At 46.1% G+C, this 70,908-nt stretch overlaps 5 protein-coding genes across 6 annotated transcripts; 4 read left to right on the top strand and 1 right to left on the bottom strand.

Annotated features, from left to right (window-relative positions):
* Positions 1–24,567: 24,567 nt before the first annotated feature.
* On the top strand, positions 24,568–27,625 carry LOC123413654 (cytochrome P450 704C1-like). Its single transcript, XM_045106594.1, has 6 exons — positions 24,568–24,912; positions 25,454–25,669; positions 25,999–26,283; positions 26,366–26,704; positions 26,831–27,031; positions 27,440–27,625. Exons 1-6 carry the CDS (start codon positions 24,568–24,570, stop codon positions 27,623–27,625), a joined length of 1,572 nt encoding a protein of 523 aa, XP_044962529.1.
* Positions 27,626–28,980: 1,355 nt separating this feature from the next.
* LOC123411380 (sulfite exporter TauE/SafE family protein 2-like) lies at positions 28,981–31,005 on the top strand. The gene is made up of 4 exons (XM_045104317.1): positions 28,981–29,805; positions 29,959–30,099; positions 30,219–30,368; positions 30,478–31,005. Exons 1-4 carry the CDS (start codon positions 29,104–29,106, stop codon positions 30,784–30,786), a joined length of 1,302 nt encoding a protein of 433 aa, XP_044960252.1. The 5' UTR covers positions 28,981–29,103; the 3' UTR covers positions 30,787–31,005.
* Positions 31,006–35,565: 4,560 nt separating this feature from the next.
* Positions 35,566–40,074, top strand: LOC123407539 (cytochrome P450 704C1-like). Its single transcript, XM_045100705.1, has 6 exons — positions 35,566–36,174; positions 36,691–36,906; positions 37,266–37,550; positions 38,308–38,643; positions 39,166–39,366; positions 39,770–40,074. The coding sequence occupies exons 1-6, from the start codon at positions 35,830–35,832 to the stop codon at positions 39,959–39,961; spliced, it is 1,575 nt and encodes a 524-aa protein (XP_044956640.1). The 5' UTR covers positions 35,566–35,829; the 3' UTR covers positions 39,962–40,074.
* Positions 40,075–40,200: 126 nt separating this feature from the next.
* On the bottom strand, positions 40,201–41,596 carry LOC123407542. Of its 2 annotated transcripts, none has more exons than XM_045100708.1 (5): positions 41,394–41,596; positions 41,241–41,305; positions 40,933–41,117; positions 40,528–40,654; positions 40,201–40,438 (listed from the first exon to the last, which is right to left on the bottom strand). In XM_045100708.1, the coding sequence occupies exons 1-5, from the start codon at positions 41,566–41,568 to the stop codon at positions 40,319–40,321; spliced, it is 672 nt and encodes a 223-aa protein (XP_044956643.1). In that variant the 5' UTR covers positions 41,569–41,596; the 3' UTR covers positions 40,201–40,318. The 2 variants fall into 2 exon arrangements, with proteins under 2 accessions (XP_044956643.1, XP_044956642.1); XM_045100707.1 differs by having other exon boundaries at positions 41,241–41,308; positions 41,394–41,583.
* A 188-nt stretch (positions 41,597–41,784) lies between these two features.
* Positions 41,785–44,220, top strand: LOC123407541 (nudix hydrolase 14, chloroplastic). The gene is made up of 6 exons (XM_045100706.1): positions 41,785–42,123; positions 42,187–42,264; positions 42,720–42,812; positions 42,908–43,000; positions 43,190–43,288; positions 43,742–44,220. The coding sequence occupies exons 1-6, from the start codon at positions 41,800–41,802 to the stop codon at positions 43,991–43,993; spliced, it is 939 nt and encodes a 312-aa protein (XP_044956641.1). The 5' UTR covers positions 41,785–41,799; the 3' UTR covers positions 43,994–44,220.
* The last annotated feature ends 26,688 nt before the right edge of the window (positions 44,221–70,908 follow it).

Here is a 70,908-nt window from a genome sequence, read left to right as displayed (position 1 = left end):
GCCCCGCCTGATGATGCACGAAGAATGATAGAGGGCGGTCCCGGCTACCCCGTGGATGGAATCAAGGAGTCAACATCATGTGAACACCATCAGAAATTCAAGAACATATCCATGAAGGTGGTCATCGGATAAGCTTTACCTTCTGGCCCTGATGCACGCTGGCATGGCCGTGAGATTCCAGCTGACTTTGCAAAAGTCGGGGTGGATGAAATCATGGCGGGGTTTCATGATATGGAGCTCGACATAGCTGGACACGAAGATGAGAGGACACTCGGAGAAGTACTGGGTGGAGTCATCCTATGGGACAAGAACTACATCAAGCTTCCAGGCTCGGCCCCAAGGACAACACCGCCTCCGAGTCGTCGCAGGTCACCTACACCTCCATCACCTCCAAGCCCTCCACATGACGTCGGCCAACACAACACGAGTCCATCTCACCGCCGCCGGACTTGGGTCGTCCGTCTCCGCCGCCGCCCGCTCTGGATACTAAGCTGAAGCGTGCCAGCAAGAACGCTCCGCCGATGATTTCCAAGCGACGGAGCCCCCCAAAGCGCAAACTGTCGCCCCTCCCAAAGGTACCTCATGCTAATCTTCCTATCAGACCTTATGATCGTACCATCGAGGAAAACGCCGGGATAGCAAAGGAACATCATGATGCGCAGATGAAAAAAAGGAACCCGGGCCCCGCCCGAAATACACCGAGAAGCAAATAGCATTTGCAAAATACTTCACGAACCTTCCATCACAGTATGACTTACACCATAAGCCTGATGACTATACACGCACATTGCAGAAGGAAGTGAAAAAGAGCAGATCATGCGCAAGTGCAAGTGGGAGAAAATCAAGTTCAACTACAAGCAAAAAAAGATCAGACGTTCCTCAGCTTGGACAACAGGCCAAACAGTCGATCCCACCCCTCAGGGTGTTACCCGAGAATGTCCCCCTCTGGTGCAGGGGCAAGATTTGGAATTAGCAAAGAAGTGGGCGGATGAATGGGGTATCCCGGTTGAAGACATTCTGGCTTCCCAAGACGACAGGTTACCCAAGGCTGTGGTAGCCCCTAAGCCACAGTTTGTCATGGGAGTGCCTTTAGTCAGCAAAGATGATCTCCCAACAAATATGTGTTACTTGCATACATGGTACTTAAGTGAATCAAAGAATGGGAGAACGATGATCGTGGTGAGTGTCCCACGGGAGTACTACGGCCGCCCCGAAGAAATCCATATCGACTTTGATGAACTCTTCCAGATGTACAATGCCGACGCCCTCGACAAATCGCTTATGAGTTGCTATTGTCTGTAAGTTTTTCAATTCGTTGTCTACATATAACTTGTTTAGTTATTTCAATTCATTGTCTATATATAACTTGTACTCTATTATGCAGAATGAAGATTCTGGATTGTAAAAATAGGAACATCCTAAATATTGGGTTTATTGACCCAGATAAAATACATATAGCGACGCTAACTGATAAACCCAAGGAGACGGAGGAAAACCTTCTAAGGTTTCTAACAGATCAAAATTTCTGTGATCACATACTGTTTCCATACAACTTCAGGTGAGGGTCTTTACTCTGTTGTGTCCATTCACTTATAAGTGTAATTGATAAGTTACTGACACACACACACACACACACACACACACACACACACACACACACACACACATATATATATATATATATATATATATATATATATATATATATATACACACACATGTGCAGCTTCCATTGGATTCTGTTGGACATTCAAATTGATAAGGGAAGAGTTGATGCCTTCGACCCATTATCGAGACCCTTGGAATAGTTCCAAAGCCTGCAGGACATGCTCCAAGGGTAATTTCAATCATTCTTGCGCTCTATCGGTCTCTTTCGATGATTTTCTGATATATCAATTAATGAAAAACTTAGCAAATCATTATCCTTGTCGGGCAGGGTTTGGAAGCGGTTCAAGTGCATGACTCCCGGTATCGAGCCTAGGAAGCTGACCTTTAGAGCGGCTCAGGTAAGTAGTAGTATGATATACTTCTATTTTCAATACATTTATGATGCTAGATTATTATTTTGATTATATACATATTCTATTCTCGTAAAGTGCGACCAGCAGCCACGGGGGACGCATCTATGCGGATACTATGTTTGCGAAACCATTCGCACGTTTACCTCTGAGCACAAGGATCACAGATACGACGTAAGCAATGAACATTCACACCTCTATTTTTACCCGTCATTCTTTGTTATCATGATTGATATTCATATTCATCTCCTCTTCTTATATAGTACAGGGCCATGAGGGAGAAGTCCCTACCAGAGCAACGCGAGATTGCTGTTGCAGAGGAGCTTGCGACCTTTCTGAGGACGGAAGCTATAGATGACAAAGGACGATTTAGTGTAGCTAGGGGCCATTACTGATGTTCGTCCATGTAATCGAATAGACGGGCTCTAGTCCCGATAATTCAGATCTCCATATAATTGTATATATATGCTCGCTTGTAAGATAAGTTAATCTTATATATATATATATGCATAATTATTTCTATTTATAATTATATGAAAACTAATTCCCGAACACCAAACGAGGCATCACGTTAATCTCCCGAACACCTAAACCCTAAAACCCTAAAACCCCAAAATAAACAAAATCTGTAGAAACTCTTTAGTCCCGGTCCGTGTTAAGACCCGGGACTAAATGGTCTGCCCCTGAGGGCGCTCCGAGGCGCCCATATGGAGCACCTTTGGTCCCGGCTTGAAACAGGGCTGGGACTAAAGGTTAGGCCTTTAGTCCCGCCCCTTTAGTCCCGGTTGGTGAACCGGGACTAAAGCCCTTTACGGGCCGGGGCTATAGGCCCTGTCCCCACTAGTGGTAGTCTGCTATGCTTGGGAATAAAAGGAACTAAACAGAAAAGACACAGATAGTGCGCGCTGCAATAGATTGTGTTAGTGAGTTTCCTTCCACTCTCTGTTCGTCTGAACTTTGCAAGGTTCAGGTGTGTGTGTGCGTGCGTCCACTTCGCGTGTGTTGGTGTTCTGGGAATTGACCTGATAGTGGTGACAAGTACAACATAGATCAACCCGCAAAAAAAAGTACAACATAGATCATCAGTGGCGAGGCATAGAGAGGTTGTTAACAATGGAAATAGGTGACTATATGGTGAAGTACGTTCTGATGACACTGTACACGCCTTGAGCCTGCTCGATGGCACAAACACCATGGGTGAATGCGGTCGGATTTCAGTCGATGCACTTGGCGTCTGTTGAGTCAAACCTTGTCTCTGGTACATGCATGCAGCAGCAGGAGCGATTACTTAGCTAGCTGCAAAAGGTGCAAGTCGGCAGCAACAGCTATTGCATTCCTTACTACTCCCTTCGTTCCTCAATATAAGTCTTTTCAAAGGTTTCACTAGGAATTACATACGGATACATATAGGCATATTTTAAAGTATAGTTTTACTTGTTTTGATCGGTATGTGGTCTCTATTAATTGGAATCTCTAAAAATACTTGTATTTAGGAACGGAGGAAGTAGTAGTATATAACTAGAAACGTGGTTTACTTGTGAAGCTGGTATGCGATGTAAGTGCTTAGTTAAAGAGCTAGCATATATTTTTGTTTAGGTCGGTTCACAACTGCTATATAAGAGGTAGTGTTCCATCGGTTTGTAATCAGGACATTCCAATGCGATAGGAACAATCAAGCCTCAAATGTTGTACTAGTACGTGTGTATGCTGCTTCAGTGTGTGTGCGTTTCACTAGTCTACGTACTAGTGTACATTGCATTTTATCCAGCAGTAGTTCAACTCTAGTCTATAGTTGGGCTAACAGCGTTGCTGAATCCCTGAACACTATTCTTCAGCAAGCCACGGGCCCTGTTGATCCTGGTTGATTGACTTAGCACACATAAGTTTGTCACCGAAACTTTTGCAGAATATGCTAAATGCCGCATTTCAGTGGCTCCTGCTGTGCCAATCGTGTGGCCAATGCCCAGTTAAAACATTCAAATTCCCAAATGCAAGGGTGCATACACGGGCAGTAATTTGCAACAGATATGCGTATTCTAGATTTCCGAGTTGTGTTGCGGTGGATTGGTTGACAAGTTTCAGTCCTATACAACTTGAGTACCAAGACAAGATGATCACGCTGCGGGGCAGAATTGCATCAGAACAAAGTAATCTCTTATAGTAAACTAATATAATACTTATAGGTAGTACCTTGCAAAAGCTACTGTTGGAAATCCATCCTTAGGATCGATCACATAAAAATTAGAATAAACACGTGCACTAGAGACTTTTAGACAAAGGCATGGTTTGTGCCTTTTTCTTCTCTTCATTACTTTTCAGTTTCCTTTTTTCCTTTTCTATTTTTTTCTTTATCATTAGAATAATCTCGGATCATCCTCGCCATCCAGGATAAGATTGCAATGCCCCAGATTTTTTGACTTCTGATACCTCCTCTTTTCTGGACTCCCATAAAGTCGTCAGCATGATGTCCTATGTCTTGGCAATTGAAGCACATATCCTTGGAATTATCACGATGATTCTCTCTTGCTCTCCACTCCGATTTTATCAACAAATGTTATTTGCTGTCTTGGTCGTCATGTGCGCATAGCCACGCAGTCGTTCCTCATGAACCTTCAACCTCTTCTTTGTAGTCATTGTTCCCAAATCACGAAAATGCTCTATGGCAGATGCAATTTGGATAAACTTTGACGGAACTTGTCGAAGGATATTCTTGATGGCAGTTGTCTCAACGAACTTTTCTTTAAGCCCTCGTATCCCATTGCCAACGGCTGTCATCCTAAGAGCGAATTTATCAACTGATTATGCGTCTTTCATCTTGATCACGTAAATGAGTAGTTGCTCTTCGTCAACATCACGTATGTGACAAACACGCTTCTTCATTTTTCAGCCATGATCTTGATCATCGCTTCACACCGTCCTGGTTGAGCGCCCCGATCGTCCGGAAAAGACTATCTTTCTTCCAAAAGTCATGTGCATGTTCTCGTGGAGCATCCTGGTTGGAAACAATAATGTCGATTCAGTGGGATGCCCAGCAGCCGATGGAAGGAGAATCTACTGCTAGCAAGTACTGCAATCGGTGGAAGGCGTATATGTGGTGGTAAACAAAGTTCAAGAGAGTCAAGACAGCAGTGGAACCATTTTCTTTTTTGACAATTATTAGATGTGAAACGTCCCTCGGAAAGCTGGGTGCCTACCAAATTACCAGGATATAAGGAATCACACATAGGGTACAGCAGGCAATGAGCACTCATCTCGTGGAGAAGGATCTATGTACTTAAATCTCATAGATTCAACACCTATTCCAAAGTCATTACATATTTGGAAGGTCAAAGTTTTACTTAGAATTAAGATCTTCATGTGATTTGTTCACAAGGGGGTTATTCTAACGAATGATAATTTGGCAAAACGTAATTGAAAAGGTAATCCAAGATGCAGCTTCCGTCAGAACAATGAAACTATTAAGCACCTCTTTCTTGATTGCCCTATGGCTAAACTTCTATGGCGATCGCTTCATATTGCTTTTAACATCAAGCCACCTAATAGTTTAAACACGTTATTTTTTTCGGGGAAAGCGCAAAAGCTTTGCGTTTCATTTCATTGAAAAGGAGGATAGTAAAAACTGTACAAGGGTCCGAGCCTGAGGCTCAATCAGAAAGAAAAAACACTAGGCTAGTGAACATCCCAGGTGATCGGCAGGACTACCCCCAGGCCAACAGCCCCAGCTCGAGCCCAAAGGGCTGCCTCCTCTCTGATCCTAGCGGTTAGCAGTGCCATGGAGGGCTGTTCGCCGTCGAACACGCAGGAGTTGCGGTGTTTCCAAAGTAGCCACGCCATCAGGTGGGTGATCGTGGCCAATCCCTTGCGCATGGCCTTGGGTGTCTCTCGCATGGCGTGCAACCACCAGTCATTTAGCGTTGCCTCGTGGTCCGGTGGCCGGCATGTCATCCGCAGCCAGGAGAGCGTCTCGTGCCACACCTGTCGTGAGAAGGGGCATGTGACGAGCAGGTGGCGCATAGTCTCGGGCTCCTGGTCGCAGAAGACACAGCGCGGATGATGTTGTAGGCCGTGGCGGCGTAGCCTATCCGCAGTCCAACACCGGTCCAGAACTTCATGCGCGGGGGAGCCCAGCTCCTCCAGGACAGTTGCGAGGAGTCGCAGGCAACGGAGCCGTGGAAGGTCGCTAGGTAGGCGCTGCGCACGGAGTATGTTCCGCTCGGGGTCCATCTCCAGATGAGTTGATCCGGTTGGTCGTGGAGCGTGACGCTTTGGGTGGTGCGCCAGAGCAGCAGGTACTGGCCGATCGCATGAATGCCCAAGTTGCCGCGAATGTCGCGCGCCCAGGCATGGTTCTGGAGGCCATCTGCGATGGTGCGCTGCTTGCGCCAATGCTTGGGGACGCAAGCGTAGAGCTGTGGCGCGAGCTCGCTGATGGAGCGGCCGTCAATCCAGCGATCCTCCCAGAATTTTCCCGATCTCCCGTCGCCCACGGCAAGCAAGGTGGAGGCGAAGAACAGGGCGCGCTCCTCGTTGGTGAAGTGGAGGTCAAGGCCATGCCAGGCCCTCCTCTCATCGGTGCGGCTAAACCAAAGCCAGCGCAGCCAAAGGGCTAGTCCAGCGCGTTCCATGTCCTGGATTCCGAGGCCACCGAGGGAAAGCGGCCGACAGACGCGGCGCCAGTTGACGTGGCAGCTGCCACTGTTGGCGGCGGCGCGACCTGCCCAAAGGAATCCCCTCTCGATCTTCTCAATGAGCTTCAAAGTCTTCTTCGGGGGGAGAGGACGAGCAGTTGGTGAGTGGGGATTGCGCAGAGTATGGACTTGACAAGCGCGAGCCGGCCCGCTTTGTTCATGAGGCGGGACTTCCAGTTGGGCAGCATTTCTCCGACCCTGTCGACCAAGGGTTGCAGCTGCGCGTTCGTGGGCCGTCTAATGGTGAGCGGGATCCCAAGGTATGTGATTGGCAGGTCTGCAATCCTGCATCCAAGTGTGGCCGCTACCGTTGTAGAGTCGCCCGGGGCGCAGTTGAGCAAAGTTGCAGAGCTCTTGCTGTAGTTGACGTGGAGGCCCGTAGCTTGCCTGAAGCTTGCCCGAAGAGCTGCAGGATCGCCATGATCGCGGCCAGATCACTGGGGGAGGGGTGGCAAAACAGTACCACATCATCCGCGAAGAGCGAGATGATCGGGATGGGGCGGCGTGGGTGGAGGTTCTCCAGGATGCCCAAGGTCGCAGCCCGCTGGAAGAGGCGGCCCAGCGTGTCCACCGCGAGGACGAGCTGCTGGGGTGACAGGGGGTCGCCCTGCCTAAGCCCCCTGCGGTGCCAGATGGGGGCCTGGCTCGCCGTTGAGCAGCACCCGAGAGCTTGCGGATGACAGTAATGTTGGGGAACGTCGCATGGGAAACAAAAAAATTCCTACGCGCACGAAGACCTATCATGGTGATGTCCATCTACGAGAGGGGATGAGTGATCTACGTACCCTTGTAGATCGTATAGCAGAAGCGTTAGAGAACGCGGTTGATGTAGTGGAACGTCCTCACGTCCCTCGATCCGCCCCGCGAACAATCCCGCGATCAGTCCCACGATCTAGTACCGAACGGACGGCACCTCCGCGTTCAGCACACGTACAGCTCGACGATGATCTCGGCCTTCTTGATCCAGCAAGAGAGACGGAGAGGTAGAAGAGTTCTCCGGCAGCATGACGGCGCTCCGGAGGTTGGTGATGATCTCGTCTCAGCAGGGCTCCGCCCGAGCTCCGCAGAAACGCGATCTAGAGGAAAAACTATGGAGGTATGTGGTCGGGCAGCCGTGAGAAAGTCGTCTCAAATCTGCCCTAAAAGCCCCATATATATAGGAGGAGGGAGGGGGACCTTGCCTTGGGGTCCAAGGGACTCCCAAGGGGTCGGCCGAGCCAAGGGGTGGAGGACTCCCCCCCCCCAAACCGAGTTGGACTTGGTTTGGTGGGAGGAGTCCCCCTCCCTTCCCACTTCTTCCCTCCTTTTTTTTTCTTTTCCTTTGATTTTCTTCTCTTGGCGCATAGGCCCCTTTGGGGCTGTCCCACCAGCCCACTAAGGGCTGGTGTGTCTCCCCAAAGTCTATGGGCTTCCCCAGGGTGGGTTGCCCCCCCCCCCCGGTGAACTCCCGGAACCCATTCGTCATTCCCGGTACATTCCCGGTAACTCCGAAAACCTTCCGGTAATCAAATGAGGTCATCCTATATATCAATCTTCGTTTCCGGACCATTCCGGAAACCCTCGTGACGTCCTTGATCTCATCCGGGACTCCGAACAACATTCGGTAACCAACCATATAACTCAAATACGCATAAAACAACGTCGAACCTTAAGTGTGCAGACCCTGCGGGTTCGAGAACTATGTAGACATGACCCGAGAGACTCCTCGGTCAATATCCAATAGCGGGACCTGGATGCCCATATTGGATCCTACATATTCTACGAAGATCTTATCGTTTGAACCTCAGTGCCAAGGATTCATATAATCCCGTATGTCATTCCCTTTGTCCTTCGGTATGTTACTTGCCCGAGATTCGATCGTCAGTATCCGCATACCTATTTCAATCTCGTTTACCGGCAAGTCTCTTTACTCGTTCCGTAATACAAGATCCCGCAACTTACACTAAGTTACATTGCTTGCAAGGCTGGTGTGTGATGTTGTATTACCGAGTGGGCCCCGAGATACCTCTCCGTCACACGGAGTGACAAATCCCAGTCTTGATCCATACTAACTCAACTAACACCTTCGGAGATACCTGTAGAGCATCTTTATAGTCACCCAGTTACGTTGCGACGTTTGATACACACAAAGCATTCCTCCGGTGTCAGTGAGTTATATGATCTTCATGGTCATAGGAATAAATACTTGACACGCAGAAAACAGTAGCAACAAAATGACACGACCAACATGCTACGTCTATTAGTTTGGGTCTAGTCCATCACGTGATTCTCCCAATGACGTGATCCAGTTATCAAGCAACAACACCTTGTTCATAATCAGAAGACACTGACTATCATCGATCAACTGGCTAGCCAACTAGAGGCATGCTAGGGACGGTGTTTTGTCTATGTATCCACACATGTAAATGAGTCTTCTTTCAATACAATTATAGCATGGATAATAAACTATTATCTTGATACAGGAATTATAATAATAACTATACATTTATTATTGCCTCTAGGGCATAATTCCAACAAGTAAGATGGCCAACCAATCCAAGAACCTGCACCCGAAGCCGTACTGACGGAGAACTTCGAACAGGAAGGACCATGAGATGGTGTCGAAGGCGCGCGCAAGGTGGAGCTTGAGCAGGATCCTGGGCAAACGCAGCTGGTGCAGGAGGCGCAGCGACTGTCGGACGAGCACGAAGTTGTCGTGCAGGGAACGGCCCGCGATGAAGGCGTTCTGGTTCTTGCTAACCATCCTGTCGAGCTTCGGGGCTAGGCGGAGCGAGAGCGTCTTGGCGAAGACCTTGGCAGCTAGGTGGATGAGGCTGATGGGGCGGAAGTTGCCGATCGCCTGGGCATCCGCGCGCTTAGGGAGGAGGGAGATCATGGCCTGGTTGAGGCGTTGGAATCCTCGGCCCCGAAGTTGATGCAGCTGTTGGAACACGGCGACGAACTCCGGCTTTACAGTATCCCAGCAAGCGCGGAGAAACTCCGCGGTGAAGCCGTCCGGTCCGGGCGCCTTGCGCGCCGGCATGCGCGTGATCGTGTGCCAGATTTCCTCCTCCGGGAATGGGGTGTCGAGGTCATGCAGGCCATGATCCGTCTCGATAAGGTGCTCGAGGTTAAGCGCGCACTCGCGGTCTGGGGCCGTGCCAATGAGGTCGTCGAAGTGGCCGAAGACGGCCTGCGCCATCTCGTTCTGCCCCGTGTGGGTCTGCTGGCCAGAGGACAGGCTGAAGATGGAGTTCTTCTGGCGCCTGTAAGAGCACTGCTGATGGAAGAAGACAGTGTTGGCGTCCCCTTCCCTGAGCGATGCAATGTGCGCACGCTGCCGGGCCATCGTGCGCTCGAGAGAGGCGAAGCCCAGGAAGCTGAGTTTCAGACTTTTGTGCAGCCAGACCTCGTGTGGCGAGAGCGTCCGGTCCTCCTGGGATTTGTCGAAACTGAGGATGAGCACCCTGCATAGCGCGAGCTTGTGCTTTACGTTGCCCACTGATTTGGCACTCCAGCTAGTGAGCCTTTTGGCTGTCGCTTGCAGGCGCAGCTGGAGGCGACGGAATGGGTCATTGTCGTGCACCGAGGCCCAGGCTAGCGCCACCGTTTCCTGGAATCCGTCAAGGCGCAGCCAGAACTCCTCAAAGCGGAACCTGCGGTGAGCTGGGGGTGTGGGGGAGCAATCCAGCAGGAGGGGCTGTGGTCAGACACCACGGAGGCGAGGCAGCGTAAGTGGCAGTCGCCGACAGCGTCATCCCAGTCTGACGTGCAGAGGACCCTATCCAGGCGCACCAGTGTTGGCAGAGATTGCGCGTTGGACCAGGTGTAACGGCGGCCATTGAGGTATACCTCCCTCAGGGCCAGATCGCTAATGCAACGCCGGAAGCGGCCCATCATTCTCCGGTTAAGGTTCCCGTTGTTCTTATCCTCGTCGCGCAGGATAAGGTTGAAGTCGCCGCAAAGCATCCACGGGCCCGTGCAGTCGCGGCGCACGTCCCGGATCTCCTGGAGGAACGCGACCTTGGGGGCCGTAGACAACGGAGATCCACCACGGCGTGCCCGCGGGAGAGGCAACCCTAGCGGTGAGTGCATTGGTGGTGAGCAGTGGGTTGGAGATCGTCACGACTCTGCTCTTCCAAGCAAGGAGGATGCCCCCGCGTGTGCCCTCCGCAGGCAGGGACAAGAAGCCGTCGAAGTCGAGGCCTATGGTCTCCAGAACAATCGAGGGGTCAATGAGGGCCATCTTCGTTTCTTGCAGGCACACTATCGATGCGTTGGTCGTGGCGACGAGCGAGCGGATCACCAGGCGGCGCGCCCTCGCGTTCAGCCCGCGCACATTCCAGATCAGCAACTTAAGGTTGTGAGACATAAAGAACTAATTCGACAGCGGGGTACAACGGCGGGCTAGACCTCTGCGAGGCAGCCATCGTGCACGGACATGCATGGGATCGGGGTTACAATCGCGGGCAGCTCGCGATCGACCAGCTTGGCGATAGCGGCGAGCACGTCCACCGAGATTTCCGTCGCGAACACGCCGTCGTAAGCTTTCATCGCGTCCGCCGTGATCACCTGGTTGGCGCCGATGATGCCCAGGGTGCACAGAATTTGCACGCGAGCCCGCCGCTCAGCTGTGGGGGACACCGATGTCGCCACCTTCAGGGTGGCCGAGCGGCCGCAGCGCGGCGAGAAGCAGAGGGTGGGGCCACGAGGGCGCTTCCCGGGAGTAGGTAGGGCGGCTTTGAGCTGGCCAGTGGCAGCCGCGAGGAAGTCCCCTAGCGTCCAGGCGATGGGGCGCTGTTCGGGTCTCGGGCGCGATCTCCGCAGCGTGATGGGCGGCGAGGCGAATCAGCATGAAGTGGGGCGAGGGGTCTCCATCGAGTGTGGGCTGGCTGGCAGGGGCGCATTGCTGGGCGCAAGGCTGTTGTCAAGGCCCGGCCCAGCCGAGGTGTTGCCAAGGCCCAGCCCGAGAGGGGAGGGTGGCCCATGCGTCAGCTGAGGGGAGCCCGCGTCTGGCACGGGGGCTGTGGGATTTGAATCCGGCGCGGGGTCGTCCTCGGGGTCGAAAGGGCGGGAGGGCGAGGCCTCCTCGGAGACGTCATCGTGCGGGCTGGCAACGGGTGACGCTGCCAAGGACCCCCTTTGGCCCGACAGGATATCCTCCTCGGGTGCCGCGGACGGGGGAGGCAGGGAATCGGGGACCATCTCGTCCCCGAGCGGGTCAGGGGTCCCATCGTGCCGAGCACGCCTTGGATCCGGGGCCGGTGGGGCCGGCGCAGCGGCCGAGCCAGGCGGGGTGCAGAGCGGATCGCGCTCGTGCGCGGAAGGCGACAAGCCTGGTTGGTGGGTGGCGGGCCCTGTCCCTGGCGAGGAAGGGCGGCTGAGCAATTGGGGGGCGCCAACTGTCCCCGCCAAAAGAACACCGATCGCATCTTGGACCGTGGAGGGCCCGACCGCACTTTGGACAGGAGATCGGTCATTCCTCTGCCAGGTTGCTTTATCTTTTGCAGGCTGATGACGGTTGCAATGGGGCCCAGTCCTCTCGGGCCATGGCAACATGCCTCTCATGCGCGTAGTGGCAGCTGCCGGCGCCGGCGGCCGGACCGTACGGAAGCGGTGATCGGCAGACTTCCAGAAGGGGTCGACCGCGACCCGTCCCGACGGCTCGAGCCCCCGGCGGTGGCCCATGCCAGGGAGTCGAACGGCGCACCGTCGGCATGGCCAGCGGGTGCACCCGTCGCGTTGGGGCGTCGGCGCTTACGGCTGCGGCGGCGACCAGGGCCACGACCATCATTGCGCCCAGGGGGAGGATCCCCTCCGGCGTCCCCAGGGCCGCCAGCGTGGCGGGCGGGGGGGGGGGGGGGGGGCGGGGGGGCGTGCCGGCTGTTCTCATCGTGCACCACCCTGATGGCGATCTGGTAGGTGAGGGAGCGCACTGTGGGGGCCTGGAAGGGGGCACACGCCGGGATGCATTCGACGATCTCGAGGACGACGTGGCGGCGAATGGACGACGGGTCGCGGGTGCGGCCAGAGAGCCGGAAGGTGGCGAGGTCGGACCTGGAACGAGTCTCGGGATGGAGGCGCTCCACCCAGCAGGAATCGCCGAGGATGCGCTCGACCGTGCTCAAGTTCCAAGCTTGCGCCGGGATGCCGCGGAGCTCAAGCTCGACGCGGTGTCCCAGGCTATCATAGCCGGCGTGTGCGAGCTTGCTCCAGGGGCGCAGAGACAGCGAGAAGGAAGGGCCCTCGATGTGGTGATCGCCATAGATCCTGTCCTTGTTGGCCGGCGAGGCGCAGACGATGAGGAAGTCCTCGGGGTGGTGGAGGTGGATCGAGAAGTCGCCGGGCTGCAGCTCGAGGTTGTTGAAGAGCGCGTCCGCGACCTCGTCGGCGGCGACGGGCGGCCTGGGGCCGGTGATGGTGGCCACCATCCCACGTTGCAGCACCGCCTCGGCTTCCTCGATCTCAACGGAGCGGGGGACGATGACGCGCGCTGGGCCGGGGGGGTCAACAGCGGGCGTCGCAGCGCGGGCCGGCGGGGGTGGGGGCGTCGCGGCGCAGGGCGGCGGAGGGGGTGGCGTCGGAGCCGCACGCCGCTGGGGCGGAGCGGCCGAAGCCAGGAGAGCGCGGTCACGAGCCCGACTCGTAGGGGTGCAGTTCCAGGAATCGTGGCCAAGGAGGAGGCAACGCCGGCAGCGGAGCCCGTTGGTGCAGTGGCGGACGGTGTGGCCCGGGTCGAGGCAACGGAAGCAAAGGCCCGCCGATTCCTCTGGCGTAGGGCTGCGGTAGAGCCGCGGCGTGGGCGCGTCCGCACGCCGGTAGTTGCGGCGATGCCGGCTCCTTGGTTGCTCCCAGGCTCCGCCCGCGTCCGGCGCTGGCTGCGTCGCGTCCTCCACGCGGTGGACCTCCGAGCGGGGGCCCAGGCGGGTAGAAGCGGGGGCGCGCGGGGGCGGGATGGGGGCTGCCTGCGGCTGGTGCACCGGCGGCGGAGGGGGAGGGGCGGTGCGGGCGACGTCGCGGTAGGAGCGCACACCGGAGGAGGAGCTGTCCGAGTCCTTCCATCGGTCCTCGCGGTGGTGGCGGCGCGGGTCGCGGCCGTCATCGGAAGTGGCCATGGTGCGGCGGAAGCGGGGGCGACCGGCGGCAGGACGGCGGCGGGGCTGCTCGTCTAGGCGCGGGCGCTGGCTAGAAGCGGGAGCTGCGAGGAGCGGAGCGGAGCGGAGGGGGGAGCCATCTTTTCGTCACCTGGATAATTTAGTTAATAGGATAGAGGAATTCTTATTTTTCCTACCAGGAACCTCTAGCGAAAATACAATGGTCTTAAACACGTTATTTGGGACGTGGTTAAAGGGGGTCGATGTTAAAACTGCTAAACTTATTCGCGTAGGATCATGTACACTTTTATGGGCTACATGGAATTGTAAAAATGACTTTGTGTTTAACAAACAACGACATATTCACTTTTTGCAGGTCATTTTCAGGGCTACTGCCTTGATCCGCACGTGGTCCTTACTCACTCCTGTGGAAGTCAGGGAGCCTATGGCTACTGGGTGTGTCCGATGGGAGATGGTAGCTCAGGGTATCTTCAACTGGTTTGGATGGCGACATATTAATAGGATAGGTGGTTAGTTATCTAGGCCTATGTTCACCTCCGGTTGTGGTGTGTCAGACGCCGTGTATCTTTTTATTTTTGTTAAGACTCTTCTGTACTTTTGTAAGACTTGGTTTTGTTTTTAATATATGGCCGTATGCATCTCTCGATGCAGAGGCCAGGGCTATGCCTCCTTTTCTAAAAAAATCTGGCGGAGAAGGAATGAAGACATCACCAAACTCGCACACATGTGTGAGTAACGTTCTCCGTCCATCTCTCCCTTTATATGCCACTCACATATTCACCAAACTATATTGTTCCTCCATTCAGGGTTCAAACTGGTTAGTCTTTTACTGGGTATATATATATATATATATATATATATATATATATATATATATATGATAGGTGTCAAACACAAATATAAACAGTATACCATGATAAAACAGGAACTGGAGACATCAGGACATTGGCAAACACTTTTCCAGCAGTTCTATCGACGAGTTGGGTGGCTCCTGCCTCCTAGTTAGAGCAATATAGATGTATTTGTTAAGCTCCACTGGGAACTCAAGCTAATTGCTTTGTGATTGAGAAGATTATCTGTTGGTTATTGTTGGGGTAGATTTTCTTGTATTGTTGGTCGTTCAGTTCGTGTTGATTAGCTACTTGCTTGGTAATTTTCTTTCTTTTGACGTGCTTTGTAATTCAGAAGATTTTCTCATCACCATATATTGATAGGACCATTGTGTGCTCTATATGACGAAAAAGGGTTTTTCTCTGCTTTATATTATAAAACAACCATCACATACATTGAAGCAACCGATACAAACGCACGCCACATCCACCCAATGCAAGATACATGAATGTCGGGCACCGATACACAACCTGAATGACTACCAAGCATCTACTAGATATGCAAAGAAAATCCGCTTGGAACCGACGAGACCACCTGAGCGATCGTCCACGGACGCCATCGCCGTCGACAGTGCATCGACTGGGTATGTGATGTAACCCGGTGCTTTGACCCCTCCGTCGCAACCCCAGTCCGCCACCCACCGGCAGCCATGATGCCCGAGAGGCCATGATTGTCTGCCTGCATCCGGGCCGCGCAATCCGCCCACGACGAACACGACTCCCACCGCCAGGGCCGCTGCCCCGAGGAGGAGTGGCACCTAGCAACGACCAGCGGCTGTGTCGGCGATGGGGCACGCGACAGTTCACCCATTCCTCCTAGCCAGCTCCCCGGCGGAACCATGTTTCACCCCTGCGCCGAAGACCCAGAGCACCAAGAGGCACCGGCCACAGCCCGATGCCGGAGAGGAAGGACTAGAGAAGCCACCCGGGGGCTCCACCCGCGTCGAGCGCCGCCACCCAACCACAACGGCCCGACTAGGCGGGGGCTGCCCACCTCCTCCGCTGGTTTTGCTTTTCTCTATATATAAAGCATGGGAAAAGCTTGTTTTGAGAACGATTAACACTAACATACATTGTATCCCCCTATCACACTTTCAAGAGAGAGAAAGCACAATGGAGACATAAAATAGGACATGCACAATAAAAAAGGTTATACTAGGAGGTATAAAACAGGGTCAAGAGAGTCAACTCGATACTTTAACTATACTTGAAACGTCCCTGCCAAGAGTAGGCGCGCCTACCAAGTTAGCAACCTATTAAGAACCGCACCCGTAGGCTACAGCTGCACATTAGAATTCATTCCATGGAAAAGGAGTGAAGACTCCACCATATTCCCACGCTTATGTGAGTAACGTTCTCCATGCATCTTGCCCTCTCTATATATATCATTCCAGTATTCACCAAATTATCTTCATCCATCCACCTGTTTTAACTAGTGATTCTATACGGGGCTATATGCAAGCCCACAAGGCAGGCATAGACCAAAAAAGTAGAGTACACCATGATAAAAGAACCACAGAAATATGTATGGACATAATGTGGGAATTGGAGTCATCGGGACATTAGCAAACACTTTGAGGTTTTCTTTCGATGGGTTGGGCCGTATGTGCCTTGCATACAAGGCACAACCAGTGGCACTGCTAAGCTCCATAGGAAACACGAGCTGTATGTTGTTTCACATGCAATTTCCACGGCTCCAACTCTAGCGGTTCCAACAAAAAGCAGTGGTTGCAAGCTCGTTATAGCAAGAAAATTGGAGCCAAGATGCAACCGTTTGGTAGTTGTATTGTAGTAGTGATGGCTAGTGGAGCAACAAGCTAAATGACAAGAATGATCTGATTAACAGTTGTTTTCGCTGCAGATGACTAGTTCATTTTTAATAAACTAAAGACTTCATGCAGATTATGGGAAAGAGTGGAATTCCACCCCAACAGTACAACTCATGCATCATATAAGTCACAAAATAAAATAAAAATGCACAAAAACTAATCTTAACACGTGTATATATCAAACATGGAAACACATGTGTGTCCTGGTAAGCACCATGGGTTGCATCTGAAAGCGGTCTGCAAATGGCACATTATCGCGTGGTGCACATGGGCTCGTAGCGGGAAGGGGACATTCGTAGTCGTCCTATTTATGTAGTTGGAGTTAACGGTGAATTCGCATGTGGGACCAACATGACTAATAAAAAACACCTTTCCCCTCACATGTTGGGCTAGCACATTCCAAGCGATATAAATAAATTAATGTATTCTTAGTCACCTGTCAGATCCAGCAAAAAAAGCAACACACTATTACTTATGAGCACAACCCTCCTATAAAAAGTACAAACAAATATAGCTCGAAATCATTCTCTTGGTTTTATTTTGATTATGAACAATTTTTTTCCTTTCCCATACTCCTATATTTAAAAACTGAAGATGTTGTCTCACTTTAAAGCTTGCAAAGGACCAACTGTAATTACCTAAGATTCTACAACGCAATATTTCTTGTATTATTGCTCCTCTTTGTAATCGTCAACCGCGCAGTAGCCAAGTCGTAGCAAAGCACATGCACTTTGCTAGTAAAGTACTAGAACATTACAGGAAGGTACTTCCATCTTTTGCCACCTTGGAACCAGCTGCCAGGAGCTCCAGCCAGGAACGGTTTCTCGGGCTAATTAGCGGACTGCTCCGAGCAACGGCTCAGAAGGGTCGACCCAGGGTGTTTGGTGCGGCTCTGGTTTCTAGAGACCTAGAAGGCGTAGAAGCTGCTCTTTGGAGCCCAAATAAATGCAATCTGAACCTCAATCAAGTCACTAGTGCGCCAAAACCAGTTGTGTCACGAAACTGTAATCCAAAGAGGGGAAACGAATTAGGGTTCAAAGGGAAAAAGTAGTGAGTGAATGCTATGGTCACCCGGCCCAGCTCATCCTCTCGCATCGTAATCTCGCACAAATCATTCTCATGCGGCCTGTCAACTCTCATCCTCCAAACACGTGAACTCTTCCTCCTGTCACGGCATAGAAGGTTGTCCTAGCACTTGCATACAGGCACATAAATCCAGTTGCTGTGTAAACCATATATGCGTTGCTATAAAATTACCGTTCCATCTAATTAGGATGCAATATCCAATTTTGCGGAACTTATGCCCATGGAACCAGCTATGTCACTGCCTTCTCCAACAACATAAGGCGGCACAACTTCTAAGGCGGCGCAACTTATGCCCATAGTGGTGGCGGCTACTATCAACCAAACAACTGACGCCCCCTCCAACAACATAAGGCGGCGCAACTTCTAAGGTTATGAGGGCTACGAAGGCAAGTGTAAAATATGCAAGAAAACAAACCATCTCGCTAAAGATTGTGATTGGTGCTATGCCGATGAAAATTCCTAGAAAAAGAAAATTGCAATTGCAGCAGATGTGTCATATGGTGTTGATACCAGCTGGTATATGGACACGGGTGCGACAAACCATATCAATGGAGAGTTGGAAAAGCTAACCATGCATGATAAATATCATGATCGGGAACAAATATACAACGCAGATAATGGTGCAGGTATGGAGATTAGTTTTATTGATAAATCCATTATAAAAATCCCACATCAGATCTTTTCTTAAGAGGAATCTTGCAGGTTCCTTGTGCTTCCAAAACTCTTCTTTTAATTCATCGTATTGTGCTTGATCATAATGTCGTTCTAGAGTTTCATCGATACTTCTTTATGATTAAGGTCCAAGCAACAAAGAGAATTCCCGATATGGGTGTCTGTGTTCAAGGGTTATATGCATTGCTTCCTTAGTACTGGAAGTTTAGTACTCCCTCCGTCACGGTTTAGAAGGCGTGCATGCAAATTCTCTAGGACCTAGGTGGTTATTGATTGGCTGTGAAATGAGTTAAAAAATAGCATTCACACTACGCATGCATATAGAAGTAGTATAACGGAGTACTAATTAGCTATTAGGAGTAAATGCAACGTGCCTTAATCTTTGTCTATTTTGGAAATGCACGCAAGTCTAACTATGCCTTCTAAACCGTGACGGAGGGAGTACACAAGTCTATGGTGCCATAAAACTCTCAGCAGAAAGTGGCACGGTCGCTTAGGTCATCCATCATTTGCTTTTGTTCATCAAATTCTTAGTTGAAATAAAAAGCCACTTGTTCGTGAGAGAAACGCAGAAACTATTTGTGATTCATGTCAAAGAGCAAAAATCTTCAACATATCCTGGTTCCACTGGTGTATCTACCAAGCCTTCACAACTCATTTTTTCCAATGTGTTGGTAGACATTCTTATTATGTGAGTTTTGTTAATGACTATAGAAAGTACACTTGGATCTATCTCCTTAAAAACGTTATGATGTATTTCAATTCTTTCATAACTTTTAAGCTCTTGTTCAACGTAAGTTTGATAACAAAATCATTGCCATGCAATCTGTTTGAGGTGATGAATATGAAAAACTAAGTTATTTTTTCAAAAGATATGTATTTCTCATCATGTGTCGTTTCCCCATGTTGATCAACAATATGGTTCCGCTGAACACAAACGTAGATGCATTGTCGAGGTAGGCTTAGCTCTCTTAGTTGCGGCCTCCATGCCTTTGAAATATTGGGGCAAAGTTTTTCTTATTGTTGTTCATCTTATCAATATGTGGCCTAGTCGCACTCTTGATAATGAAACTCCCATTGAACGCCTTCTCCATGTCACACCTGATTATAGACTATGTTTTTCGTGAGTAGTATGTACAAACATATCGCAATGTACTACTGATTTAATTAACAATTATCATATAGTCCCTCTGTAAGATAATGTAAGAATTTTTTGCTGTCCAAAAACGTCATATATTTGTGTACAGAGGTAATACATGATTAACCTTAAATCTCCCTTAATAATAAAGCGCGGAGGGCTTCTGCCGTACGTCATCGGTGTTTTTGCAAAAAAGCCCCTAATGTTATACATAATCAACCCGCACTCCCCCCCTCCCCATCGACCCCAGTTTCACAGTTGCGTCTTATCCATCCACCGTGATAACCCGACTCCGGCCATCCATCGTGCCGGCGCTTGCCGTCGGCATCCACTCCAGGGGAACAAGGAATGGAACGAGTAGAAGACAAGACAAGTGTTACAGGAAGGAGAAGGAACGAGGGGGAAGAGAAGGAACCAGGGGGAAAAGAAGGACCAGAGAGAGAGGCAGGAAGGTTCGGACGGGGTTCACCAGCGGCGGCGTGGCCGACGGGGGCGGTTGCTCACAGCAAGCGAAGAGGCAACTGCTCCAGCATGGATCCTATGAGGGGGTGGACGGATCGAGGCGGAGGAACACACTCCGCTTGATGGTACGGGCGGCGGATCCGACGGAACACACCCCGCTTGATGGTACGGGCGGCGGATCCGACAGAACAACAGACGGATCGCTTCTCCAAGCTCGTCCATCTTCTCAACAAATCAATGGCCATCTCTGGATGGAGAAGTGGAGGAGTGGCTCTTGCTGATGGATAAGGTGCGCATGACAAGGAAGATAGAGGCAGAGCATTGTATGTATTATAGAAACTGTCCTGTAGATATGCCAGTTAGAAATAGAAGTGGTATTGATGTGGAAACGCAACACACATGTAGTAGATGAATTGTATGAAGTAAATCGTCTTGGAATGCTGGTTGCTGAATGCTACAATTACAGTCATCCTTCTAAACATTTTATCTTTCAGAGAAGGGGATATCATACTTCTCCTAATCACGGTTGTTGTGTAACTGAATTATGGCAGGATGGTAAGTAACTACATCCTTTTATGGTATGGTAAAAAGGTACATCTTACCCATTTGATGATTTGCATTCGAGCTGAACAATAATGGAAGAAAAAGGGTACATGATTTACATAATCGTCGAAAGAGTAGTTGGGTGGGGATTGCTTACCACGTCTCACTGTTTTTTACTTGGTTTCTTGATATTATATAAATTATACCAAATTAACAAATATTGGTTGTGAAAAAAAAAATTCAGTATGTAACAATCACGAACATTAGGAAGCAATTCATGGAAGGCGGCCCTTACGGTCTAGCTCAGCAAGATTAGTTTTCAAAGTTATAAATGTTCTCTTGTGCCAGTGTGGTTAAATGACATTGCAGTGGGTGAGTTTATCGCCTCAAGATTAATCATATTCGCACATGTGCGATAAGGTGAACGACCTACGTCATCGACGGCAGAAAGAAGGATAACTATAAGATGGATGGGTGGCCGTATTCAAGTGGATGAAGCAGATTGTGTGTGCGGTGATGGATTTTGATGTTATTAGTTTCCGCCCGGTGCAACGCACCGGCATTTGTACTAGTTTACATTCAAGCTATTCAGACCAATCATATGTTATTTAATTTCACTAAAAAGAAAGTAAAACTGACTGTGACTACAATTTGAAAAATGTTGGGGCATATTTCACAAATCATGAAGTCAATGCACAAATTGTGAAAGGTCTTTTTGAAAATGTGATTTTCACACCAAACGGGAGGGGGGGGGGGGGGGGGGGGGGGGGGAGGAGTGCCGACATCAGAGGAAGCCAACAAGCCACGACAATAGACATGGAGAAGTGATGGCAATGTGCTACACGATTTCAGTAGTGATCCTTCCAAAATGAAGGTTGCAAAACTGTTATAGAACATCTCATCTTCAGCTATTAGAAGAATTACCATAAACATGCATGATACCAGCACTTCCATGATTTGGTTAAAATAGATGAGAGTATGGTAAGTGCTAAGGTTAGCACTTTTACCTAAAAAAGAGGGAAGCAAATCTAGTCATACACCTAAACTAATAAACCCAAATTTAGTTTGTTACTGTGGGCAAAGACTGGAGCAAACATAACATCATTAATAATAATTTCAAATTGTGATATGCATAACTCGGATTTCTGACTGGGAAAACTAATGAAAGGACTAATTTGACTGCGAGTCTAAATCTGAGGTAGCGGCTTGTTCCAATAGATGATTGACTTGAATGTCAATTTCCTGTTAATTTTCCTTGTTTCTTTCCTTTCAATGCACATGAAGACATATATATGCATTCACCTCATGGAGACAGAATGAATATTCCACCAACTCATACACTTCTATAAGCAATGTTCTCCGTCTGTCTTCCCTTTAAACACACCACTCCATCTTCACCAAGCTATATTGCTCTTCCGTCCACACTTGAAACTAATTATTCTCTTATTGGCGGGCATAGACATTAGCACATAATATAAGTGGCAACCACATAAAAAGAGACCATAATAAAGGAACCAGGGAGATGTATGGACTTGACGGAATTGGAGACATAGGGATATAAGCATCTGTTTATTCAAACTGTCATGCTCTCGACAGGTTCAGTGATACATGCCTCCAGTGTCACACCTTTACCTATGAGAATGGACAACAAATTATCATGCCTAGTGATCCAGGCAGTAGCAGAACCAAGTCGTCTGTTAGGCAAAGATTCAGACTAAGCATCAAGTAGTTGGCTTGGTGGGACACAATCCAAGAATGTGGGAAGACGTTTAGTATTAGTAGGGGCAGACGTCATTTGTGTAGATATTATGTGTGAATTGGTATCTGAACTCTCTGTCTCTCTATTTCTCTGAACATCTTCCAAATTCTACTCTCATCCTCGCATGTATAGTCGTACTCTATTCCCCACCTCAAATCCCTCATGTAAGTTGATATAATATATGAATTTTGTGATCCAAGCCATGACAAATTGGTAATCAGAGCCTTAGAATGACACACTCACGGTCAAATCCTCGAGATCTGACTCATAATATACCACTGCAAATAGTGCGACGACGCCTTCTCAACCGGTCAAACCTTCTGCTCAAACTATACTGTTTTTTAGGAGGATACCATACGGCGTACTTTATTTATACTAGAAAAAAGTGTTACATCATTTATTACATCATACCTACTGTATTTTTTGAATCAAAAGCATGTCCTACAAGATTGTTAGCCATCAGTCTATCATGTTGGCCTCGTGGACTATTTTGAAAACAATATGCCTTTTAACTCCCATCCTACAGAGATGTGAACTCTTCATATTGTACCCATGATGCATGTGAGCCATCTGTCACTTATCAATTTCACTAGAGATGGTTGGCTCAAATGGACTCACATCATTGTTTTAATAATATTATTAGAATAAATTCAACGCTTTCAATAAAAAGTAGTTATCGAGTACCAAAAAGACTTCAAAGAGAAAGACTATCAATCGATAAGCCTAACATAGGGAGTCTCTAAGATGTGTCATCAAACTTCTAATACGGTGTGATGCCCATTATTTACTTTCTTATGTCATCAGATTGGGAAAAATGATCTTACTCATGGCGAACAATAACGTTGAAGCTGGTGTACAGAAGTGGCAATATATCAAGGTAAACAGGGTCAAGAGTGTCAACACAATAGTGAAGCCATTTTCCGTCCTAATAATTAGATTTGAAATCTCTATAAGCAGATTGGGCGCCTACCAAGTTACCATCATATATAGGACCATGCCTGTAGCTATAGCAGTCCATGAGCATTCAACTCATGGAGTAGCAATAAAGACTACACCAAATTTCATACTTGTGTGAGTAATGTTCCCTGTGCATCTCGCCCTTTATATATACCACTCCGTCTTCACAAAAAATGTAATTGTTCATCCACCCACAGTTCTACCTCGTGATTCATAAGATAGGTGTCAACCACAAGAACAAAGTGTATACCATGATACAAGAACCAAAGAGATACTGATGGATATGATGCAGGAATCGGAGACATCAGGACATTAGCAAACACGATTCTTCTTTGGTTGGCTCCTGGACTGAACACTTTTTTAGGAGTTCTATCTGAGAGATTGAGCGGTTCGTGACAAAGCAGGGAAGGTTGGACTGCTAAGCTCCACATGGAACTCTACCTGATCAAGTCACTGCGGTGCCAAAACTAGATCCCCACGGGACTTAAAGGTGAAGGTGGGGAAACAAATTAGGGTTCAAAAGGAGAAAGCGGGGACAGAAAGCTATGTCACCAAAGCATCTTCTGGAATCAAAATCTCGGTGTACCATGCTACATTCTTCTGTGGTCTGTCCATTTCGCATCCTCCAAAGACAAGAGCTCTTCCTCTTGTCGCAAAAAGGTTGGCCCAACAATGTATACAAGCACATAAATCCAACTGCTACGTGTAGGCGTTGTTGTCAACTTGCCGTTCCAGTTAATTAGGATGCAGTATCCAGTTTTGCTGAACTCACGCCCACGAAATCAGCTATGTCACCACCTCCCCTGACGTCCTGTCCTCTATTTGATGATACGACAATGCCAATTACTCCCTCTGTAAACTAATATAAGAGCGTTTAGATTACTAAACTAGTGATCTAAACGATCTTATATTAGTTTAATAAGGGAGTAGTTTATATCATACGACAATGATCTCCGTCAGAACCAGAAATTAGCCGGACAACGCAAAATAGATGGGTAATGTACTAGTCAGCACTGCGGGTCTGCCCCCACATGTCGGTGACATTTACCCGGGTACCATCAGTCTGACATGGTAAAGATCGAGAGTGATGCTTATGCAGATCTTTGTTGCTAGTGAAGCCTGTAAGGCAAAATGATCTGGACAAAGTCTTAGCAAACTCAATATTTGCAAATATATATTTGTATTCGACGACCGATCAGCGCATAGGCAATGTTCTCCCGAGCCATTAAGATAGTTTGAACGGAGCTTATCCATTTTCTATGACACAAGACTGTTCAAAACCTGAAAGAATAGAAACATTCATGTCACTGTACTAGCCTAGAAGACAATGACATCAACCAAATCGAAACAAATACAGTGGCAGTGCAGATCGCATATATAAGATGCTAGACAAGGTAGCTTACTCTCAGCAAGCAGCAGCGAGCTTTGATCATGGCTCCCCAGCTCTCCTCCCTCGCTGCATCCGCGGGCATTTGTGTAGTCTCAGGTCTCGCCATAGCCCTGCTGGTGATCACCCTATACATTCTCGGCACCACCGGATCCTTTGCCGTCTTCTGCATCAGAGAGTTCACCCAAAGAGCCCCTGACCGGCCACCGCTCATCGGGACCGTGTTCCGGCAGCTCAACAACTTCGACAAAATTTTCGATGAGCATGTGAAGTATGCGCTCTTGCACCCCACCATCAGGCTCGTGTATCCAGGGCACAGTGAGATCTTAACAGCCGACCCTGCCGTCATCGAGCATGTGCTCAAGACAAACTTCAGTAAATACAGCAGGGTAGTTCTCCTTTACTCATCATTTTTATGCCTCCTCTCTTTCTTGCTAACCAGTAATATGGTGGTAGATTGTTCAGTCTGCATGTCAGATGTTAAACTGAATCCGGCAAAATATAAAGAGAGGATGGTCAAAAATCAAAACTTGATAGATCCTATTTAGAGAGTAAACGGAATTGTCATGTGCTATCAACCTTTGAATTCAGATTTAAATAGAGGGTGGTCAAAAGTCAAAATTTAAACAGAGGATGGTCAAAAGCCTGTGGACATCTACAAAAAGTAGAACATACTGTCATGTGCTATCAATATTTGAATTTAGATTCATGCTAGTCAGATTAATCATATATTCCCTCCATCCCAAAATAATTGTCTCAACTTTGTACTAGCTCTAGTACAAAGTTGAACTAAGCTTAAGACACTTATTTTGAGACAGAGGGAGTATGTGCTATTTAAAAAGCAAACAGAATGCCTGTGGCCATCTACAAAAAGTAGAATACAATACTGTGTCTGACTAAAATTTGACAATGATGGACCCTATTTCACAGGGTGCATTCAACACGGAAATCGTGAAGGATCTCTTTGGAAATGGGATTTTCGTGACAGATGGGGAGAAGTGGCGACACCAGAGGAAGCTGGCAAGCCATGAGTTTTCAACGAAAGTACTACGCGACTACAGCAGTGAAGTTTTCAGAATGAATGCTGTAAAACTGGCAGAGAATACCTTATCTGCAGCAGCTAACAGAATTACCATAAACATGCAGGTACTTCCAGGATTATCATCAATATAAATAGGACCGTGTTGTATGTGCTAAGATCATATTTCTAGCTTTAATAGTTCAGTTTACGCCTGTCAAATTCAGAACTTTAATAACCTGCAAAAGATAGAAGCAAATCAAATCCTAGACCTAAACGGCTAAACAAAATTCCAATAGCTATTCTTGGCAAATAACTGGGGTAAACATAGTTTCTTCAGAACTTATGAATTGTCTTATGCATTACTCTGATTTCTGAGTGAGCAAAGTAAAGATACGAATTGATTGACTTGATGCGCATTTGCTTGCAGTTCTCTTAATTTCTACCCTTTCCTCAGGACCTTCTGATGAGAACAACTATGGATTCAATATTCGAAGTGGGATTCGGTTTTGAGCTTAACACGCTATCTGGATCAGATGAATCCAGCATTGAATTCAGCAGGGCCTTTGATGAGGCAAATTCTCTTGTTTACCATCGGTATGTCGATATGTTCTGGAAGCTGAAAAGGTATCTTAATATCGGGTCAGAAGCCAAACTGAAAAAGAGCATAAAGATAATCGACCAGTTTGTGTTACAGTTGATCCATCAAAAGAGAGAGAACATGAAAAACATAATTGGCCATGTAAGCAAAACTGTATGGTAGTTTGTTCCAACTATTTCAAAAATTTACATATGTTCAATTCTATCTTTTATCATAAATGCAGAAAACCAGAGATGACATACTGTCAAGATTCATACTGGAGAGTGAGAAGGATCCTGAGACGATGAACGATCGTTACCTTCGTGACATAGTCCTCAGTTTCCTGATTGCTGGTAAAGACACCACAGGAAATACCCTTACATGGTTCTTCTACATGCTCTGCAAAAACCCAGTAGTGCAGGATAAGGTTGCCTTTGAAATCAGAAAATATGTCGAGTGGACGCAAGAAGATACCGGCGTGGAAATGTTCACTGCAAGATTGAAACAAGGTGCTATTGACAAAATGCACTACCTCCATGCTGCTATTACCGAGACTCTACGGCTGTATCCTGGTGTTCCAGTGGTACAAATGATTCCTCTTGCTATTCATTTTAAGAGTAGAGTCCAAAAATACCAAGTCGGGATAGCTTCGACATAATTTAATTTTGATCTGGCATACACATTAACTTATTTTGTGGTACACTTTCAGGATGGTAAGATGGCAGATGAAGATGATGTACTACCAAACGGCCAACGAGTGATAAAAGGAGATGGAATGAACTACATGATTTATGCCATGGGGAGGATGAAATACCTTTGGGGTGAGGATGCTGAAGAATTCAGGCCTGAAAGATGGCTTGTGAACGGAATCTTCCAGCAAGAGAGCCCTTACAAGTTTATATCTTTCAATGTAAGTACTACAGAGAAGACAAGATTAGAGGGCCTATAATAGTTTTACTAAGTGAACATGTCAATTAACAGATCAAATTTGCATTGGGCACAACCTAGATCATCACCAAGAGTTGGCAAAGAACCTACAAAACAGTAACGTTAGTGGTATTCAAATCTGATCATCTGTTGTTGAAGCAGATAACTAAGCATATAATATTGCATTTCAACTTAAGTAGGGAACACCATGCTACTTAGCTACTAATCACTTGTACTTTGAGAAGAGTACGGCAACTAACGGCGAGCGGTTAGACACACACAAATATAAGAATGTTGCATGGTTTAAAATCAGTTCTCAAGTTACAAATTCATTTTTCCTTTAAAGCATAAGTAACCATTTTCATTTGACGAGTTTTCTTACAATGATCAGGCGGGACCTCGTATCTGCTTGGGAAAAGAATTTGCATACAGACAGATGAAAATTGTGGCTGCTACCCTGATTCAGTTCTTCAGGTTCAGACTGGAAGATGAATTCAAGGGTCCAATATACAAAACAATGTTTACCCTCCACATGGATAACGGCCTTCATCTATTTGTTTACCCCCGTGAAATTTAAGCTTGAACAGAAGAACAAGCTGCTAGATCCTCTGTTGTTCCACTGAACTATGTACGTTATCAACATCTACTTTTTTCAAGTTGTAAAAATAAATGTCACCAGCTGAAGTTGCATTTAGGTTAGTCAGATTAATCATAGTATATTTAACTTTGCATGAAACAGAGTAAATTAAACTGTCAGAAACAGAGAGATATCCAGACTGGTGTGATGCCAACCCCAGATTTGTATGCTTTGGATGCTATTCAGCTAGATATTCATTTACATGAAATTTGTACTGATACTATAGCTAGGTAATTTCCCTCCATATTTAGTTCAGAATGCATCAAACTGTAGGTGTTCAGTGAGCATACCAGGAGTATTACCCTGGATTGTCCCCCACATCAATGTCGTACACAGAAGTACAAACTGAGGGATCTAAGTCTAACTGCTGTGCCGTCATGTAGATGTCACCGTCAAGTTGCGAGTCCTTGACTGCCAATCCACTCGAGAAATAGTTTTGGTCTCATCACTATCTAGTAAAGTGGTATTGTGCCACCATCAATTCCACAACTCTTATCTCATCACATATTGTGATACATGAATAACCTGCAAATTAAAGCGTCTACATACATGCACAGTTGACAACACTAATTTGCTAGTTAAGTAACAGCATATATTGATATACAAGTGTAGCTGGTGTGCCTTTGCTAAACTACAGATAACCAGAGCAAGTGGATATTAATTATTCTAGCCAGAGTCAACCCAACTCTTTTATATCTTTGGTGTTGCCCATTGGGGTCTATGCAAAGGCATTGCCATTTCGTGATCTGTTGGTGCATATACGAGCAAAGACGCCAACCCCCTGATCAATACTACACACACTACCAGCAAGAAATATTGGCCTCCCTTTGTACAATGACTGATAGGCTGGAGCAGTCAGTTGTGGACACCTATCAGGGCCAGATGTCCCCAGGTTACGGAAAACCAGGACCAAGTAGACCACTCCCCTTTTTCCTCTCGGATTTTCAGGAGGTCAGCCTCGAGGTCAATTCCAAGTTCCAACACTCTTTCATTTCAGTTTGTGATACATCAAACACCTGGAAAGCGTCTAAATAAGTAAATATATATAGTTTACAAAACTAAAAATTGTTAGTTAATTGACAGCATATTAGTAGACAAAGTGTGGTTGGTGCCCCTAAAGTCTAAACTGGAGACAAACAGTACAACGTTGCACACCATACGGAGCAAGTCGACGTTATTATAAATAGACAGAGTTTGCCCATCCGCATCTTTGCTAAGACAAAGGCACGGTCAGAAGGGCCACTAGCTGATCTTTACCTCTTACAATAAGCATAGCAGAAGAGGCAGCTTAATGCACGGGAAATTGTGCTAGCACATCACCCTACGTGGGTCGCCAATTTGTTATTCGTTGGCATGCACTGCAAAGAAGCCAACACCTCCTGATCTGCAGCTCGTCTCCAAAGAAATTGACCAGAACGATGGATTCCTCCTCCTCACAACTCCTCACAGCTGCAACAGCAGCCAACTCAACCTTCTACCTGTCCCAATGGAGATCACAGGTGACGATGGGAGTGGAATCCTCCCTGCTCGTGCAGCAGAGCAGCCTCCTCCCCACAGTCCTCGCATGTATCCTCTCCTTCTTGGCGGCAACCATGTCCAGCGCCGCGGGCGTCGGCGGTGGCTCGCTGTACGTACCGATCCTCAACATCGTGGCCGGGCTGAGCCTCAAGACGTCGACGGCCTTCTCGACGTTCATGGTCACCGGAGGCACGCTGTCCAACGTGCTCTACACCCTGTTGGCCCGCGGCCCCGGGCTGATCGACTACGACGTCGCCGTGGTCTCGCAGCCGTGCCTGCTCCTCGGGGTGAGCATCGGGGTGGTGTGCAACGTCATGTTCCCCGAGTGGCTCATCACCGTGCTCTTCACCGGGTTCCTCTCCTTGGCAACATTCAAAACATACGGCACCGGGTTGAAGCGGTGGCGCGCCGAGTCGGCAGCAACGGCGAGGGGGGTGCTTGAGGGAGCGAGCACCACCAGGGACGGCACTGAGGAAGCGCTACTTATTGGCCGGAAAGAAGGGGCTACCCATGGGTGTCACTGGGTGGACTTAACGGTGCTTTTCACAGTCTGGCTTTGCTTCTTCGTCATTCATCTCTTCATAGGAGGTGAGGGCGCCAAGGTATGATAATTCTTGACCAAGGAGTCCTAATTACTGGTTCCTGGCCGTTCTTTATCATGCAATGAACTTTTTTTCTTCCGTCGCTTCTTCAATGCACCGAACTATAGTAGTATATTCTGAACTAAAATTTGTGAGGACATATCCTTCCATCAGGGGGCATTTGACATGAAGCCATGTGGCCTTGCGTACTGGCTCATCACCGTAGCCCAAATCCCCGTCGCCGTGGCTTTCACAGCGTGCATAGTGCAGCAAAAAGGAAAATCACAGACTCAAAAAAGTCAAGTGGTTGAACTGGTATGCTGCAACAGATCACACTAGCCAAGTTTCTCCGGAAACATCATTTTAATTCACTTGATTTGAGGGAATAAAGGATTCTCACTTTTCGTTTGCTTGATGATGACAACCGTGTGAAGGAGACTTCGGCAAAGAGCAGGCTGGATGCTTTGCCGGTGTACGTGTTCCCGGTGGCTGCTCTGCTGACCGGCGTGATGAGTGGACTCTTTGGCATTGGAGGAGGCCTGCTTCTCAACCCTGCCCTACTCCACATTGGAGTGCCTCCAAAAGTAACTATCTTTTTTGTGTGCTAATCCATCTCTTGTTCAAATCAAGAACTGACGGCAGGAGGCTCCATGGCAGATGGTTTGGTGGTTCTAATTCGATTCTATTTTTCAGACAGCGTCGGCGACGACAATGTTCATGGTCCTCTTCTGCGCGTCCATGTCGATGGTCCAGTTCATAATCCTGGGAGTTGACGGGATCGTGGGCGCGTTGGTCTACGCCATCACTTGCTTTGTGGCTTCCATCGTTGGGCTGGTCGTGATAGAAGGAGCCGTCAGGAGGTCAGGCAGGGTCTCTCTCATCGTCCTCATGGTTGCTGCCATCTTGGCGCTCAGCGCAATCGTGATAGCTTGCTCCGGCGGGGTGCATGTCTGGGCGCAGTACACCAGCGGGCAGTACATGGGCTTCAAGCTCCCATGCTAAAGAAAGAAACTAGAGTGGAGCACACATGCTTAGCCATGCCGGCGGTGAGATCGGGGCTGTTGAAATAACTTTTTTTATCACACTTTGCCGCACTGTAAGGCAGTGGATTTGATATAAATTGTAAACTTCGCTATGCTGGGATGTTTAGCTAGTGAAGAGTTCACATGTAACAGTTGCACTGTTTCAACTGCTATGTTTGTGAAACAAATAATTTGGATATAGACACAACCCATGGATTGTTCTGTTATCCTAGCTAGGATTATCCTAACAGGTCCTGAATATGCCTACAAGATAATGAAAGGTGGATACATGACAGATATTAAAAGGAAATTTGTAATGGACTGTGGACATGCATCTAATTGTGTAATAACAAATGTACAATGCTAAGCAGTGCAAATACAGTCTAGGCATAAATAGTACTTTAGACTGAGAAATGTATATCACAGGTATGTACCTACATTGGTTGGATAAATGAAAAGCTGTGCAACAAAAAGAGACTACCAACCAACACGTGTCAATACTAATTTACTGAAATGATTTGCAACAGCAATAAGTTCACACATAGCAGCAACAATGGGTTTCCTAAAATATATGCACTTCTCAGAAAGAAAGAAAGAAAATCTTCGACTTGTCCTGAAGTTGCATAGTTAATTCAGAAAATTCATATGCAGCGTATACATCACTTTGCAAATTCTACAGAGATCATCAAACAAACGCATACCAGCAATCAGCTCAAGAACTATGAGGACACAATAAGGCAGAAAGAACCCAAAATTATTTCGTTCGCCTACCTTGACCCATTGAGGACAAAAGCTTTGATGTGGGGTTGCTTGATTAGAGTAAACAAAAGAGGCCTTCCGAGCACTTGCTTTTGGGACCCCCTTGCCAAGTTGAGGAAATTTTACAGAAAATTATTCCTTCTGTATCAAAATATAAGACGCTTTTTGGTACAGAGGGCGTAAAACCTACCGGAACGATGGCTCGCCAATGGAGGCTTCCTTCATATTTAATTGAGAATGCATCAAAACGTATTGCCAGTGATCGTACCAGAAGTGACCAATCTGGAATGTTCCCCATATCAATGCCATACATAAAGTACAAGCAGATGGATCTGACTGCTAAGTCATCATGTTGGTGTTGCTGTCAAGTTGCAAGTTCTTGACTGCCCACTTGAAAAATAATTTTTAGTTTCACCACCATCCAGTTTGCTGACTCATGCTCACGGAATCAGCTATGTCACTGCTCCCTTTTCACTTTTCCTGCTTGCTGGCCAAGCAAGTGCATTCCAAAGATTCAACAATGCCGTGCAGAAAACTTGCTCGGAAATATCGCAGTGATGTATAAAAGAATACTACTATATGTGAGGTTGAATCCTGGGGCCACATGCCAGTGACATATCTAACTATTTTGCATACTTAATTTAGCTGAAGCAAAAGCTGAACCTTCAACATGGCTACAAATTACTACTCGTTCTCAAGAGTGCACATGATTCTTCTTGACCACCTTTTTTTTCGAGAAAGCGTAAAGGACCTTTGGGTTTCATTATATTGAAAAGATAGAGTTTGTTACAATCCTCCTAGAAGGCAGGATACAAGCATTCTAATGCTACTTAGTGTACATCACATGTCTGCGGTAGGATAACCCGAAGCCCTTTTGCTCCAGCCCGTGCCCATAAGGTAGCCTCCTCCTTGATTTTTGACATTAGTGCAGCAATGGAGGGTTGTGCCCTGTCAAACACGCAATCGTTTCGGTGCTTCCATACCATCCAGGGTAGGAGAAGGGTGATGGATGCCATCCCTTTCCGCTGTGGGTGGGGGGTGTTGTGTCGCGCGCGGTTCCACCAGTCCAGCAGCGAGTCCTCCTGGTTGGGGCATCCTACTGGCAATCGAAACCACGCGAGGACCTCGTGCCAAATCTGTTGGGTGAATGGGCATGCAATGATGATGTGGTGGATAGTCTCAAAGGCCTGGTCGCATAGAAGGCATCGTGGATGGTGCTGCAGGTCGCGACGGGCGAGGCGGTCTGCAGTCCAGCATCTGTCCTGCTGCGCAAGCCAGAGGAAGAACCTAACCTTTGGCGGCCTCCATGCCTTCCATATCATCTTCCAAGCAGGGCAGGTTACCGATCCATGGAACGTGGCGAGGTAGGCAGACCGTGTTGAGTATGCGCCCGTGGAAGTCCATTTCCATATCAGGCGGTCAGATTCGTCGGTGAGGATGGTGTCCGCGATCATCTGCCAGAGCTGGAGAAACTGCCCCATCTCGTGTATGCCAAATATGCCCTGGATGTCGCGGGTCCAGCTATTTCCATGTTGACCTTGTGCCACCGTCGCTTGGGGCAGCAGGCGTATACCAGTGGCGCGATCTCGCTGATTGATCGCCCCTGGATCCAGCGATCCTCCCAGAACAGGGCCATCTGCCCGTTTCCCAGCTCCATGGTCGTGGAGGCAAAGAACAGCGCACGCTCGGTGGCTGAGAACTGAAGGTCGAGCCCAGCCCATGCGCGATCTATGTCTGTTTGTGAAAACCATAGCCATCTCAGCCTTAATGCAAGCCCAGCACGCTCAAGGTCGCGTACGCCTAAGCCTCCAAGGGAGATAGGCCGGTATACGCGTCGCCAATTGACATGGCAGTGCCCTCCCTTAGCTTCGGCTCTTCCAGCCCATAGGAATCCTCTCTGTATCTTCTCGAGCTGCTTGATGACTCGCTTGGGCGGGGCGAGCACAAGGAGCTGGTGGATGGGGATCGCGGCAAGGACTGACTTTACCAACGCGAGGCGGCCGACGCGGTTTGTGAGGTGCGCCTTCCATGCCGGCAGTGCATCGGCAATCCGGCTCATGACCGGTTGCAACTGCGCCGCGGTGGGTCGTCGCACCGTGAGCGGGATGCCGAGATATGTGATGGGCAGTTCTACGATTGGGCATCCCAGGTGAAGAACGATCGGCCCAGCTTCTTCTTGGTTGCAGCGTAAGAGTGTTGCGGAGCTCTTACCAAAGTTGACGTGCAGTCCTGATACTCGCCCAAACAGTAGCAGCATCTCCTTGACTGCAGTAATGTCGCATCCGCACGGGGTGGCAGAATAGCATTACATCGTCCGCGTAGAGGGACATCGCTGGGATGGCGCGACGTGGATGTAGCTGTTGTAGGATACCTAGATCGACAGCGCGCTTGACCAGCCTTCCCAGCACGTCGACGGCGAGGACGAACAGTTGCGGCGATAGTGGGTCACCTTGGCAAAGCCCGCGCCGGTGCCATATGGGAGGGCTAGGCTCCCCGTTGACGAGCACCCTAGTGCTTGACGAGGATAGCAAGATTGCTAGCCACTCCAGGAATCTATCTCCGAACCCGAACCGGCGCAACACCTCGAACAAGAAGGGCCATGCTATGGAGTCAAAGGCGCGCGCTAGGTCGAGTTTGAGCAGCACTCGTAGCGCTCCCAGCTGGTGTAGCATCCGGGCTGATTGCCTCACAAGGACAAAGTTGTCGTGGAGGCTGCGGCCGGGGATGAACGCGTTCTGGTTGCGACTCACCATGTCATTCAGCTTTGGCGCTAGTCGCAAGGACAGAACCTTGGCGAAGATTTTCACCACAAGGTGTATCAAGCTTATTGGGCGATAGTCGCACAGGCTGCTCGCGTCGGGTCACTTCGGAATCAGCGTGAGGAGGGCCTGGTTGAGCCGGCCAAACCCTCGCCCTCGCATCTCGTAGAGCTGCTGGAACACGGCGACGTAGTCGTGCTGGATAATATCCCAGCAGGCACGGATGAACTCAGCAGTGAATCCATCCGGGCCAGGCGCCTTCCGGGCCGGCAGTCGCTTCACGGCGTTCCAGATCTCGTCGGCCCTAAAGGGCGCGTCGAGGTCGAGCAGGTCCCGAGGCTCGATGAGCTGCTCCAGGTCTAGCGCGCAGTCGCGCTCCACCGGCGTGCCCAACAGCGCGTCAAAGTGCTCGAAGGCCGCCTCCACCATATCCCTCTGGTCCGTAAGAATCCGATCATGAACGTTTAGGGTATGGATTCTGTTCTTCTGCCTGCGGTAGGTGCATTGCCGATGGAAGAACGAGGTGTTGGCGTCTCCGTCCTAGAGCATGGTGATGCGCAACCGTTGGCGTGCGATGGAGCGCTCCAGGGAGGCCAGGCCGAGGTGGACCAGCCTCAACTGCTTGTGCAGCCATTGCTCGCTGGGGTGAGGATCCGGGTCTCTTGCGCACCATCGAAGCGCAGGCACAGCTCCCTGGCTATCGCAAGCTTGTGTTTCACATTCCCGACGGAGCACGCACTCCAGCTAGTCAGGCTGCGCGCAGTGGCTTGGAGGCGAAGCGCAAGGCGCCGGAATGGGTCGTCGTCGTGGACAGAGTGCCATGCAGCTTGCACCGTTTCCTAGAAGCCGTCGAGGCGTAGCCAGAAATCTTCAAAATGGAACCGTGGGCGTCCTTTTGGCAGTGGCGAGCAATCCAGGAGCAGCGGGCTGTGGTCCGATAGTGGTCCGATATAACGGACGCAAGGCAGCGTAGGTGGCATTCTCCGTGCATGTCCTCCCAGTCGGATGTGAACAGCACACGGTCCAAGTGGACCAGGGTGGGCGGTGACTGCCCGCTGGACCAGGTATACTTCTTGACCACCTTGGTCTTTCCAATCAATTTCTTCATCCTGAAACAGCAGCATATAATATGATACAAGTGAAATATGCATATGGAGAACTTGATTGCTAGGATAGTTCAAACCAAAAATTCCAGACTTACCATACTCATAATTTGCAGATATCAAAGTTGTACTTGAAACCTAATCAATGCATAAGCGATTTTCTTAGCCATTTGGATAGTTTGACCACATGATTGCCCAGTTTCTGTCATACAGGACACAGGACGGTCCAAAAGCCCGAGAATATAAAAACATCCATGTCGCTTTTCTAGTCTAGAAGACAGAGACATTGACATTAACCAAACCCAAAGGGATTAAGTGGCTGGCCGGCTGGCTGAGTAGATACATATATAAGATGCATATGGTAAACATACACTCAGCAAGCAGCGGCAGCAGACATTTCTAATGGCTTACCAGCTCTTGTACCATGCTGCATCCATGGGGATGTGCTTAGTTTCAGTTTTAGCCATAGCCTTCCTTGCGATCACACTCTACATCCTCGGTGTTGTTGCGTCCTTTGCTGTCTTCTGCATAAGAGAGTTCACCCAGAGAGCCCAGGACCGACCACCGCTCGTCGGTACAGTGCTTCGTCAGCTAAAGAACTTCGACAGGCTCTTCGACGAACAAGTGTCATATGCGCTTCTGCACACCACCAGCAGGCTGGTCTATCCCGGGCACAGTGAGATCTTCACCTCTGACCCAGCCATCATCGAGCATTTTCTCAAGACCAACTTCAGTAAATACAGTAAGGTGATTCTCTGATCATCTCTGTTCTTCCTCTGCCTGTCTTAAGGATTAATAATAAGCTAATGGATAGGTAGTTCATTCTGAATTTTGGTGACTAAATCCTCAAGATTTATGCAATGGATGATCAAGTCAAACCGTGAGTACTTTCTTCAGTGTTACTTACATGCTATAAATTGCCATGATATGATTGAATAACAGTGTTCATTTGCTGCTGACAGTTATTAAGTTGCACACGCATTCATCTAGCGGTCCAACAGCTCATAGTGCAACATGTACACAGAGCAATTTTCAATTCAAAACAGGATAACAGCATATTGCCATGTAAACCAAAATATATCGATTGATCACAAAGAAGCAGATATTAACCATAAACCTACATACATACAGCTAGTCAGGATGCTCATGCATTAACCTTACAAGAAATAGATCAAGTTCAATATTTACTGCAAATTGCATGGAAAAGTAAAACACTGAGCCTATGGGCACAATTCATTAATGATGTTGGGGCCTATTGCACAGGGGGCATTCAACACTCGAGTCATGATGGACCTCTTTGGGAATGGAATTTTCACGACAGACGGGGAGAAGTGGCGACACCAGAGAAAGCTAGCAAGCCATGAGTTCTCAACCAAAGTGCTACGTGACTTCAGCAGTGATGTTTTCAGAGTTAATGCTGCAAAACTGGGAGAGAAGATCTCACATGCAGCAGCTAACAGAATTACCATAAACATGCAGGTACTTCCATGACTGATCAATAAAACACAAATAGTAGTAAGTGACAAGATCATATCTGTACCTTTCGTCTCTTCTCTGTTTTATTTTAGCACTTTAACTTACGAAAGATTACAGACCATTTAATCCTACACCTAAAGCCCAATTCAAGCTAGCTATAATGAGAAGAAACTGGAGCAAGCATTTCACTTACAACTCCTGGATTGGGCTTATGTATATAACTCAAGTTTTTGAGTAAGCAAAACAGAAGCTAAGTGATTTGAACAACCCCAACTGCAAAGTTCAGAGACCAACGTGGTTGTTTTGTTCTTATTTCTACCTTTTGATTGCAAACCAAGTTACTGTACTGCAAATTTTATCAGGACCTTCTTATGAGAGCAACAATGGATTCAATATTCAAAGTGGGGCTTGGTTTCGAGCTTAACACACTATCCGGATCAGATGAATCTAGCATTCGATTCAGCAAGGCGTTCGATGAAGCAAACTCTCTTGTTTACTACCGATATGTTGATATGTTCTGGCAAGTAAAGCGGCATCTTAATATTGGATCAGAAGCCAAACTCAAGAAAAACATTCAGATAATCGACGACTTTGTGATGCAGTTGATACATCAAAAGAGAGAGCAAATGAAGAACAGGCATGCTCAGGTAAGGGCTATGAAACTCCATCTCATTACAACTTGTTACAATGCTCAGCTGAGCTGCTTCGGATCGCCTGGTTGCCTGTGGTGGTCGTGTCGCCTGACGATCAGCTGGATTAGGGGAGAGATGAGAGTTCTTGCTGTTTTTGCTGTAATTTGTCCTGTAGTTTCTGGTGAATTTTTACTCTTGCTTAGCTTGTTAGACTCCCTGTTTGGACAGTGCCTGTGGTCTGCCATGGTTTGTCAGTTGTCGCTTGGTGGTTGTGGATGATTTGTAATGGCTGCTGCTTCATTTTATAAATGGGGCAGGGGGGTAACCCCTTTCGTTCAAAAAAAAAAAAAAACTTGTTACAATCGGTTTATGATATAACACAGTTTTCTAATGGCTGTGAGTATACACAGATAACTTGAGGAATAATGTTTAACTTGCTATTGAAATAGGACATCTTGGTGTCCAATCATTTCAAATTAACATGCTAGAATAGAGTTTGCAGGACTTGTTGAAGTATAACGGAATCAATCTCTAACAGTTTAGAATATCGAATAATTTCATGACAGTGTAATGTTGGCTATCTGATTTTTCAGGTGCTATGCTCTATTATGATTTATCATTTATGTTGTGCTCTATAAATCTGGAGGAATTTTAGAATATGGTCGCCTAAAATTTAAGAAACATTCTTCAATCAAATGAAGTTTTTATTGAAGTTATATATAATACGAAAACAAATGCTATTAACTATGTGTTCTCTTCATGATGGATGCAGAAAGCCAGAGAAGACATACTATCAAGATTCATACTAGCAAGTGAGGAGGACCCAGTGACAATGAACGATCGGTACCTCCGTGACATTGTCCTCAGCTTCATGATTGCTGGCAAAGATACGACTGCAAATACCCTCTCATGGTTCATCTACATGCTCTGCAAGAACCCCATCGTGCAGGATAAGGTTGCCTATGAGATCAAGGAATCTGTTGAATTGGCACAAGAAGATAATATGGAAACCTTCACTGCAAAGTTAAATCAAGGTGCCATTGAGAAGATGCAGTACCTACATGCTACGTTAACTGAGACGCTCCGGTTGTATCCTGCTGTTCCAGTGGTATGAATAACTCCAAACTTCAACAACTATTCCTTGTAGAGAGTAGAATACAACTAAAACGGGACCAGACATGACTTGTTAATATTTGGGTCTAGCACTATATACCCACTTACATGCAACTAATCATAACCTGAAACATTGGAAATTAATCATGAAAATTGAAGGACTGGGTTAGTTTGTATAGTAAGCATAGTCGGTATTATATGCTATATGAAAATCATGACAAATCCGAGTATGTACAGTAATAGTATCTATTTTATGCAATTTCCTAGCTTTAATCATAAAAACTAACAGAAAATAGAGAAGGGAGCAGGACTGTAGTTGTCGGAATGAGTTGCAAAAAAATTAAACAGGAAAATAACAGAGTACTAGAATAGCTGCCTGAAAAAATGGACAGACATAAATTGCACAAAATAATTAAGAGAAATATTTAATTTGAAACATCTACGGTTTTTGTATGAAAATATATAATCTCCAGAATGACATTGCAATGGTTAAGAAAAGATTGTGGCACTTTTTCAGGATGGCAAGATGGCAGATGAAGATGACTTGCTACCCAATGGATATAGAGTGATAAAAGGGGATGGAATGAACTACATGATCTATGCCATGGGGAGAATGAAATACCTTTGGGGTGAGGATGCCGAAGAATTCAGGCCTGAAAGATGGCTTGTGGATGGAGTCTTTCAGCAAGAGAGCCCTTACAAGTTTATATCTTTCAATGTAAGTATTACTTGAGAAATAATATCTGCACATGTTTATAGGGCCTATAATATTATTCAGTGAGCATGTCCAACTCTGACAAATTGGGTTATGTCAGGCACAGGCGAGTATATCACATTGCTGGGATTTAAATATGACCTTCTGTTGCTAAGACAGAAAATCAAGCATTACATTACAAATAAAGTAGGAAACACCATGGTAACTTCAGAAAATCAAGCATTAGCTTGCTAATGGATGTACTTTCAGAATAGTATCAAGCACTTACACACAAACTAATAAATAAAAAGTCTGCTCCTGTTAACATCAGTTCTCAAGTCAAAAACACAAGCAAAGATAGTTCTATTTTTCCTTAGAGTTCAGTTGGCAATTTTCACCATTTAATAAGTCTTCTTCACATGATCAGGCGGGCCCACGTATATGCTTGGGGAAAGAATTTGCATACAGGCAGATGAAAATCATGGCTGCTACCCTGATACATTTCTTCCGGTTCAAGCTGGAAGATGAATCCAAGAGTCCAGTATACAAAACAATGTTTACACTGCATATGGATCAAGGTCTTCATCTATTTGTGTACCCCCGTAATATTTCAGCTTGAACACCTGAACAAGCTAGTAGATATTTTCTGATTGCACTGTCATATGTAAATCTCCAACAGCTACTCTTTTGACAAGTTGTAATAATAATGTACAGTTCTGGCATAAGAACAAAGTAGCATGGGTTAATGGTCCTATTGCCATTAGAAAAGCAAATAATACGTTTTCTTAGTCCCAGAATTCCCAATTACCAAGAATGATATAATAATTGCTTTGGGGAAGCAAAACAGAACAAACAACCTCGAATCAAACAGCAATATAACATTTCACAATTGCTTACAAGAGAGTGCACAACTTGTAATATATAAGCAACTGTGATCTAACATAAGAAGGTACAAGATAAATGGTTACACAGATGTCTATTCGGCTAGAGTTGGAAGCTGGAGACCAGGCCTTGATGACCAGCCTTTGATGTTTCGGTAATTCTCAACCACCTCTTTCCTTAGCCTCTCAGCAGAAACATCCAAATGACTCTTCCGCTACAAAAGAAAGAACAACACATTTAATCCACGAAATAACAAAGTAAATGAGTTCATAGAAATTAGAAGGACATGAGAAGAGAAGGCACCTTTGGGAATGATAGCTTTGGTGGAGCCTCAACAATATCACCAAATTTGACCTTTTCACGTCCAGGGAATTCCAGATGAGTCTCGGCCTTACCAGCCTTGCGCTTCTTTTTCTTCTCATCCAGATGTCTGAAACAAAAGACACAAGATATGTTATCATCCATTTATTATATGTTTCTATGAGTGAATGTGGAGGTTTTCTTACAAGCAGGTGTCAACTACGCTAGAGTATTTGTCCTAGTAGCTCAAAAATGTATGCGGTTAACTTAGCATCACTTGAAGCAAGATAGTACATACATGGCATTGTATTTGCAACAGGCAAACATAGAAACAAAACAGAGTGATGCAAAAGCTACACGACCCGAGCCAAGCAAACCAGGACAGACCAAATGGGCTAGACAACTCACTTCTTCCTTTTCTGCTTCTTGGAAACCGAGACATTCGCCTCGAGCTCCTTGAAACGGAGATCCTCGACCTTGCCCCGCTTCCTCTTCTTCTTTCCGCCGTCGGCGTCCCCGTTCTCGTCGGCCGTCGGCCCACCCTCTGCTGCCTTGGCGTCCGCGGCAGCCTCCAACGGCTGCTTCTTGGTTTTCTGCAGAATCGTTCACCGGCTACTAAATTACAATGGCACGGACCACAAAGAAGCTAATTTTGCAAGAAGAATTTGTGTGAAGCAAAATTCTGCAGGCCGCAGCATGGCTATAGGTCGCATTACCTTATCCTTCCCGGCCTTGTCCTTCCCCGTCGCGTCGGCGCCATGCTTCCCGGGAGCCCCTCCTGCTGCTGGGCAAAGAGCGAGACGGTTAGTGGACCAGCGCTGCCGCAGAAGTAGAAGAGGCGGCAGGGGGGGTGTGTAAGGGGAGCTCACCTGAGGAAGCGTCGGCCTTGCCGGCGTCGTGCTTCTTCTGGATGGCGATGAGGCGGCGGAGCTTGGACGGGAGCGCCTCGAGCTCCCGCTGCTTGGGCGGCGGGGGCAGCCGCGCGTCGCCCCCGTGCGCCGCCCGGTAGTTCTTCTCCCTCCTCCGCACCCCCTTCCCCGTCATCTCCTCCTCCTCCGCCGCCGCCGCCGCCGCCGCTCCCTCGCTCGATGGTTGGTCTGTTTTCCGCCGCCGGTACGCGGGGTTAGAGGAGCAGAGGGAGCGAGGTTTACAGGCACCAAGCGGGCCAACGGGCCTGAATTGGCGCCGTGGGCTTCTCCGGCCCGTCCCGGCCCGGCCCGGCCCGTGTGAATGGGCTCATGGCTCGCGTGCGCGAAGCCTCTTGACCAAACAGAAATGGCGGCGGCGACACGTGCAGCAGCAGCGGCGCAGTGTCTGCACGGACTGGCCCGTCGCCGAGCGCCGCCCCACGCTTTCCACCTACCCCGGCGGCGGACCGCCGTGCGCATGGCCTCGACGGACGCGCCACAGCTCGGCGCCACCGTGGATGTGCCGGGCGCGGCGGGGCCCGTGCGGGTCCTGGCGGCGGCGGGCCTCCCGGAGGCGGACTTCAGGAAGGCGCTGGACTCGGCGCTCTTCAGGCGGTGGCTGGGGAGCCTGCGGGCGGAGAAGGGCCTGCTCGCGTCCGGGAAGCTCGGCCTCCGGCAGATCCTCATCCAGGTCCGCATCGAAATGTTTGAGCTGTTTCGGTCGATGGCGTATCTGAAATTTGTTGGTGTGCAGGGGGTGGACATGTTCGGGCAGCGCGTGGGGTTCCTCAAGTTCAAGGCCGACATCGTCGACGAGGAGACCAGAGCCAAGGTGATCAGATTGCCCCAAAAATTCTACTACTTCCAGCCTTGATTGACAGCAGTAACAGTTTGTGACTTGTGCAATTTTAAGGCGTATCACCAACTGATGTGTGTGCGACTTCCTCATGTCTAGTTGATTTTCTACTAGGATTGCTTAGACACAAACATGGTTTGGAGCAGCATGAGTGTGGTGCTCACAACTCATAAGTTGGCTGCAGATAGCATAGAACTAGAACAGGGGGAGAGGCTGGGATGGACCAAGGTGGGCAACATATGTGCTTCGCCGGGGTTTGCCGAGTCGGTATCTGCATAGGCTAATGCACCGTTTGGTGGCGCTGCGTTAGCATGAGGGATTTAGAGCTAACTACCATGCTCGTGAAATCTTTATACTAGACAGTTCCTACTACATAATCAAAGTACATACTGTGGATTTTTGTTTGTCTCATCGATTGGCAATATGTTTAGATTCCAGGGATTGTCTTTGCAAGGGGGCCTGCTGTTGCTGTGTTGATTCTTTTGGAGTCAAAAGGGCAAACTTATGCTGTTCTTACTGAACAGGTATGTTATAGTACTGTGATTTCGAGCGAATGGTTGAATATTATATTCCGAGAACAAAGCACTCTATGCTTATTGACCCCTTTGGACATTCTCAGGCTAGAGTTCCTATTGGAAAATTTATATTGGAGCTACCAGCTGGAATGCTAGATGATGAAAACGGCGATTTTGTTGGCACCGCAGTCCGAGAGGTTAGTATCTTCTTTCCCCAAATATACAGCATATCCACTGAAGTTTGCATGCTATTGCAGCTAATGAGTCACACTAGCCCTGTTTTTGCTCGATTTTGTTCACAAGGTGTAGTTTGTAAAGTACTCCTAAGTATTCAAGTTAATGTATACATCATTGTTCGGTAATTATAGTTTAATAATTGCTGACAGGTCGAAGAAGAAACTGGCATAAAGTTAAATTTGGAGGACATGGTTGATCTTACCGCTTTGCTGGACCCTGCTACTGGGTGCAAAATGCTTCCATCACCGGTAAGTGGCCTGCATTCCCTTCATTTTCTTCAGTTCACAATTAAGGCATAATTTCTGCTTCGAAAACAGTAACATAACTCAAATCAGATTGGATTACGTGCAGTGGGCAGAACTGATGATAACATTGTACGTACGTAGTTTGGGTTCCTTGCCTCATTATACCATCACAACACAAAAAGCAGAAAACAGCCAGATGAATTCAGTTGGCAATAACTTTGCAGATGTGTAATAATCCTGCTATATATGCTGCTTGCAAACATAGCAAAGAGTACTGCATAGAAATTCTGGCATGTGATTCAGCAAAACTTCTATAAATGGGATGTTCTTTTGGCACCATATACCTGGCTAGAATGGAAATGTTCTCTTGATCTGTGCCGACGCAATTTGGACACCTGTTTTAAGAAGCTCCTGATCGTGCAATGCCTTGACTAACTAACTTCCTCTTTTTACCAGGGTGGCTGTGACGAAGAGATTGGCCTGTTCCTTTACAGGGGGCATGTGGACGACGAGACCATCAGAGCTCTCCAAGGGAAGGAAACGGGCCTCCGGGACCATGGCGAGCTGATCAAGCTGCGTGTGGTCCCCTACGACCAGCTCTGGCGCTCGACAGCAGACTCGAAGGCGCTCTCGGCCATAGCTCTGTATGAGATGGCCAAGAAGGAAGGCGTACTGCCGCCATCTAGTGGCTCATCGTCGAACCTGTAAACACCCAACGGGCCATAGTTCGTTATCTCCAGCGAAGTAGAAAAAGGCCGCGACAATCATGACATAGCCAGTATCACCAGTGCGCGAATTTTACATTCAAGCAAGTTTGGTGGTGGAAGACTTTGATGTGAAATAACTAAATGTCATCTAGATGATAGTTGTCAAATCTGAAACAATGTTGACTTGCAACTGGGATTAAATAAACTATAATCCTAGTTAAGGGTGAACTTGCAACTCGGAAGGAACACAAGCCCAATTGTGAGTCAAAGGGTGGGCTTGTAAGTGGGACGAAACACACTATGAGCCTTGTTGTGTATCGAAGGCGGACTTGTAACTGGGACAACTATACAAAACTATCATACGAGTTGCTTGTCAAGGGTGGACTTGTAACGGTGACAACTAGAAAGTTTGAGCCTAGTTATGAGTTGAGATTGGGCTTGCAACTAGGATGAAATTAAGGAAACCACATGTCTAGTTGCGAGTCAACGATGAACTTGCAACTTAGATGAGAAAAATGTGACTCCAGTTGCAAGTTAACGGGTGAACTTGCAACTAAAAAAACTACACAAAACTACAATACCAGTTGAGGCCAGACTTGCAATTAGGACAACTATAAACTATGAACCATGATGCAAGTCAAAGATGGACTTGCAACTTAGATGACAAACAAATTATGGGCCCAATTATGAGTCAAGGTTAGACTTAACTTTGGCAAGCTACGTAACCTGCCTTTGTGACTTCTACAACACATGTGAGACAGGGTGGGCAGAAAAGAGCACAAACAGAACAATGCGCGAGAAAATAACATACATACAACACGGATGGGCCGACAAATGAGCAGAAGGGAACAAGATGACACAAGAATACGGATGTCGACGCAAAGATATATAAGAGCTTGCACGGAAATTACAACAACATGATTCAATGGACAACGATTTAGATGATACATTGCTAAATCTCATACTAATGAAGCTTAGAAAGAATGGCAGGCAGTGTCAAAAAAGGGAAAATCAACAACTGCATTTTAGCCTTTTTTATATGTTCCAATTCTACGTCACGGTCCAGAAACAACGCAATGAGACATGTTGCTAGTGCGCCATGATAATGGACTGACAAAAATGAAGCCAAACAGGCCAATATAAAAATGTGTGGCAAATAAATGGCGACCAAGGAGGCACGGGATTGAGTGTTTTCACGAAAAATACAGAAACTAAACTGAATGGTGGCAGATTTAGATCAGACATTGTTTCATATAAAAAAATATTCATGAATTTATAAGATGCTTACAAAAAATAGAAATTGTTTATAAATTTTATAAAAATGTTCACAAAAATCTCATTCATGAAGTTAAAAATAATAATAATAAAGACAAAATGAAATAGAAAGGAAGAAAGAATATAAAAAAGATAGAAAAACAGATAGAGAAAATAAACAAAAATAACAGGTGGTTCACAAGTGAATTTTTATAGAAAAAAAGGCTCACAGGTAATTAGTATTTTTTTAAAGAAACAAGTAATTAGTAGCTCTTTCATTTAATTTAATTTCCAAGTAAATAAAAGATAACGAACACTATAACTCAACAGGCACCGAAAACACCAGTCAACAAAAGAACATGAGACCCTAAAGACGAGAACAACCTAACAACCCCGGTATGGTGCAACCTAGGCAAAAAAATTGATTAACATTTAATTTCAAATACTTGTTCAATATTTTTGTAAATTCTTGATTAACACTTTTATATACATGATCAACATTTTTTAAAATACTTGTTCAATAATTTTCAAATACTAATTCAACAGTTATCAAATATCTGTTCAATATCTTTCAAATAATTGTTCAACATTTTTATAATGTTTCAATTTATTTATTTTTATAATATATAAATTTAGAAAATTTTAAATTATAAAAAATAAAAAAAGGATGAAAGAGAAACGTAAAACCCACGAAAAAAGGAGGTGGTGGCCTTCCGTGCTGGTGGGCTGGCCAATATAGGTCCCCCTTTCAGCGAGGGGTTCCTCCCCTCTCGCTGAAGGCGAGACATAGGGACGACCGACTACCAGGCCAGGTTAGATAATTGCACCCGCGTGTTCGTGGCTTCATGCCGTGTGGGCTACATAGAATTTTTTTGCTCGCGCCATTGTGGGTTGAAACTTTCCGCCGCCCGTGTAAGCAAACCTCAGTTTTTTCCTTGTATTTGAACATTGGTCATATTTATATTTAATTGATTTCATAGAATGTAGTAAATTAAATATGATGCTGAAATTACTTTACAACATTTCAAACTCGAACATAATTATCTTGATGGCAATCGTAACCATTATGTATATTTTAGTTAAAGGGAAATTGACAAATAATTATTTAAATTCTAAATGATACAAAAAGAGTTTAGAAATTTAAAACAAACCTAATATAACGTGTATGATGTGGTATCACATATGTAGAAATTAGTTGGAAGTTTTCAGATCAATATTTATGGTAAGCGCTTCACAAGATACAATAGAAAGTTGCATGAAAAATATAGACTAAAGACTACTATGTGTCAAGTGACAAACTAAGGTTGTATTTTTTAGTGTGGAGGTGAAAATGTGAAAGAAAACATACTATGGCCAAATAATCTTTCCAATTTTTCAAATATTTCATAAAACCATGACTATAAGTTTCGTTAGAATGGTCACATCTCTAATGATGTTTCATTTCTTTCTAAGCATGCAATCAAGATAACACCATTAATTTTCACACCAAGAAAAAAGATAACACCACCAAATATATTTCTTTGTTATTTTAAAATAATATGAGATCCCAAATACCCGAAGAAGTTTAATGAGAAATATTTTTTGATGTACTAACTACATATTTGCTTATAAAGATAAGATCTCATCTTGAAACCGTCACACTTACAAGAAACATGTATTCATAGATTTTTCAAACAGTGTTAAAAGTTTTGAACTGCTGCACATAAAGCGTCCGTTCGTGCCCTCCAAGCACGATGGATGATTTCAGTTCCACTCCACGAAAACCATAAAACTTTTATTCTTTTGGGCCATTTGTTCATTAAAAAACATTTTTTTATTCTTAGATCTCACACATAGTCACATAGTTCAATTTTTTCATCTGAAGTGCGGTGCACATAAGATGTTTCTTGATGCGGTCAACATATTTGTTGAATAATTCATCGGTGTGTTGTATTTTGGACCCCTCCTTCCCCGGGAAGTCTGATCTATTGTGCCAGACAAGGATCGTATAGGGAAAGGACCATACATAAAGAATCCTATGCACAACAGTACTCTGGTGATGATTTGGTCACGAGCTGGTGGGAAATTGGTGATGATTTGGTCACGAGTTTATGACATTACCTTTTTAGTTATTGTTTATGGCACTCTTTTGTTAGTTAGCCTTTTTTTGCGGGGTTAGTTAGGCTTTTATTGCTGACAAGTCGACGAAGAAACTGGTATAAAGTTGAATTTACATGACATGGTTGATCTGACTGGACTGCTGGACCATCAACTGGGTGCATAATGTTTCCATCACCAGTAACTCATCAGCATTTCCTTCACTTTGCAAACTCAATTTGGTTTAGCGCACTATAAACACGCCCCCCGCCGATCATAACATTCTTGGTTGTTTGACTCTCCCTGCACGCATGCGTGATGTAAAAAAGGAGAACTCGACCAGTAGGCCTAGCACCGAGGAATTTTTATTTAGAAGAACTGCCGTCGGGAAGGGAATGCAATGTCTCGTATCAGTGTGGGCCGGGCGAGTATGTTCCCCATGCCCAATATTTACTCCAGCATCACACTTTTCAAATAGCAGCAACATGCATGGTAATGCTGCAAATGTAATGGAAAAGACGAATTAGTACATATATGCCACACATGTCTACGTTATTATTTGGATTGACAAATACTATAATAAATAACAGTGCGAAAAATACTATAATAAATAAAAGGAAAGTTATGAAAGATGCTGGGAGGCCCAGCTTATTTTTATCTAAATTTTTTGGATAATTTCCAAAAAATATTTAATCTAGGAAATAATATTTTTAAAAGTCCATAATTTTTTTAAAACAGTAAAAAAATAAAAAGTAGAAAAAGAAAAAAAAAGGAGAAAAAAACGGTTATGGGAACCTTTTAGAAGTTCCCGAAACCGAAACCGAAGAAAACCGGTTGGAAAGTTTCCAAAACAGGGACGATCTGTTGGAAGCATCGTTGTCGCCTGTGCGAAGCTCCCGACGATTCGCCGCAACCAATGGCAAATAGGATTTTCCCGTTGATTGGTCAAACAAAAAAAGGAAAGAAGAAAGTCCTACGTCTACGTTATGAAAGTCCTACGTCTACGTCTACGTTATCCAAGATAATTACATTGTAAGTTTATTTGTTTCAATCATAGTTGATTCCCTTCAAATAGTTGTAGTGAAACAATTTTGATTAGTTGAAGGGGAACACAATCTAAATAGAATAGTGTTCCATAATCTGAAAAATCGTATTAGAATCAACTAGTGTTTAATATGTTCCATTGGAATCATAGTTGGTTCCCTTCAAATAGTTGTAATGAAACAATTTTGATTAGTTGAAGGGGAACACAATCTGATTGTAATAGTGTTCCATAATCTGAAAAATCGTATTAGAATCAACTAGTGTTTAATATGTTCCATTGGAATCATAGTTGGTTCGCTTCAAATAGTTGTAGTGAAACAATTTTGATTAGTTGAAGCGAACACAATCTGATTGGAATAGTGTTCCACAATCTGAAAAATCTGATTGGTTCAATATGTTCCATTGAAATCATAGTTGTAGTGATACAATTTTATGCGGTGTTCTTTGATCCAAGGTTATGAAAATTGCATATAGCTAGTGATCTCTCTAGGTTCCATTGGATAGCAATATGATATGTCATAGTCATGAAAATTGCATATATCTAATGATCTCTCTAGGTTCCATTGGATAGCTATAGTGATCTCTCTAGGTTCCATTGGATAGCAATATGCAATATGTCTAGCTTATTGAATATTTGCAAAACCGTGGGAGAATATATATATATATATATATATATATATATATATATATATATATATATATATATATATATATATATATATATATATATGTGTGTGTGTGTGTGTGTGTGTGTGTGTCATAGTTAATTTACGGTTTCTTGATCAATTCGTAGGATATGAAAATTACATAGGATAGCAATATGTTCTATTTGAATCCTAAAGATAATTTTCTCTTTAGTTGTAGTGAAACATGTTTCCTTATTGCAGCAGTATGTAACATTTGTTCCATTTTAATTTGTTTCTGTTGTAGTAGTGACAAGCATTGTCCAGAACTCATGGACTTCCTTCGCAGCGGCATCACTTTTGTTACCGTTGACATAACGAACGACAAGCTGAAGATGAGGTACAGCTTCGGTATTGAGATACCAACTGGTTGCCTCATTGATCTCCAAACGGTATTCAGGCTTCGATATGTCAGGACTTCGATGGCTCATATAGCAGTTGCCTTGATCGACGAGGAATATGGTAATATGAAGACCAATTTCCCAAAGTCTCAGCACAAACTTTGGGAGAAGGCCCCACTTGATCGTATCAACATTGAGTATGCAGCAAAAGATGCATACGTTTCATACGAGTTGTACCGCAAGATTCGAGTCGTCAACTATGGCCAGCGTCACCTCGAATAAGGTGGACATTCTGATTCGAGTCGTCAACTATGGCCAGCGTCACCTCGAATATATATATCTATCGTAGCTATTATTATGTACTGTTTGGACTAGTATCATGTACTGCTTGGACCAATTTACATATGTCTAGTTTCTGTTTGTGCCATTATAGTTTCCAAATTTGAATGGTTTAGCCATTTCTAACTTCATTTGCTACTTTTGAATGGTTTAGCCCTTTCTAACTTCATGGTATCATGCATTTCGACCACATATATATACAAAAAGTCTTCAGTTCAAATAAGTTCAAAAAATGAAATCCCTTTTGTAACAGATCTGTTTTTGATTAAAACTGTCATTTAAAAATGAAAGACCATTAGTCCCACGTGGCGTGCAGCGGAACCATGTGGCGTGCAGCGGAACCACTTTTGTTGTGGGGGTCGCTTTTTCCTTCTTCTCCTTGTGCTAGATATTTGTTATGCATTAGGGAAAGAAGGAATAGCGACCATCATCGACGGTCAAAAAATCAGGTGAGGGAGTGTCCACCATACATGAGGGAAGAAGAATGCCGACTGTTGTTGTGGGGGTTGCTTCTCCTTCTTCTCTTTGTGCTAGATATTTGTTATGCACTAGGGGAAGAAGGAGTAGCGACCATCATCGACGGTCGAAAAATCAGGTGAGGGAGTGTCCACCATACATGAGAGAAGAAGAATGTCGACTGTTGCTGTGGGGGGTCGTTTCTCCTTCTTCTCCTTGTGCTAGATATTGGTTATGCACTAGGAGAAGTAGGAGTAGCGACCATCATCGACGCTGATACTTTGAGAGAGTTTGTCCGTTTTGTACACGAAGTGCATCCAGTTTTTGTCGTAGCCCTCTTAACTTTTTAACACATGCTATGTGGGTGAAATGATGATATCATGCCAACTTTCAACATTTTCAGAGTTCATTTGTACTACTTTTCAATTTCAGGGTCAACTAGCTCAAAAAAATAAGTAAATCCACGAAATATACCAAATGAAGTCAGAAATTGTTAAAATTTTGTGGTGTGCCTTTGAATGGTGCATTTTGAACACACAAAAAATATGGAGTTCAAATAAGTTCACAAAAATGAAATCCCTTTGTAAGAGATGAGTTCTCGTTCGAAACCGTGATACTTCGAGAGAGATTGTCCGTTTTGTACACGAAGTACATCCAGTTTTTGTCGTAGTCCTCTCAACTTTTTAACACATGCTATGTGGGTGAAATGATGATAACATGCCAACTTTCAACATTTTCACAGTTCATTTGTAGTGCTTTTCAATTTCAGGGTCAACTAGCTCAAAAAAAAAGTAAATGCACGAAGAATACCAAATGAAGTCAGAAATTGTTGAAATTTTGTGATGTGCCTTTGAATTTGTGCATTTTGAACACACAAAAAGTATGGAGTTCAAATAAGTTCAAAAAAATGAAATCCCTTTGTAAGAGATGAGTTCTCGTTCGAAACGTTGATACTTCGAGAGAGATTGTCCGTTTTGTACACGAAGTGCATCCAGTTTTTGTCGTAAGTCGCTTATGAGTTGCTATTGTCTGTAAGTTTTTCAATTCGTTGTCTACATATAACTTGTTTAGTTATTTCAATTCATTGTCTATATATAACTTGTACTCTATTATGCAGAATGAAGATTCTGGATTATAAAAGTAAGAACATCCTAAATATTGGGTTTATTGACCCAGATAAAATACATATAGCGACGATAACTGATAAACCCAAGGAGACGGAGGAAAACCTTCTAAGGTTTCTAACAGATCAAAATTTCTGTGACCACATACTGTTTCCATACAACTTCAGGTGAGGGTCGCTACTCTGTTGTGTCCATTCACTTATAAGTGTAATTGATAAGTTACTGACACACACACACACAGATATATATATATATATATATATATATATATGTGTGTGTGTGTGTGTGTGTGTGTGTGTGTGTGTGTGTGTGTGTGTGTGCAGCTTCTGTTGGATTCCGCTGGACATTTAAATTGATAAGGGAAGAGTTGATGCCTTCGACCCATTATCGAGACCCTTGGAACAGTTTCAAAGCCTGCAGGACATGCTCCAAGGGTAATTTCAATCATTCTTCCGCTCTATCGGTCTCTTTCGATGATTTTCTGATATATCAATTAATGAAAAACTTAGCAAATCATTTTCCTTATCGGGCAGGGTTTGGAAGCGGTTCAAGTGCGTGACTCCCAGTATCGAGCCTGAGAAGCTGACCTTTAGAGCGGCTTAGGTAAGTAGTAGTATGATATACTTCTATTTTCAATACATTTATGATGCTAGATTATTATTTTGATTATATATATTCTATTCTCGTAAAGTGCGACGAGCAGCCACGGGGGACGCATCTATGCGGATACTATGTTTGCGAGACCATTCGCACGTTTACCTCTGAGTACAAGGATCACAGATACGACGTAAGCAATGAACATTCACACCTCTATTTTTACCCGTCATTCTTTGTTATCATGATTGATATTCATATTCATCTCCTCTTCTTATATAGTACACGGCCATGAGGACGAAGGTCCTACCAGAGCAACGCGCGATTGCTGTTGCAGAGGAGCTTGCGACCTTTCTGAGGACGGAAGCTATAGATGACAAAGGACGATTTAGTGTAGCTAGGGGCCATTACTGATGTTCGTCCATGTAATCGAATAGACGGGCTCTAGTCCTGATAATTCAGATCTCCATATAATTGTATATATATGCTCGCTTGTAAGATAAGTTAATCTTATATATATATGCATAATTATTTATATTTAAATTATATGAAAACTAATTCCCGAACACCAAACTAGGCATCACGTTAATCTCCCGAACACCTAAACCCTAAAACCCTAACATCCAAAAATAATTTCATTCAAAAAAACTCAAAAATAAACAAAATCTGAAATTCTTTAGTCCCGCTCCGTGTAACGAACCGGGGCTAAAGGGCCTGCCCCTGGGGCGCTATGAGACGTCCACGTGGAGCACCTTTAGTCCCGGCTTGGAACAGGGCCGGGACTAAAGGTTAGGCCTTTAGTCCCGCCTCTTTAGTCCCGGTTGGTGAACCGGCACTAAAGCCCCTTACGGGCCGGGGCTAAAGGCCCTGTCTCCACTAGTGACGATGTCGCAGTTCGTCGCCGTGCACGACGGGTTGAAGGTACTCAAACTCCGGTACAAGATGGGGGCGCTCGATCATATTCATACCGGATACACGCAGTTGTTCATGTGCATCTTTCTCCCGGACGCCCACGACGGCCTGTGGGAGCTGCTGGACACGATCGCGTCCCGGCCTGGGTTCCTCCACGACCACCTGCCGGTGCAGCGAATCGCCCTCCGCGAGTTCCGGATTCCAAAGTTCAAGTTGTCCTTCCATAGCAGCATAGCCGCTGTCCTTAAGAAGCTAGGGCTTGAGCTGCCGTTTGCCTACTACATAGTGGAGGAGGCGACCGGAGCACTTGTCTTTGCGGGCTACGTCCTCGACCCATCCAAGGAGTAATAATAGCTAGCTAGCTTTTGAGGTCCACAACCGTACTTCTTCTTTCCTATTTCGAGTCCAGAACTGCTCCTACTTCTACTATAAGGATTGAGTTACATTAGAGCATCTCTAACAGCTGCCCTAAATAGGGCAGCCTCTTTTCAATTATAGGGCAGGCAAAATCGAGATATAGGACAGCAAAACAGCAGCCGTTTTACCAGCAGTTTAAGATAGGGCAGCACCCGCCCCAGCAGGTGCCCTATATAGGGCACGGATGCAAAACGGCTGTGGCCAAAATATGACATTTTTCAATGAAAACAAGCACAACATCATCACAAACATCTAAAAATAAGCTGAAAATAGTGCCATAGTCAACATAAACACAAATCTACATAATCATAGCATAGTTCAACCCATACGGTAGCTCAAAACGAAGGACGTCATAGTTCACATCACATAGAAAACATGAAACAAACAATGACAACTACTCTTTGTCGACATCGGTTGCTTCCTTTTCTTCCTCGGTGGTGTCGGTGTTGTTGATGTTGTTGGTGGTGCCGGTGTTGTTGTTGATGTTGCTAGCTTCCCCTCCTCCCATGGATCCATAGCCACCTCCAATGCCTCTTCCCATGCCTCCTCCCATGCCTCCTCCCATGCCAAGACCTCCATAGCCACCCATGCCAACACTCATGCCAACACCCATTCCAACACCCACTCCAACACCTCCATAGCCACCCATGCCAACACCCATTCCTCCTCCCATTCCTCCTCCCATGGAACTCATGAAGCTTGTCATTCCACCTCCCATGGTTCCTCCCATCTCAACATATGCCTTTTGCTTCTCCTCCCATGCCAACATTTGCTTCTTCCGCAACACCTCATCCCGACACATCTCCACATACGCCTTTTGCTTCTCATCCATGTTGCTTGTGTCCATGAACATGAGTTGGCGCTCAACCTCCATGGCCCTATGAGCCTCCTCCATCGCGACCTTCCTCTCATCCATCAACACATGATCAATTGACAAAACAAAACGAAGAAGAAGAAAAATCACCCGTGCGACATATCATCGAACATGTTGGGGTCGGCCTGCTGCTCCGGCTGCTCCTCCACCATTTCCTCGGCCTGCGGCGGCGGCGACGGCTGAATATCTTCCAGGGAGGGGAGTGGAGGTTTCCCGCGGCCTGCAGTGGCCTTCCTGTTCGCCATCCCCACGCTCGCCTCGCCGGCTGCCGGCCTCTTCATCGTCTGCCTCCCCGCGCCCGTGCCGGCCTTCCTCCCTCGTTTCGATGGCGCCGGCGGCTTCGCAGCCAGTATCTGGCTAGGATCTGCCACGCCAATCGGCCGCGGCGGCACGAATCCAGGCCTCGACGCTGGCGGCATCGCGGCGGAGGTGGTGGCTGTGGGGCCAGCGGGGAGCGGCGATTGGCCGTCCGACGGACCGGGGATAGTCGGGGGGTGCGGATTGGCCTTCCATGGCGGTACGATGGTCGCCGGCGCGCGGCGGCAGCGGGAATTCGGCGAGGCGGGCGGGGCGGGAGCGTTCCGGGTGGCGGGTGGGCTGCGCGCGCGTGGGGAATGGAATTTGGGGCAGCCACGCAGGTGTTGCAAATATACAACAGTTGGGCAAAATTTAGGACAGTGCTGTAAATTTTTTAGGGCAGTTGATGAATATAGGCCAGCTGTTGGAGCACGTTTTTAGCTGTTTTGTGCCCTATATGACAGTTTTTATGCAACACTACCCTATTTAGGGCAGCTGTTAGAGATGCTCTTATACTGTATTTAAGACATCTCTTGCACTATATGCGTTCTTCAAATAAAATTAAAAATGAGGGTCACATAAAGTGTGAAGTCCCACGTAAGGTTTTGCTAAAGCATATCTAGCTAGATGTGACATAAGTATTACACATCTAAATAGTACATCATTGATCATATATGAAGATTTGTGTGGGTATTTTTTTTCTTTTTCTTTTTATGCTTGATTTACTCATGTACAATAACTTTGTCACATCTAGATGTACCCTAGGCACACCCCTTCAAATATCCGGTTTCCGATGTTTCCTATTCTTAAGCCAACTTTCTTCCTAACTTTATATTTATTTAAGAGGAAATTGCTACCTTATTACTGGCAGGGAAAATAAATTTGTCTATCCAACTGATGTATGTTGTGACTGCATATTTATATTGGTCACTAGATGCGGATATTTATATGAAAGTTCTTGAGGAAATGAAGCTTCTCAATTCAAAGAATAATCACAACATGTATTGCATAAAATTTCAGAAGTCATTGTATAGGTTGAAGCAGTAGGGAAGAATGTGGTATAACTGACTGAGTGTATTCCTTCCTGCAAAGGGTCACTCAAATAATAGTGCTTGCCCACGCGTGTTTATCAAGAACTTCTGAGTGTATTCCTCAAATAATAGTGTTTCTCAAATAATAGTGTATTCCTTCTTTAGATTTCTTGATAAACACGCGTGGGCAAGCACTATTATTTGAGTGACCCTTTGCAAGAAGGAATACACTCAGTCAGTTATACCACATTCTTCCCCGGCCCGTAAGGGGCTTTAGTGCCGGTTCACCAACCGGGACTAAAGGGGTGGGACTAAAGGCCTAACCTTTAGTCCCGGCCCTGTTCCAAGCCGAGACTAAAGGTGCTCCACGTGGGCGCCTCGTAGCGCCCCAGGGGCAGGACCTTTAGTCCCGGTTCGTTACACGGACCGGGACTAAAGAGTTTCAGATTTTGCTTATTTTTGGGGTTTTTTTTTAATTAAATTATTTTTGGGTTTTAAGGTTTTAGGGTTTAGGTGTTCGGGAGATTAACGTGATGCCTCGTTTGGTGTTCGGGAATTAGTTTTCATATAATTTAAATATAAATAATTATGCATATATATATAAGATTAACTTACCTTACAAGAGAGCATATATATACAATTATATGGAGATATGAATTATCGGTACTAGAGCCCGTCTATTCGATTACATGGACGAACATCAGTAATGGCCCCTAGCTACACTAAATCGTCCTTTGTCATCTATATCTTCCGTCCTCAGAAATCCCGCAAGCTCCTCTGCAACAGCAATCGCGCGTTGCTCTGGTAGGACCTTCGTCATCATGGCCGTGTGCTATATAAGAAGAGGAGATGAATATGAATATCAATCATGATAACAAAGAATGACGGGTAAAAATAGAGGTGTGAATGTTCATTGCTTACGTCGAATCTGTGATCCTTGTGCTCAGAGGTAAACGTGCGAATGGTCTCGCAAACATAGTATCCGCATAGATGTGTTCCCCGTGGCTGCTGGTCGCACTTTACGAGAATAGAATATATATAATCAAAATAATAATCTAGCATCATAAATGTATTGAAAATAGAAGTATATCATACTACTACTTACTTGAGCCGCTCTAAAGGTCAGCTTCTCAGGAAAGTTACCCGGAGTCACGCACTTGAACCGCTTCCAAACCCTGCCCGACAAGGATAATGATTTGCTAAGTTTTTCATTAATTGATATATCAGAAAATCATCGAAAGAGACCGATAGAGCGCAGGAATGATTGAAATTACCCTTGGAGCATGTCCTGCAGGCTTTGGAACTGTTCCAAGGGTCTCGATAATGGGTCGAAGGCATCAACTCTTCCATTATCAATTTGAATGTCCAACAGAATCCAATGGAAGTTGCACATGTGTGTGTGTATATATATATATATATATATATATATATATATATATATATATCTGTGTGTGTCAGTAACTTATCAATTACACTTATAAGTGAATGGACACAACAGAGTAAAGACCCTCACCTGAAGTTGTATGGAAACAGTATGTCGTCACAGAAATTTTGATCTGTTAGAAACCTTAGAATGTTTTCCTCTGTCTCCTTGGGATAATCAGTTAGCGTCGCTATATCTATTTTATTTGGGTTAATAAACCCAATATTTAGGATGTTCTTACTTTTACAATCCAGAATCTTCATTCTGCATAATAGAGTACAAGTTATATATAGACAACGAATTGAAATAACTAAACAAGTTATATGTAGACTACGAATTGAAAAACTTACAGACAATAGCAACTCATAAGCGATTTGTCGAGGGCGTCGCCATTGTACATCTGGAAGAGTTCATCAAAGTCAATATGGATTTCTTCGGGGCGGCCGTAGTACTCCCGTGGGACACTCAGCACGATCATCGTTCTCCCATTCTTTGATTCACTTAAGTACCATTGATGCAAGTAACGCATATTTGTTGGGAGATCATCTTTGCTGACCAAAGGCTCACCCATGACAAACTGTGTCTTAGGGGCTACCACAGCCTTGGGTATCCTGTCGTCTTGGGAAGCCAGCAAATCTTCAACCGAGACACCACATTCAGCCGCCAACTCCTTTGCTATTTCAAAAGCTAGCCCCTGCACCGGAGGGGGAACATTCTCGTTTAACACCTGGAGGGGTGGGATTGACTGTTTGGCCTGTTGTCCAAGCTGAGGAACGTCTGATTTTTTCTTGCTTGTAGTTGAACTTGATTTGCTCCCACTTGCACTTGCACGTGATCTGCTCTTTTTCAATTCCTTCTGCAATGTGCGTGTATAGTCATCAGGCTTATGATGTAAGTCATACTGTGATGGAAGGGTCGTGAAGTATTTTGCAAATGCTATTTGCTTCTCGGTGTATTCCGGGCGGGGCTCGGGTTACTTCTTTTTCATCTGCGCATCATGATGTTCCTTTGCTATCCTGGCGTTTTCCTCGGGGGTACGATCATAAGGTCTGATAGGAAGATTAGCATGACGTACCTTTGGGAGGGGCGACCGTTTGCGCTTTGGGGGGCTCCGTGGCGTAGGAATCGTCGGCGGAGCGTTCTTGGTGGCACGCTCCCGCTTAGTATCCGGAGCGGGCGGCGGCGGAGACGGACGACCCAAGTCTGGCGGCGGTGATCGAGATGGACTCGTGTTGTGCTGGCCGACGTCATGTGGAGGGCTTGGAGGTGATCTGCTTTTTTTCACTTCCTTCTGCAATGTGCGTGTATAGTCATCAGGCTTATGGTGTAAGTCATACTGTGATGGAAGGGTCGTGAAGTATTTTGCAAATGCTATTTGCTTCTCGGTGTATTCCGGGCGGGGCTCGGGTTCCTTCTTTTTCATCTGCGCATCATGATGTTCCTTTGCTATCCTGGCGTTTTCCTCGGGGGTACGATCATAAGGTCTGATAGGAAGATTAGCATGACGTACCTTTGGGAGGGGCGACCGTTTGCGCTTTGGGGGGCTCCATGGCTTAGGAATCGTCGGCGGAGCGTTCTTGGTGGCACGCTCCCTCTTAGTATCCGGAGCGGGCGGCGGCGGAGACGGACGACCCAAGTCTGGCGGCGGTGATCGAGATGGACTCGTGTTGTGCTGGCCGACGTCATGTGGAGGGCTTGGAGGTGATCTGCTCTTTTTCACTTCCTTCTGCAATGTGCGTGTATAGTCATCAGGCTTATGGTGTAAGTCATACTGTGATGGAAGGGTCGTGAAGTATTTTGCAAATGCTATTTGCTTCTCGGTGTATTCCGGGCGGGGCTCGGGTTCCTTCTTTTTCATCTGCGCATCATGATGTTCCTTTGCTATCCTGGCGTTTTCCTCGGGGGTACGATCATAAGGTCTGATAGGAAGATTAGCATGACGTACCTTTGGGAGGGGCGACCGTTTGCGCTTTGGGGGGCTCCATGGCTTAGGAATCGTCGGCGGAGCGTTCTTGGTGGCACGCTCCCTCTTAGTATCCGGAGCGGGCGGCGGCGGAGACGGACGACCCAAGTCCGGCGGCGGTGATCGAGATGGACTCGTGTTGTGCTGGCCGACGTCATGTGGAGGGCTTGGAGGTGATCTTCTCTTTTTCACTTCCTTCTGCAATGTGCGTGTATAGTCATCAGGCTTATGGTGTAAGTCATACTGTGATGGAAGGGTCGTGAAGTATTTTGCAAATGCTATTTGCTTCTCGGTGTATTCCGGGCGGGGCTCGGGTTCCTTCTTTTTCATCTGCGCATCATGATGTTCCTTTGCTATCCTGGCGTTTTTCTCGGGGGTACGATCATAAGGTCTGATAGGAAGATTAGCATGACGTACCTTTGGGAGGGGCGACCGTTTGCGCTTTGGGGGGCTCCGTGGCGTAGGAATCGTCGGCGGAGCGTTCTTGGTGGCACGCTCCCGCTTAGTATCCGGAGCGGGCGGCGGCGGAGACGGACGACCCAAGTCTGGCGGCGGTGATCGAGATGGACTCGTGTTGTGCTGGCCGACGTCATGTGGAGGGCTTGGAGGTGATCTGCTTTTTTTCACTTCCTTCTGCAATGTGCGTGTATAGTCATCAGGCTTATGGTGTAAGTCATACTGTGATGGAAGGGTCCTTGCTCTGATACCAACTTGTCACGCCCAAGATGCGACCCTATCCTTAATTTGGCGCGAGGGCCTCGTCAGGGATAGAAGCGCATCTCGTCGTGTCGCAAGAATGGATATCGTTACAAGTACATGTACTGAAAAGGAGAGATATATAAGTAGAGTTGGCTTACACTCGCCACAAACTACATCAGAGTCACATCAGTACATTACATATTCATCAAGAGTAAGAGCAGGGTCCGACTACGGACGAAAACAAACGAGAAAAGAAGAACGACGTCCATCCTTGCTATCCCAGGCTGCCGGCCTGGAACCCATCCTAGATCGAAGAAGAAGAAGAAGAAGAAGCAACTCCGAATGAACAATCAACGCGCTCGCGTCAAGTAATCTTAACCTGTACCTGCAACTGGTGTTGTAGTAATCTGTGAGCCACAGGGGACTCAGCAATCTCATTTCCAAAGGTATCAAGACTAGCAAAGCTTAATGGGAGAGGTATGGTTAAGTGGTGAGGTTGCAGCAGCGACTAAGCATATATTTGGTGGCTAACTTACGAGTACAAGAAATAATAGGGGGGAGATCTACGCATAACGGACGTCACTACAGATGATCAAAAGAATGATCCTGAACACCTACCTACGTCAGACATAACCCCACCGTGTCCTCGATCGGAGAAGGAACTCACGAAAGAGACAATCACGGTTACGCACACAGTTGGCATGTTTTAATTAAGTTTACTCCAAGTTATCTAGAACCAGTGTTAAACAAAGCTTCCACGTTGCCACATAACCGCGGGCACGGCTTTCCGAAAGATTTAACCCTGCAGGGGTGCTCCAACTAGTCCATCACAAATTACCACAAGCCGCATAGAAATCCTCGATCACGAAGCTCGCGATCTCGTCGAATTCCCTAGTGGAAAACCTCAACTCTGAGATTACCCAAAGCATCACCGGAATCCCGATGCACAAGATATCTCGTCAAAGGTAAAACTAATCCAGCAAGGCCGCCCGACGTGTCGACGATCCCGATAGGAGTCGCGTACCTCGTTCTCAGGACACGACGGATGAGCGATGGTTACCACGCCAAACGCCGAGTTGCCCCGGGTAGCGTTAATAAGCTGCTCTGTTTTGGACCAACACTCATGAGGAGCACTGGCCCGGGGGTTGATTAAATTATCCTCGGGGTCCGGAAAGTCCCTATGCAATTTTATTAGGTGATTAGGCAAATGTAGTACCAATGTTGGGCCTTGCCAGACCAGCTTTAATCTAAAACGAATTATCAAGGGGGTCCCCATAACAACCCCGATCGTGTTAGGAGCGCTCATTTATGGAACATAACACCGGTAGCCGAAACTAAAGGGGGCAAAGGTGGAACAAAACACCAGGCTAGAAAGGCCGAGCCTTCCACCTTTTACCAAGTATATAGGTCCATTAAATTAAATAGCATTAATATGGTGATATAACAAGGAACCCATGCTATCACATGGAAGCAACTGCACCTGCAACTAGCAACGCTATCGACAGGGTTAAGCAAGCAGCAACATAGCCAATCAGTGGTTTGCTAGGTCGAACAGGTTGAAGGTAATCATGGCATTGTTGAGAGGCTGAAATTTAACAGGTGGTAGGCAACGAGACGTAAACGATAGAAGCGATAAAACTAGCATGGCGATGATAGTAATGGTATCTGGGGAAATGATCATCTTGCCTGAGATCCCGCTTGGAAGAAGAATGACTCCGTGAAGCAGACGAAGCGATGTAGTCGAACGGGTCCTCACAATCCGACACGCTGCGGAACTCTATCGAGACGGGGAAAACCAGAAACAGGAATCAACACACGATATTCACCACACGATGCACAACACATATGATGCATGAGCTACTGAATACTTGCAAGTCATGGCATGACAATTCACACAACCCAACACTACACATTAAGTGAAGTTCAATATGCACGAGTTGCATATTGACGAAACTCCACGTTTATTAGTTAGTTCTATCCCGATTATCTACACGGCAATATTAATGTTGTCAAGCATGCAAGAGGTGAAGCGGAAATTAAACTACCTATCTAGGCATTTTAAGTGAGGTCGGAAATGACATATAGCATCTCCGAGACGACCTCACATGTTAATTTACAATTCTGTCCAGATCTGAATTAACACATTTAATTGGTTGTTAAACAGCAAAACAAATAGGTTCACGTGATTCTACGCGTCAAGGCAAGCAATCTACACGTAAAGAACATCTCCAACGGAGCTACGGATCAGAAGATACAAGCACCGCAAGATATGATGGCATGAATGCGATATGTGTGCAACGACGGCTACGAGCACTTCAAAACATGCAAACAGCAAGAGCAAATGAAACTACACGAGATTCTAAGCAAGTTTCATGTAGGACACGATCAAATCGGGGCTACGATTCGAAAACTACGAGAAAAACAAGAAAACACCACAATCTGCCAAAATCAGCCACATAGCATATTCAACGCCTCACAACTTCGGCTACCCAACTCCGATAAGCTCAAGCAAGGCATGGCACGGAAGAGGGCAAGAAGCACTACTACAAACTACTAACAACAACTAACATGGCAGCACGGAGCACTAGGAAAAGAAGACACAAAATGGCATCTTACGCACTATTTCAGACTTAGTGAAAATATCACCTCCTGAAAGTGCAGTTTTCAGCCTGAAGCAATATTGAAAGCAGCAAAACCTATAGTTACAGGACTCCAAATGGCATGAAACTTCACAGCATGCTAGAGAAACATAAGGGGAACAACTAACTCCATTGGACCAACCTCAAAAAGAGCTACAGATCACAAGATGCAAGCTAGACAAGACAGCAACAAAATAATAGCAGATTCCAGACTTAGAAATATTTCAGCTCCTCTGAAACAGCACTATTCGAGCAACTTGAGAGCAAGCAAACAACACCTAAACATGCATTTCTATTGCAACTAAAAATACCAGGGGCTAAACAAAACATCCAAGATCAACTCCCTAGTTGACATCTAATCCAAACGAGGCCCGGAATAAAACCTACGGATTAAACAAAAGAGCACCACGGCAAAATATCTCGCGAACTAACTTCCTCAAAAGCTAAAACTAATTGCACAGAAAAATTTCTACCCCGAAAACATATATAAAATGTGGGGTTTGCAACTCAAAATATCGCCACCCAATAATGCGAGATAATACCTCTAAATGGGAAAATAAACTACCGGCAACACCCTACACGGAAAAAATACGAGTGACCGCTCTAAAATACGTAGGAATTTGGCCCCTAAAACATGGACATTAAATCTATGGCATACGGACAATCCGTACACGCGCGAAAAATAACTACGGAATGGGTCCTAGCTAAACAGCACGTAAAATGAGGCATTAGGCACTCTAAACAGCGTCAAATAAATATGCAGGTTGGAAAATCGTGTTCTACTCGCGGAGCTACCCCAAAACGATATATAACACGCGTCATTCCGACTTACGGTTTAGAAACTACGGGCGTTCTAAGATATACCTATTTTCCGGAGTATAAACAATTCCGAAAACTATCTAAAATGCCTAATGGGCCGAACAGGCGCAAAAAGGTTAAATCACGCACAAGGCGCTGGTGAGAGGGCTCACCTCAGGCCGAATTGGGCCGGCCTGGAGAGGCGGACTGGGCCGGCCTCGGCTGCTGAGGAAGATGGGCCGGCGCGGGGCCCATGCGCGGGGCCAACGGCGCGGCGGCTCCTCCCGTCGGGCTCCTCCCGAGCGGGAGCCGAGGGTGGCGGCGGCGCCGGTCGCCAGCGACGGCGCGGCGGCGCTCGGGTCGCGGGGTGAGGGGCCCCCAGCCCGGCCTGGATCGGGCCGGCGGCGGGCGGCGTGGAGGAGCGGGGAGGCGGCGAGCGCTGGCGGCGGCCGGCGGTGGCCCTGAGGACGAGGGGAAGGCGCGGGGCGGCGACTCCTTGACGGCGGCGGCGCGGCTGGCGGCGGACGGAGGCGCGCGCGGGCAGGCGGCGGGCGGCGAGGGCTCCGGCGAGGGGCGGCGCGCGCACGGGGAAGCTGGGGCGGCGCTGGCGGGCGGCGTCGGGAACAGGCGGCGGCGCGACGCGGGCTCGGGCGGCGGCCTGAATCCGGGCCTGCTGCGGGCCTCGCGGGCCGGTGGCGGCTGCGGGACAGAGGGAGGCTGTGGGGCGGCTAGGTTTAGGGTTTGCGCGGAAAACGAGGAAGAGAGAGTGAGGTTGTCCGAAAATTAAGGAGGAGGGGGGGTATTTATAGACAAATGGGGGGCTCGGTTAACCGGAATCGCGATCCGGATCCAACCGCGGGGTCGGATTCAAACGATTCCGAAGGCGGGGCGTGCTACGTGGCCGTGTCGAGGGGTTTATCGGAGACGAGGGGGAAAACGGGCGGCACGACACGGTTTTAAAAACACCGACAGACGTCCGACGATATACCGAAGACGGTACCGCTACGGGCGACCGTTCGGGTATCAGACGGTCTCCGATCGCGACGAAATTCGACAGGCGGTCTAGCTACATCTAATCGCGACCGCGTGCGAAGTTCCACCTCGATCAGAGAGAGTTTTAAACGCATTTTAAAAACAGGGTTTCGACGGTGCCGCGTGCGCGTGCGAGGTGCGGTCGGACTCAGAACGGACAACGACGAGGACCGGCAACTACTAGCGGATGCAAGTTTTGAAAACGGGCGGCAACGGAGATGTCGATGCAATGCAGATGATGCGCATGATGCGATGATGATGCGGCAACTGAAAATACCCACACGACGAAAACGGAAAGAAAAGGGGAAGCTTCTGGAACGTCGGTCTCGGGCTGTCACAACACTCCTACACTACAAGAGGATCTCGCCCCGAGATCCAAGAATGAAAGGGGGAGAGGATGAGAAAGAACAAGAGGTAAAAAACTTAGTCGCTTCTTTGACAAACGAGTGAAACCAACGATCCTTGAAGGTTGCAAAGAGATGAGGACTGAAATGAGAGACGAGCAAGAATTCACGGAAAATTTCGGTAGCACTTCAGTAGGAAAGTGGGACAAAATTCGAAAAGGTGGAAGAAATAGATAATATACATAACAAACAACTAAATAGAGCAAGGGAACACCTTGATCTTGATAGAACAACAAGACAGACCCAAAAGAGCAATATCACAATGCCTCCGGAACAACAGAATAGGAACTAGCTCAAGCGGAAGAAGAGAATGAAGAAACAAATGACAACTACCATAACCATAGAATAGAAGAGCCTCCGGTCATAGAATTGACATAGTGGTTGGAAAACCAACAACGAAAGGAACAAGATAGTAGTGGGCTTATGAAAATCAACTCAACAAATATGAAGTGACAACCAACCACTACAAGAACCAGGGATAGATTGGGAACCACAAGATAAGAACAACTCTAACACGAAGAGGATACATTGAGAACTGGGATTAAAGACGAGCATCACGATAGCACAATCCATAGAAAAAGCTTTAGGTGAAGTCCAAACCAAGATCGCTCAAATGAAGAATCATGGGTTGAAAATATCTCATGATCGTAGGATTGATGGATTTAATTATCTCAATCTTGAAAGGAAAACTCTCTGAGTCTCCTACACTAACAAGAAGGCTATAATACCACCTCAAAGGATAAAGGAAGAACAAATGCACTTAGAAACGCAAGAGAACGGATACTTGAGGTACTCCAACAAGAATCTTGAAGAACACATGAGAATGAATTGAAATCTTGATGAAGCACCATGAAGGACCTCCATATACAAAAGAATGATGCAAAGATATCAAGGTAGAAATGAATAAGATTATGAGCTTGCCAAGATATAGATGAAGCAACACGAAGAGATACTTGAGAAAAACTTGGAACTCCGGAAAAGAAAGATAAGAAGACTAGAGAAAAGGAATTGATATCAAGAGCCACTTCGGAAGAAGAATTGAAATCTCTTGGAAGAAGGAAGAGCAAGAATAAGAATTATGTTATGCTCATCCTTCATCAAGTATAATTGATGACTAGCAAGGATTTAGCATACCACTTATTCCTCTTAAAAAAATGAATCTTGAAGGGTCAGAGAGATAAGCACCACTTGAGGCCAAAATTGAAGTAAGCACCGGTGAGAATTCACAAATGAATGGAAACACCACGAATTAATGGAGATACGCGAGAATGAAGAGATCATGATCCACCTAACAGAAAACTAGAATAAGGCACCGGAATAATTGAGAGACGAACGAAGAGACAACAATTGAGAAGAATTGAGGATGAAAGCTGAAAGCTGAGAACGAAGAATCTTCTAAAATGATGGCCTTCGGAGGAAAGAGAAATAACCCACTCAGAGAAGCACCGGATAGCACGAAAGGGATTACACATGATTGACAACAGATGAGAGGATTCACGAAGCTGAGATGGCAGTCTTCACAAGAACGGAGCAAGATTTACGAGGAACACTCCTTCGAATCTTCACAGGAGAGAATGACGAGAAGAACATCACCAAGAATACTGAGACACTCCAGAATAAAAGAAAATAAAAATGAAAGGTTGAGCCAACTATGAGAATTAACTCCAAGTGATCTTGAAGAATGAATATGACTGATGAAATTCATACTTACGTCATTGATGAAAAGAATTTAATGATCTCCGGAGATGATTAAAAGAGCCAGGTAAGATCCTGGGAAAGAACCTGTGGGTTATGGGCCCACTCAAAGAAAATCACCGTTAGAAAAGATTGCTAGAAAGATTGATATTGCACCGGTAAGAAGAGGACTCGATGAGGTTAAGCACCTCGAAATAATTAAAAGAATAAAAACTCGAAACTTAGAGATATCTTCAGCACTCCGGATGAAAAGAGAGGAATGAATAACCAAGATAGCCTGAAAGAATCTCCAACATGAAAAAGAATTACGAGGATAATTAGGATATGATGAACACGGATAGCTGAATTAAAATCACCGGGTAAGAGAGAAGGAACAGACAGCGGAAGCACCAAGAAAAGAAAACTCTTGGACGAAAATTGAATCACTAAGAAAAGGGTGGGAGGGCGGGGAAAACAAAGACAACTCGGGACGGATGAGATGAACTCCGTATGAAATGAGAGAACAATCTGCAACAACTGGAGAAGATTGAATTCAGTTGCAGAGAAGCACACCGGTTGGAAAAGAATTGATATGATGACTCTGGTTTAAAAGGAACTGCCATGACAATCGATAAAGCAAAAGAATTAATACTCTCATAAAAATATGAGAACACCTCTTAGAAAAGATCTGAAATCACCACTTGACATCGAAGCAACACGAATTACCATAGTTCAACAAAACAAAGGGGGTGGCTTACGAAACAAGCCAGAACAAACCCATGAGAAAGATTTTCGTTCGATATTTTCGTGGACAGGATCGCACGGGCACGATTTACAGTAGCCACCAAGTGCAAGGCAGTGCACCTGACATACGAAGCGTCCCCGAGTCGTAGCAAGCTACAAGGACTCTTTAAGACACAACGTGTACCGCTGTAAGTCGACCGTGAACAAACGAATCCACTAGATGTCGAACCCCAACCTAACATCATGCATTTGTTGGAAGATTGTCCTATAAGCAACTACTTGAATTACCACCTATGAATTCCCGAAATATCTGGTCATGCAATCTGGTACACGGATACAAGGAGTAATAACACACAACTCCTATACTAAACCGTCACCTGTATCACATCCGTCAACACACGATCAGAATCTCGGACCTTCATCTACAACAGACCCTCGTGATCACAACGATACAAAGTATGGCAGTACTCCCGAACAATCTGCACCAGTACTGGGGACATCGGGGTTATCTCGCCACTACTAGTATTGAAGCAATTACGAACATCCTTCGTTCTTAGATACCAAGAAATCTGAATGATAACGATGTGCTCAAGAATCCCCTGGAGCTCAACTCCCCGGAAGAAGATCAAGTAAGACAGGAGGCACCAAGACAGAACTCCGTCACATCGGCATCATATAGATTCCAAGAATATCCGCGTGATCCTAAAATTTTTAAGTGGGAAGAGGAATAGAATAAATTATTACGTCAAGATTCCTCACCAGAGCATAGAAGAGGAGAAAAAGAATCCTACTCTCCGATATATAACTAAGACTCAAATAGTTTTCACTAGACTCGACTCGGCCAAGTTCGATCAATCAAGGGGGCTCCTAGGTCGGTCCTTGCTCTGATACCAACTTGTCACGCCCAAGATGCGACCCTATCCTTAATTTGGCGCGAGGGCCTCGTCAGGGATAGAAGCGCATCTCGTCGTGTCGCAAGAATGGATATCGTTACAAGTACATGTACTGAAAAGGAGAGATATATAAGTAGAGTTGGCTTACACTCGCCACAAACTACATCAGAGTCACATCAGTACATTACATATTCATCAAGAGTAAGAGCAGGGTCCGACTACGGACGAAAACAAACGAGAAAAGAAGAACGACGTCCATCCTTGCTATCCCAGGCTGCCGGCCTGGAACCCATCCTAGATCGAAGAAGAAGAAGAAGAAGAAGCAACTCCGAATGAACAATCAACGCGCTCGCGTCAAGTAATCTTAACCTGTACCTGCAACTGGTGTTGTAGTAATCTGTGAGCCACAGGGGACTCAGCAATCTCATTTCCAAAGGTATCAAGACTAGCAAAGCTTAATGGGAGAGGTATGGTTAAGTGGTGAGGTTGCAGCAGCGACTAAGCATATATTTGGTGGCTAACTTACGAGTACAAGAAATAATAGGGGGGAGATCTACGCATAACGGACGTCACTACAGATGATCAAAAGAATGATCCTGAACACCTACCTACGTCAGACATAACCCCACCGTGTCCTCGATCGGAGAAGGAACTCACGAAAGAGACAATCACGGTTACGCACACAGTTGGCATGTTTTAATTAAGTTTACTCCAAGTTATCTAGAACCAGTGTTAAACAAAGCTTCCACGTTGCCACATAACCGCGGGCACGGCTTTCCGAAAGATTTAACCCTGCAGGGGTGCTCCAACTAGTCCATCACAAATTACCACAAGCCGCATAGAAATCCTCGATCACGAAGCTCGCGATCTCGTCGAATTCCCTAGTGGAAAACCTCAACTCTGAGATTACCCAAAGCATCACCGGAATCCCGATGCACAAGATATCTCGTCAAAGGTAAAACTAATCCAGCAAGGCCGCCCGACGTGTCGACGATCCCGATAGGAGTCGCGTACCTCGTTCTCAGGACACGACGGATGAGCGATGGTTACCACGCCAAACGCCGAGTTGCCCCGGGTAGCGTTAATAAGCTGCTCTGTTTTGGACCAACACTCATGAGGAGCACTGGCCCGGGGGTTGATTAAATTATCCTCGGGGTCCGGAAAGTCCCTATGCAATTTTATTAGGTGATTAGGCAAATGTAGTACCAATGTTGGGCCTTGCCAGACCAGCTTTAATCTAAAACGAATTATCAAGGGGGTCCCCATAACAACCCCGATCGTGTTAGGAGCGCTCATTTATGGAACATAACACCGGTAGCCGAAACTAAAGGGGGCAAAGGTGGAACAAAACACCAGGCTAGAAAGGCCGAGCCTTCCACCTTTTACCAAGTATATAGGTCCATTAAATTAAATAGCATTAATATGGTGATATAACAAGGAACCCATGCTATCACATGGAAGCAACTGCACCTGCAACTAGCAACGCTATCGACAGGGTTAAGCAAGCAGCAACATAGCCAATCAGTGGTTTGCTAGGTCGAACAGGTTGAAGGTAATCATGGCATTGTTGAGAGGCTGAAATTTAACAGGTGGTAGGCAACGAGACGTAAACGATAGAAGCGATAAAACTAGCATGGCGATGATAGTAATGGTATCTGGGGAAATGATCATCTTGCCTGAGATCCCGCTTGGAAGAAGAATGACTCCGTGAAGCAGACGAAGCGATGTAGTCGAACGGGTCCTCACAATCCGACACGCTGCGGAACTCTATCGAGACGGGGAAAACCAGAAACAGGAATCAACACACGATATTCACCACACGATGCACAACACATATGATGCATGAGCTACTGAATACTTGCAAGTCATGGCATGACAATTCACACAACCCAACACTACACATTAAGTGAAGTTCAATATGCACGAGTTGCATATTGACGAAACTCCACGTTTATTAGTTAGTTCTATCCCGATTATCTACACGGCAATATTAATGTTGTCAAGCATGCAAGAGGTGAAGCGGAAATTAAACTACCTATCTAGGCATTTTAAGTGAGGTCGGAAATGACATATAGCATCTCCGAGACGACCTCACATGTTAATTTACAATTCTGTCCAGATCTGAATTAACACATTTAATTGGTTGTTAAACAGCAAAACAAATAGGTTCACGTGATTCTACGCGTCAAGGCAAGCAATCTACACGTAAAGAACATCTCCAACGGAGCTACGGATCAGAAGATACAAGCACCGCAAGATATGATGGCATGAATGCGATATGTGTGCAACGACGGCTACGAGCACTTCAAAACATGCAAACAGCAAGAGCAAATGAAACTACACGAGATTCTAAGCAAGTTTCATGTAGGACACGATCAAATCGGGGCTACGATTCGAAAACTACGAGCAAAACAAGAAAACACCACAATCTGCCAAAATCAGCCACATAGCATATTCAACGCCTCACAACTTCGGCTACCCAACTCCGATAAGCTCAAGCAAGGCATGGCACGGAAGAGGGCAAGAAGCACTACTACAAACTACTAACAACAACTAACATGGCAGCACGGAGCACTAGGAAAAGAAGACACAAAATGGCATCTTACGCACTATTTCAGACTTAGTGAAAATATCACCTCCTGAAAGTGCAGTTTTCAGCCTGAAGCAATATTGACAGCAGCAAAACCTATAGCTACAGGACTCCAAATGGCATGAAACTTCACAGCATGCTAGAGAAACATAAGGGGAACAACTAACTCCATTGGACCAACCTCAAAAAGAGCTACAGATCACAAGATGCAAGCTAGACAAGACAGCAACAAAATAATAGCAGATTCCAGACTTAGAAATATTTCAGCTCCTCTGAAACAGCACTATTCGAGCAACTTGAGAGCAAGCAAACAACACCTAAACATGCATTTCTATTGCAACTAAAAATACCAGGGGCTAAACAAAACATCCAAGATCAACTCCCTAGTTGACATCTAATCCAAACGAGGCCCGGAATAAAACCTACGGATTAAACAAAAGAGCACCACGGCAAAATATCTCGCGAACTAACTTCCTCAAAAGCTAAAACTAATTGCACAGAAAAATTTCTACCCCGAAAACATATATAAAATGTGGGGTTTGCAACTCAAAATATCGCCACCCAATAATGCGAGATAATACCTCTAAACGGGAAAATAAACTACCGGCAACACCC

The sequence above is a fragment of the Hordeum vulgare genome, chromosome 7H (assembly GCF_904849725.1).
Source record: "Hordeum vulgare subsp. vulgare chromosome 7H, MorexV3_pseudomolecules_assembly, whole genome shotgun sequence".
Lineage (NCBI taxonomy): Eukaryota > Viridiplantae > Streptophyta > Magnoliopsida > Poales > Poaceae > Hordeum > Hordeum vulgare.
Note: the sequence above shows the minus strand (reverse complement) of the source record. Positions and strands in the feature narration are given on the sequence as shown.

Excerpts from the sequence above, each read along its gene's own strand:
- LOC123413654 (XM_045106594.1), top strand. The coding sequence starts at position 24,568 with ATGGCTCCCCAGCTCTCCTCCCTCGCTGCATCCGCGGGCATTTGTGTA. Across the intron at positions 26,705-26,830 it reads TGTATCCTGGTGTTCCAGTG|GATGGTAAGATGGCAGATGA; the intron begins GTACAAATGATT and ends GTACACTTTCAG. Across the intron at positions 27,032-27,439 it reads ACAAGTTTATATCTTTCAAT|GCGGGACCTCGTATCTGCTT; the intron begins GTAAGTACTACA and ends TACAATGATCAG.
- LOC123411380 (XM_045104317.1), top strand. The coding sequence starts at position 29,104 with ATGGATTCCTCCTCCTCACAACTCCTCACAGCTGCAACAGCAGCCAAC. Across the intron at positions 29,806-29,958 it reads TAGGAGGTGAGGGCGCCAAG|GGGGCATTTGACATGAAGCC; the intron begins GTATGATAATTC and ends TCCTTCCATCAG. Across the intron at positions 30,369-30,477 it reads ACATTGGAGTGCCTCCAAAA|ACAGCGTCGGCGACGACAAT; the intron begins GTAACTATCTTT and ends TCTATTTTTCAG.
- LOC123407539 (XM_045100705.1), top strand. The coding sequence starts at position 35,830 with ATGGCTTACCAGCTCTTGTACCATGCTGCATCCATGGGGATGTGCTTA. Across the intron at positions 36,175-36,690 it reads ACTTCAGTAAATACAGTAAG|GGGGCATTCAACACTCGAGT; the intron begins GTGATTCTCTGA and ends CCTATTGCACAG. Across the intron at positions 39,367-39,769 it reads ACAAGTTTATATCTTTCAAT|GCGGGCCCACGTATATGCTT; the intron begins GTAAGTATTACT and ends TCACATGATCAG.
- LOC123407542 (XM_045100707.1), bottom strand. The coding sequence starts at position 41,568 with ATGACGGGGAAGGGGGTGCGGAGGAGGGAGAAGAACTACCGGGCGGCG. Across the intron at positions 41,118-41,240 it reads ACAAGGCCGGGAAGGATAAG|AAAACCAAGAAGCAGCCGTT; the intron begins GTAATGCGACCT and ends ACGATTCTGCAG. Across the intron at positions 40,655-40,932 it reads AAGAAGCAGAAAAGGAAGAA|ACATCTGGATGAGAAGAAAA; the intron begins GTGAGTTGTCTA and ends CTTTTGTTTCAG.
- LOC123407541 (XM_045100706.1), top strand. The coding sequence starts at position 41,800 with ATGGCGGCGGCGACACGTGCAGCAGCAGCGGCGCAGTGTCTGCACGGA. Across the intron at positions 42,813-42,907 it reads ATGCTGTTCTTACTGAACAG|GCTAGAGTTCCTATTGGAAA; the intron begins GTATGTTATAGT and ends GGACATTCTCAG. Across the intron at positions 43,289-43,741 it reads GCAAAATGCTTCCATCACCG|GGTGGCTGTGACGAAGAGAT; the intron begins GTAAGTGGCCTG and ends TCTTTTTACCAG.